This window comes from Ochotona princeps, chromosome 2 (genome assembly GCF_030435755.1).
Source record: "Ochotona princeps isolate mOchPri1 chromosome 2, mOchPri1.hap1, whole genome shotgun sequence".
In the NCBI taxonomy this organism is placed as follows: Eukaryota; Metazoa; Chordata; class Mammalia; order Lagomorpha; family Ochotonidae; genus Ochotona; species Ochotona princeps.
Window position 1 is genome coordinate 84,686,328 of NC_080833.1, and position 72,089 is coordinate 84,758,416.

At 37.3% G+C, this 72,089-nt stretch overlaps 1 protein-coding gene across 1 annotated transcript; it reads left to right on the forward strand.

Moving 5' to 3' along the window:
• Nucleotides 1-5,761: 5,761 nt before the first annotated feature.
• Nucleotides 5,762-42,822, forward strand: PLPPR4 (phospholipid phosphatase related 4). Its single transcript, XM_004582017.2, has 7 exons — nt 5,762-6,055; nt 24,113-24,298; nt 31,506-31,635; nt 33,821-34,016; nt 36,320-36,377; nt 37,126-37,299; nt 39,170-42,822. The coding sequence occupies exons 1-7, from the start codon at nt 5,834-5,836 to the stop codon at nt 40,490-40,492; spliced, it is 2,289 nt and encodes a 762-aa protein (XP_004582074.1). The 5' UTR covers nt 5,762-5,833; the 3' UTR covers nt 40,493-42,822.
• The last annotated feature ends 29,267 nt before the right edge of the window (nt 42,823-72,089 follow it).

The window sequence follows — 72,089 nt, forward strand, 5'->3', positions numbered from 1 at the left end:
GATCACAAAAAATAGATTCTGGCTAAGTAAATGCAATGCAGAGGATAAAAAGAAAAGGAAGGAACACAATTTATTTGAAAAATATGTGAGAATGAACAAAGAAATGAGAAAAAGAGGAAGAGAAACATCTGGAAGAAAAAGTAATGAGAGCTGTCACATCAGCCAACAGATTGGTGATGATCACCGTTCTCTGTGCTGCTGTCATGAAGCAACACCGATAGTGGTCTTTCTTTGCACTTTTTCTGTTCAGGATTCCAATGGCTGGGGAACAGCGTTACTTTGTTTTCACATACAAAACCCAGTTCCACTGTGAGAGAACAGTTCATCCCCAAAATTCAAGAAGCTGTCATATAAAGGAGGAAAGACAGTCTTGGACAAATGTAAACAACAGATGTGCGTCTCACAGACTTGATTCCCTCAATTTTAGTTCAGCAAGCAGAGTCCTAAGTTAAAATGTTCTTGCCCACTGGCACCTCATCAATGAAAAAGCCAGATATATAACAATACTATCCATCTGCCATTACCCTTTCATTTCAATAGTTTTCCTTCTTCACACATCTGCTTATTCACTTCATTTAAGTCTCTCCCTTTCAGACAATGCAATAAAATCTTACATTGTCTCCTTAAAATGCCATAGTGTAGGCTGCTGCCTGGGAAATGCGTTGCTAAATTAAGTACACTTTCTTTTATGACCTTAAAGGTAAATGTCACACAAACTCCTCTAGGGTGCCTAGTTGGTAAGAAGCTGGAAAGTAGTTTGTGGTTGACTTTTCTTATCTGAGAATTTTGAGTTTTAATAATGATGTCAAATGCATTTTTAGGCATTTTTTCCATGCTGTTTCTGCTGTGAAGTTTTCTGCCTTGTGAAATGTCAGAGTGCTACTTTTCAGAAGGTGGTATGTTTCATTTAAATGCACTGGAACAGAATTTCCACTGAATATGTTCAAGTGGCAAAGTACATTGCATTATTTTTAATATCATGATCATTATAAGGACTTACAACTAACATTCAACATCAAAGTCCTGCCTTTGGTCAAAATGTGCACTTATACAGTTAAGATGGTCCAGAGTGTAGTCTGAGTTCAGAAGTGTCTTCTGGTAGTCTCAATGTTACAAATGGCATGAAGGTCAACTCATCCCAAAGCCATTCTTAACTGCTCTAAAAGTCACTTTTTATTACCATGGTGAAATGAATTATAATACTACTTATGAAGGAAACAGATGCTTATTTAGCTCACAATTTTAGAGCTTGAGGTTCAAGATTCAGAGCTTCCATTTGTCTAGTGCAGTAAAACAGGGTAAAGATCAAACATATCATTGGCAGGACCCAACACTGGCTTTTATAATAACCCTTCTGAATTTGGTGTTGTGGCATGCAAATAAAACCACCATCTGCAATACATGCATCTCATGTGGGCACCAGTTTTAGTTCTCACTGTTCCTCTTCTGATCCATCCCTCCAAAAATGGCCTGGGAGGCCCGGCAGCCATGGCCTAGCGGCTAAAGTCCTCGCCTGGAAAGCCCCGGGATCCCATATGGGCACCGGTTCTAATCCCGGCAACTCCACTTCCCATCCAGCTCCCTGCTTGTGGCCTGGGAAAGCAGTTGAGGATGGCCCAAAGCTTTGGGACCCTGCACCCGTGTGGGAGACCCGGAAGAGGTTCCTGGTTCCCAGCATCGGATCGGCGCGCACCAGCCCATTGTGGCTCACTTGGGGAGTGAAACAACGGATGGAAGATCTTCCTCTCTGTCTCTCCTCCTCTCTGTATATCCGGCTTTCCAATAACAATAAATCTTTAAAAAAAATGGCCTGGGAAAAGTGTTAAGATGACACAAGTATTTGAGACATTTTCACCCATGTGGGAGATCAAGATGAAGCTCCCAGGTCTTGGCTTCAGCCTGGCCTAGCCTAACACCAATAGTTAGAGATATCTGGGGAGTGAAGCAGTGGATAAATCAATCGATTTCTCTCTCTCTCTCTCTCCCCTGACTTTCAAATAAACACATAATCGTTATATGAAGATAATCATGTCATGAGAAGTGCCTTCCTAAGGCATTGTCCCCAGTTATCTCAAAACTTTCTACTACACACTACTAACATTTCCATCTCCTACATTCCATCACATACATCCCCTCTGGGGATGAAAGTTTCATTCAACACATGAGCATCTGAGTGACAGTCAGTATTAAATCTAATACACAAATCACAGTAACCACCAGACTGAAGACTTTTCTCATAATTACAAATGCAACAGAATTCTTTCTTAAGTAGCATATAACTATATATATATTTTAGAGAGGCTATTTGTGTAGCTCTTAAGGCCTGGCCTTGTGAGCACTTAAGAAGTGAATAGGCGGGCCCGGCAGCGTGGCCTAGTGGCTAAAGTCCTCACCTTGAACTTCCGGGATCCCATATGGCACCGGTTCTAATCCCGGCCACTCCACTTCCCATCCAGCTCCCTGCTTGTGGCCTGGGAAAGCAGTCAAGGACGGCCCAAAGCCTTGGGACCCTGCACCCGCGTGGGAAACCTGGAGGAAGTTCCTGGCTCCTGGCTCCGGATCGGCACAGCACCGGCCGTTGCACTCACTTGGGGAGTGAATCATCGGATGGAAGATCTTCCTCTCTGTCTCTCCTCCTCTCTGTATATCTGGCTTTGTAATAAAAATAAATAAATCTTAAAAAAAAGAAAAAAAAGAAGTGAATAGGCAGGTAGGTCTCTTTCTCTCGTGTGTTTGTATGTGTGTGTCTATGTGTGTAGTCTGCCTTTAAAATAAATCACTTCATCTTAAAAGTTTCTCAGTCCCATTAATCACATATTTGTTTTTCTTGGCATACAATAAGAGTTTACCTGGATGTGAAGTTTTTTTAAGATTATAAAATAGCCTAGTGATGATCTAGGCATCACAAGAATCTTGTGAGAATTAAGTGCAGAAAGCATTTATTTTCATTCTATTGGAAATGCAGACACACACATGCACAGGTCTTTAACCTACTCGTTGAATCTCCAAACGTCCACAAAAGCCAGGGTTGGGCCACGCCAGAACCAGGCATCCAAAGGATCCAAGCACTTGGGCCCCTGCCAGCCACGTGGATCCCTCAGGTGGATAACAGGGATCCAGGTACTTGAGTCATCACCTGCTGCCCCCAAATACATACACTGTTAGATAGATGGGATTAGAGCAGAGCCACCACTAAAGTCTAGGCACTGCAACATGGGAAATGGGTGTCCTAAGAGACCTTCTAGCTATTGTGCCCAAATCCACCCCAAACCATTTTCTAACTGTGCTTTATATCTAAGACTACTTTATGGCCTCTACTTATTCTTTTCACCTTCATCCGCCTATGGTTTCTGTGAGATCAGGAACTGTATGTGTATGTATTCTTTTCTCCAGTGGATGTCAAGTGAAAAAAAAAAGTTTATTTCACCATGTAAGGGATAGATATATATATACAAATTGAATGAATAGATAGATGAATGCATGGATAAATTTTAAGAGTCACTAAGTGTTTCCACATATAGAGTCATAACTGAACTGTGGAACATTGCTGCCAGATGGTTCTGATACTTTTCTTATTGTAAATATTAGAAAAATTAAGCTTGGAACTATGAAGAGATTTGCTCAGGAGAAGGGTAACCAGAGCCAATCCTGGGATTGTATTCAATCCTCTGACTCTAAACAAGTTCTGCTTCTCTTTTCTTTGTTTTCTTCCATTTGTGAGTTATTTTCTTGCCAAGATTTTTGTTAATGTATGAAACAAAAAGGCAAACAGGGACTTTTGCAGTGGTGTACCAGGCTAATCTTCCATCTTCAACACTGGCATTCAATTTGAGTGCCAGTTTGTGTCACAGGCTGCTCCACTTCCAATTTAACTCCCATTTTATGGCATGGGAACACATCAGATGATGGTCCAATGCTTGGGCACCTACACCCACATGGGAGACCTGGAAGAAGCTCCTAGCTACTGGCTTGAAATTGGCACAGCCCCAGTCATTGCGGTCATTAGGGGAGGGAACCAACAGATACAAGGTCTGTGTGTGTGTGTGTGTGTGTGTGTGTGTGTGTGTCTCCTTCTCTCTATAAATATGCTTTTTAACTAAGAAAATCAAGTAAACCTTTTTTTAAAAATAAATAAATCATGCTGTTGGCTTCCATGGAGTATTTTCAACATCAAAGAGAATTCATCTGTTGGTTCACTCCCCAAGTGGCATAGCAGCCAGGCACTTGGACCATCTCCCACTGTTTTCCAAGCACATTAATAGGGAATTGGATCATTCCAATACGGAATATCATTGTTGCAGCTGGCAGCTTAATACTGACCTTCATCACTGAGGGCTTCAAGACACAGATCAGAATTTAAGTTCTCCGTTGAATGGCAGGGAAGTCTCACAAGGTTTAGCTAAATAAATTACATAATTGGACTTATATATCAAAAGATAAGTCTGGCTGCTGTGTGCAGAATATCTTTTTAGGTGGCGGAACAGTCAGAAGGCTATTGTGCCGCTTTGAGCAAGACATAGTGGTAGCTGTGGTATATGGGACAAGTCATCAATTCCAGAAGATGGCAAAGTTCTCTTCTAGTTCCTTTTGCTTTCTTGGAAAAGCTTGAAATCATCAGCTGAAAATTGAGAAATGAAAAGATATGGCTGAAAGAGTGGCCAGACTAAGGAAAAACACTTGTATGATGGGATGATGGTACCTGGTTAAAATTTGAGCTCCTAAGATCAACACTGTGTGGTTGTCCATTTTTCTTCAGTCACTTTGTAATCTAATTAGGATACAGTATGGTAAGCTGGGGTTCAAAAGAGGAGTTGGTCTGCTAATATTTGCAATGCAAATTTAGTAGAGAAAAATGAGGACATGAGGTGAAAATGTGTGTAGTTCCTGCAATTGATAGTCCCCATGATGTCTGATATCTACTGGAGCAGCAAAAAATACAGCCAGCTGGAAGAGGCTTGGGCACCCTGGACGTGACACAAAAGAATGGAAGAGGCATGGGTGTGAGAGCGCAGAAGGGGGTTATCTCTATGAATCTAATACAATTTTGGTGTTGGCTGGGTGTTTCTTTAATCCACAACCCTTGAGATCTCTGAGCTGCCAACAATCATCACAAAATTGAGACCTGCATCAAAGGCAAGTGACTCTATTGAGGATTTAATGTCTGAAGACATGCTTCTTTCTGTAGTTATGACTGTAAGAGTCACGCTTTTCTGGGGAGGTGACAGTGAAGTTAGATTACCAGCCTTTGGGCTCAGTGAGGATGCTCGCCCCCTGCAGGTTCCCACAGCTGCCTTTCTTTCTGCAGGGAACCCTGTCTATTCCCAGGCAGCTGCTGGCACTGATCATAAGCGGTCAGGGAGTCCCCCTAGGCAGAGATCCTCCGGAGCAGGTTATTTCTGGGTGGCTGCCAGGTCTTATGATTTCGCACCACGTCCTACTTTTCAGCATGGCATTCCCATTTTAATTTCTCCGTGGGGCAGCTCACTGGAGCCAATTCCTGCATTTGGCTCTAGAAGTGACCCGGAGGCTTCCCAGGAAATAAATAGGTGCCTAGGTTCCCAGGCCCTGCTACTGCAGAAACCAAAGATGCGCCCCCCTTTCCGATTCTTGACGTAAGCTCCGAAAGCCGAGGAGACTCGCCAGGACGGTGGAGAGCAGAGGGAGATTGACAGGGAGCTGGAGCCATTGCAGCAACAGCTTGGAGGAGGGAGCTGGACGTTTCTCGTCAGAAAAACAAGGGGTGAGAGCAGGGTTAAGGGAAGACCCCCGACTTGCCTGAACCGGAGCCGCTTGGTAGCTGCAAAGCGGGGCGAGGAGAAGGCGGGGGCGCTGCATGCAGCGCGCTGGCTCCAGCGGCGCCCGCAGGGAATGTGACATCAGCGGCGCCCAGCGCTTGCGGCTGGAGGAGGCAGCTTGCCTGGGCTGCGCTGTGCACACCTCACCCGGGGGAGGACGCGGACCCGGGCAGGCGGCCGGGATGTCGGCGAAGGAGAGGCCAAAGGGTAAAGTGATCAAGGACAGCGTCACCCTTCTGCCCTGCTTTTATTTTGTGGAGGTAAGTTGGCCTAGAGCTTTGGCATAATGCAGATCTTCCGGGCAGCTTCCGTGCGAATTCAGGTCCCCCGGAGAGCATGGAAAGCGCAGAGACAAACCAGGGTGTGCGCCGCTGTCCCCAAATGCCCGACCCTGCCCTCACCCCCAGGTGTCTCCGGAGCGCCTCTGAGTGTGCTTGTAAACACTTGCCAGCCAGGGATGACTGCCAGGAGAGGCGTCTCCTGGGTGGCCTGCAGGGAAGGGATACCTGTGTGAGTGAGTGCGGGTCTATTTGCCTGGCCCTCGAGGTATGCATGTATACACAGCGTCCATCAGTGCCCCCAAAGGAGCCATGATGCCCACATTTCAGGATTTGTGTTTCCAACCAGCCCACCTGATATCTAGAACTCTGACCCACTGGTAAGATTTCAAGTGCACACAGCAACTCGCACAGTGTGTGAGGATCAGAGGTGTTTACAGAGTCTTAGGGTTGTTGGTTGCGTTTATCAGCCTGCTACCCACCCCCTTGTCTTATAATTACTGTGGTGCTCACATTGGCTTCTAAAATTGGCTCTGCATCTTGAGGCATCAGTCATTAACCTACTGGCCTTCTTCCATTATTTTATATATATGTATATGTGTATAACATGCACATGTTGCACATATGTACAGTATATAGATTCAGTATGCATACTTATGTATATTTTAAATACATGACATCATCCTATCTTGCATGATTTGCCTGTACATTTCTTCTGTGCTTCCTAGCATTACAGATAAGCAATTAACATTCATATGCATCATCATATATTAACCTACTGTCTACAGTATTTCAGGGAGCACTAATCTACGGGAGGGATATAAAGACCGACTACTACAGTGATTCCATGCACTGTAATCCATTGCATTAGGAAGACATTTTAAAGCCAGAGCTTTATTAAATTCTTGGTAGAAAAGAGCTGCATTGCACAGGTGTAAGAGAATCATACAGCATTAGATGTAAAACTATATTCTTTGTAATGAGAGTTCTGGTTGCGTGATAATTATGAGGCTGTTGCTGAAATGTGAATCTCCTTCTTCAACTGACTTTTCAGCCAAATATGGAGGTTTAGCAATTCCCAGTACAGTTAGTAGATTCAGTATGTGGTGACTGCAATGCTTATTTGGGTTGAGCCGTAGTCATTGCCTTGAAATTTGGAGGGAGGGGCATTGTCAGACTGTTATACGTAACATTATACTTAAAAATTTCGTTTCAGTGTCACAAATTTTGAAAATCATTTCATCCTTAAGAAAGATGTATGTGACTGGCATATATCTTAGAGAAAACATAGATGATCACTTCATGATGTCCCATCCTTATTTAAAATAATTTCTTTATTGATTTATTATAATTTTTAAGCTCAAAGAGATTTTGTGGCCCTGATGTAAGTAATATTTGTTGAAATGTAATGGAGAGCTTTCTCAAGAAAAACATGGGCAGGATATTCCATGATGAAAGGAATGACAGAATAAAAAGGTGGGATGCCTGCCTTCAAGTTCAAGCAACCAAGCCACTTGTTGCATTGCTAATCAACTGTGGTTTTCAACTAAACTGCTTCTATTCATATCTGAATCTTTCAATTTTTAAAAGAAATCAGTGAATTGTTGGGTTTGACCTGTAGGAAGGCACACACTTAAGTTCAGCCAGAGGCTGAACGTATATGGACTGTAGCTGAATGGCTTCAAGAGTAATATTTTCATGAAAGAGGACAAAAACCAAAACATAAAAGGTGTGCCTTTAAAGAATTCATGTGTGCATTTTTTGCTGTAACTTTAAAAGGTATACAGGTTCTGTAACCTAGGATTTTAAAAGTAAAGCACTTCATAATGTATTTGAATTGTGTGTTTAAGAATAAACACATCTCAAATGATAGTTATTTTCTGTAAGTGAAAATAGCTCAAATGCATTGCTTTCTCTTTGACCAATCAGATTATGTCTATGAATTATTTAGAAGGGTAAACTATAGAACAGTTACAGGAAGACAATTCACAGAATTTAAACAGACATTTAAGATATTGATCACTGGAATAAGAGACTTCAAAGGGAGAACTAAAAAATTGGATTCCTAACGATCCGTCTAAAATTAAATATGTAATAAACCACTAATAAGCTTCTAGAAAAATGGGAGAACGCATTAGTACACCAATTGTTGAAGAGGCTGACAGGAGGTACTACTGAGCTCCATGGAAATGACTCATTTTTTCCTGCATTTATTTTTACTGTTTATGATAGAGTTCCATAAGCTCAGGGATTTTGTCTCCCACCCGCCACTGATTTCTTGTATTTTAATACAATAGCATGGTCCTTCAACAATCATCTCAAGTCCATCACTCTGATATTTAAGTATGTCCTGACATTTTTAAGCTAGTGAGAATTAGCTCTACATTTCCTTTGGAGGATGAATAAGCACAGCTTGAAAGAACATGCCAGTAAGATGCTCTACAAGTAAGGACACTTCCCTTTACAACAGTTTCCCAGACCTCAGTAATTAGGAGGAGAGAGTGAAACATGAGTGAATCTCTTTCCATCACATATTGACCCAAATAATATATTTCAGGTTGTTTGTGTAACAACAGATAGCAATTTATGCAGAAAAAAGAAACTAAACAAATCAGATCTTCACGAGGAAAAGGCAATGGTTCTCTAATGACACCACTGACAACTTTAACTTTCTTCCTTCAAGGCAGCCAAGCAGTTTTAGACTATTATTCGTAGTAGGTACGGGAAATGAAGAGATTTTAGTTGGGAAACTGAGGAAGGGGAAATTTTCACTTCAAGCCAAAGGGGACTGAAATCAAATTGGACTGAAATGTGGCAGGAGAATCATGGCATGATCTGGGAGAAAAAGCTGGACCTTGCGACACACTGACCTGGTTTAGATGTCACCCAACCCACATGTATAATTCTAGCCATGGCAGTTTTCTCAACTTCTACATATGTTAATCATCTAAGCTAAATATAAATGCACATGCTAATAAATAATAATCAGCACTCTGCATGTCACTGAAGATATAAAATATCATGCTAAAACACCATACCTGAGAAAACAAAGGACTAAGAATGGTTTATTATGTTGCATGCAGTTCATCTTTTAGATCTTGACCGGGGCTAGCTGAGAGCTCCAACCATCCAGAAGATGTCTTCTTCCCAATTTCCAGAATGCTTGTATTCCAGAACCTTCCTGAAATGGACCTATAGTTGTCAACATGAATAGGGAAGATCAGCATGCAATTTAATTTCTATCAGAATAATGGCAGTCATTTTTGAAGTGCTCATATATACATATATATATATATATAGAGAGAGAGAGAGAGAGAGAGAGAGAGAGTAAAATTAAAAGCTTTTCATGAATCACCTTGCTCACTTTTCAAACCTTCTTTGTAAAAGTCCATATTGTGCAAAGGAAATGGGAAGTCAATTCCACCAATCAAAGTGGAAGACAGACCTAGGCACTAACTCAGAACCCTAGCTCCCAAGGCATTTATTCTCTCCCTCTCAACACAGTGATATGGGATATATGGTTTTCTATGGCTTCTCACAGATGAGAACAGGAATATGTGATAAAGTAGGACATACTGACAAAGGTGATACAATGTTTCCTGGCAAGAAAACAGCTTCCAAGCCCTGTTCCTGAAATCATTTAAGAACAAGAACATTGGTAATTCTACACGTAGAATTGTGCATTAGTAGCTAGATTCCCTCAGCATGTGCCCATGGCTAGCAAAGTGTGGGCATGTAAGCAGTCTAGCTGCAATGTCAGATATCTTTGACAGTATCCCTGCAAGCGCGAAGCTGTTCAGACACCAACATCAAGTAATCTTGCCCTGGTTCACCAACACATTTGATGTTATAGTTGGCAGTAATGCTATGTGGTAATTTAAATAAAATATCTTATTTCCAATATAATACTTCAGCTTATGAATAAGTTAGATAATTCAGTTCTATACTGTTCTGTCCCAGATGAGAAAAGTCACTTTGCGAATGGAACACTTCAGCAGGCATTCTAGCCAAGATCTGATCACATTGAAGAAAAACAAACAAAAAACACTTTAAATGAATTGTTACACCGAGCAAAAAGTTTTCTCTTGTTTTTGAAGTTACAAAGCATTTTCCAAGTCATTGCTGTGTCACCTTACATGTGTTTTGCCACCAGCAAATTACCTAGAATTAGTAAAAAGTCTTTTATGTTTAATAGCCCAATTTAATAAAGTGATAAGGAGGATATTGTGGTGCCTAAATTATGTATCACATATGCCTAATGTATGTACAATGCAAAGCATTGTAATGACCCCACCATTGCTTAGACTCATGATTTCATTCTTACTCATTATTCTGTTCAAGTCCAATTTACTACACAATGTAAACAAATTATAAATTATGATTTATGATTCTTATTATAAAACAGGTCTTTATGAGCAGATAGGCAGTTGAAATTTCATGTTTTTCATGCAAGAGAACAAACACACAGCAGGCATATACACTCATAAAAAATAATTAAGAATAACAAATTTGCCTCTAATTAGCATAAGCTAGCAGCCTGAAATATTAAAAATGGAGAATATTTATAATTCAAGAGAATTAAGTGTATACAATGTATTTTCTTTCTTTTATTCTCCACTGATCATAGCCATGTTGTAGGATTATGTTAATTCCGTCTAATTATTGTGAAGTCAGTAATCAGATTAGATATAGAAGTATAAATCATTGATATTCATCTTTTCTGAAAAAGTTCAAAAGTGTTTGAACATTCTGGTTAGTGCATTTGAACACCATGACATGAAATAGTGATGTCTTCACAAATCCTTAAGACACTACCTTTCTTCCCATTGGAAAGTGTCCACAGATTTTTAATTGCAGTAATGTCATTTCACAAGGTTTTTATTCTATCTGTGTTCCATATGAAAATTATACAATACATCATGTTGCAAAATACAGTTAATTTATTTCCTTCTACATAAACATTAGCATCAATAGAAAAATACAAAATCACTTTTATGCATTGCTTGTACCAAAATAATAGCTGTACTTTTCCTCTTTCCTAAATTGTACAGAAATACAATTTGCTCAAAAAATACTCAAAGCCTGTCAAATGCGATGGACTGGCAAATCTTTCCTCCTCTTTTAAAGTCATAATGCACAAAGTCTAATACAAAAGAAAAAGTAAATATAGTAGATTATAGGGTCCCACGTTTTGAGGATTGAATTCAATGAGGCCATTTCTACCAAAAAAAAAAAAAAAAAAAAAGCATTGAACACAGACCTTGCTACGAGGGAACTCATTCTGTTTTGGTAACCGCCACTATCTCACTGTGTCTTCATTACTCAGTCACTCAAAATGTCCTTTGTATTACTTTTTTTTTTTACTAGTGCAACAAAATATCATTTACTTTTGCCTCATAAGAATTTTAACAATAACAGTGATTATTATTATTTTTGTTATACTAACAATAATCAAATAATTAATTTCCAGAGTCATTTAGATGATACATCTAGCAGGTACATTAATTCTGGAAACTACCTTACCAAAAGATGTTGTTCCTTTTTTCCACTAAAATCAGCAAATTATAGCTCGGAGACTGAAGTATCTTTACCAGGGACATGTAGAAATTCAGTCAGCGACCCAGGATTTAAGTACTCATCCATTCTGGTCTTGCATAGTAATTACACTCTGCCTCCTGCTCTTCATGAAGAAACCTAGTTAGTGAGGAGTGGAATGGAGAGACATGCCCCCACCATGACATGGTCAGGCCCACGATGCCAAGAAATAAGTACCTGGAAGAAGTTGGGTTCTGATTAAGAAAGAGTTTTTCTCTACAGTTTCTTAATTTGGCTTCATGAGTGTTGTTTCCTACTTTAAAGTAACTGAATTAATTCTGACATGAATATTTTAAATACTGTGAGTATCCACTTATAAAGAGATTTTCCTGGGGTAAGCAAAAATGCCATCTGAATTCCTTGTGCAGAGTTAGCCAGGAGCTGTGGGTGGGCTGAAAGGGAAAACTTGAGACTGAAATGAAGTTTAGTAAGTCGATTCCATAGGGATATGAGAACTATGAGACATAGAGGAGATGATCTCAACAAGATAATAGAAACAGAGAGACCAGGCCAAACAAGACTGGGAGGAAAGACATGAGAAAATTGGAAGTAGGAGTAAATACAATGGTCCCAATCTGTGGGTGACACATAAAGATCACTTTAAGAACTTGGGTTGTCTATGATGGCTTGTTAAACAAGAACTATTTGAGGCCTAATTATTACAGTGTGTGTTGGTATGTATCATGGATTTACACCAGACTTTTGTTCAACATAGGCTATTTCTTAAATAATATCTTTTCCAAAAAAAGGAAGAGAACTACATCTTATTACATAAATAAGTATAATGAAAGTATATAATCCAAGTGTATCTAATTGATGCTTTTCCCTACTGCATGATAGAACATTATGACTTGTGGAAGTATCTAGGTTATCAAAAGACATGCCATTGTTAATATGATATCAAGAATAGAACCGAAATCTCCTGACTCCTGTTCTAGTGTTCTTTCTTAATTATTACTATTTCTAGAATTCCTCATACTAGTTTCCCTCTGGATTGTAACTGTTAAAATGCAGGTCATTCTAATGCTACATGTGAAGAAACTGTACTAGGTGTTCTGTGTTAGCTTAGAAACACATTTTGTGACTTCACATTGTTTTAAACATGTTAAACAATTATGAGTGGAAGTACTTTTCCAAGTTGTTAGACTCTTGAAGATAGCTAAACATCAGAATACTGGAAATCATATTTTTCTTCTTTGGGCATGATTACTCACCTGTAATTCCGCAATTACTTCTTTGAACATGATGTCCCTGGTATGCAGGAGACAGGAAATAGTGGAATGGTTTATAATTTGCTTTAAATAATTAGTTACAAGATGGCTTTGAAACGAAAGTAGATTTTTACAGGTGTTGTTTCATTTAATAGTTTAAAATGCGTCTGAAAAGTAGTTATTAACTCTTTTTAAAGTAGAACATGTGGGACTCTGCAAAGTTCAACCACTTGCCTTAAGTCCAAGCAGAGTTATCTCCATCTTCAGTATAAGAACCTGAAATAGACTTCTGCATCATGGACATCTCATCTTCTTATGATTTCTTCTAAAATGATTTAGCTGAGAAACATGCATGACAAAATGACTCATCTTCATAGCTAAGTCAATTTTAGAATGTGGGTATCAAGTAAAGAAATGTCAATTTTGACTTAAATCATGGCGAGCTATTTCTCCTGTGACTAATTAGATTCTTAATGAAATGATGTCTGATTATTTTTAAATCAGAAAATGTCAGTCAATATAGAGGATAATAATTATTTTAACGTTGTAACACATGACTTCTGTAAATTCCAAAGTTTATGCTAGACCCATTACACATAAAGAGAGGTGGAGACAGTATTAAATATTTGCATTTGTGGGATGGGATTGAGTACATTCATAAGAATATTGTTTGGGAATGGTTGGTAATGGAAGCAGAGGGGTGCAAAAAGGAATTGCATGAGTATGATCTGTTTTGTACTTTCCTAGCTATTTATTCATTGAGCAAATACTCATGGATTGCTTATTATGTGTTTGGGGGTTGAACTGATGGGAATAATATGGACACATTACTTACTTTGTAGTAGAATTTCAATAAATTTTACTGAATGGTTGGAATAAAGCAGGACTAGTAATATGAACATTAATTCTCCTTTGGCTGTCTTTTTGCAATGAGTAGAGACACATTTATTTTAAAGTAATTGATGTTGAATGCTCCATCACAGAGATTGTTGAACCTGATGGATTAGCAATTGAAGATTTAATCAATCTCTAAGGTCTATGTATACATTTATTTTATGATCAAGGGAATGCTTATACATTGTTTAAGATTTGAAACTTTAGATAAAGACATCATTGATGCAAAGAACTTGTAGTTTTAATTTTCATAATAAAATTATAATTACATAAACCACATATGCTACCAGACATTTTTTGTGCATGTGGCAGAAGATTTAATAAATTATTTTTTTCATAAAATCATATTAAAAAATCTTAGTCCACTTATTACCCTTAGTTCTTGGACATATAACTTCCTTCAAGCCTCAGTTTCCTCATTTGGAAATAGTTATAATTGTTATGGCCCTTTGGTTATACACAAGGTACATAAGATAACACTATTATTCAGACTCTCAGCAGCAAAGGAAAATGATTTGTGAAACAAGGTTAATAATGAACATCTAAATATCTAGACAACAAACTTGGATAGGAAGAGAGATGCTCATGATACATGGTTAGTTTTCCACTTCTAAAAATGGATTGGAAATCCCTTCTCTGGATAATTAATAGGTCAAACAAAATCTATCAAGAACAAAGCAGACATTAAACAGAGAATTGTTGAATAGAGTAATAACTATAATAGAATTTTCATACTGCTAAAGTAAATGACAGTGAATATATTTGGCTTTAGTTAAGAGCATAAAATAATTGCATAGTACTGATAATCATTAATTCAAACATTCTAACGTATGTAAAAATGTAAGAATTCATGGCAGGTTAGATATCAAAGTCAGAAATTTCTCATATGCTTCACTTTCAAAAATGCCAAATTTTCTTTACTTCTCATTCACTTGATATTACTGCAACTCTATTTTTCCTTTACTTCTATTTTAGTTTATAGTAAAAATTATGTTGGACCCAAGAGTACTGTGTCTCTCCCTCAATAGGTGAGCTTTCTGTATGTTGAAATAACCAACTACTAGTTAAAATGCTGTTTAGATTTTTTTACATCTTTTATTCTTACATTTTCAGAACATAGAAAAATGCATGCAGTGGGCCAGGCGACGTGGCCTAGCGGCTGATGTCCTTGCCTTGAAAGTGCCAGGATCCCATATGGGCGCCGGTTCTAATCCTGGCAACTCCACTTCCCAGCCAGTTCCCTGCATGTGGCCTGGGAAAGCAGTCGAGGACAGCCCAAAGCCTTGGGACCCTGCACCCGTGTGGGAGACTTGGAAGAAGCCCCCTGGCTCCTGGCTTCAGATTGGCACAGCTCTGGCCATAGTGGTCACTGAGGAATGAATCATTGGACAGATTTTTCTCTCTGTCTCTTCTCTTCTCTGTATATCTGACTTTACTCAAGATTATAAATCTTTAATAAAAAATGCATGCAGTGCTTATTAAACAGAATGTACAAGATGACATTCGTAATGAGTCTTGAAAAATCATGAAAAATACATACTGTAATAAATTAATGAAAAGATTTCAAAAAATGTTCCCTAAAATATGTTTAATTTTAAATCACATTTTCATTAATTTTTGAAGTGCCATTTTATAAAAAATAATTTCCTTATTTTTTCCTTATTTCCGGGTTTTTTTTTGTTTGTTTGTTTGTTTTTTTGTAATTTCATCCTGGCATTGAGATGACAAAGGTCATTGGGAAAAATTTCTAGAAAGAGGCAGCATGCAAAATGATTGCAAACATGAACTCAGGAGCCATGTTTCTTTAATTATGTAAGAGGAACTAATCTTCAATACCTGAGCTTAATACTAATGATTACAAAGCCTATACTCTGAGCTTAATGCCAGATCAATAAATCACGTAATTAAGCAGATACTTATCATTACTTAGACTTTCATATCAGATTGTTGAATTAATGTAATCGGGCTTTTTAGAGCTGTGTATATTTTTAAGCATAAAGACACAGAAGAATAGGTTTTTCCCCAGAAGATCTATCATATATTTTGTTATGGAAGCTATTGTCTATCAATTACTAGTGCCATTTTGAGGACTCTGTTTAAGGTTTTTTTTTATTTTTATGTTTTTATGGTCAATAGAATTCTAGAAATTCAACGTAGGAATAAATATATATGTTTTAACTGCTGGGGTTCTTTTTAAAATACACCAAATGACTTTCAACTGAGAATATTTTCCTTATGCTATAAGAATGCTCTAAAATATTACATCTCTATGCAGATCATCAATATGTATTCACTTTTTCCTACATGGAAGGTATCCAGTATTTCAGGACAGAAGAGGTCAAGAGGGCAACTCTCTGTTCTTAAGGATCTTGTTGAATAGGGGAGAATAAAAAAGGTTAACTGGCATCCCCTATGCCAGTGTCTGTGATGCAGGTATCCATGGGAATATCACTTTGTAGTGAGCAAAAAAGACCTGAGGAAGTACTAAAGGCAGGAAAACACTGGATCCTTAAGTGTGCTCAATGTATCGTATTTTACATTAAAAACTATCTACCAGGGTAGACAAAAGTGAAGAGAAAAAGAGACTGTGTCCACAATATAATTAAATATTTTTAATATATTACTAAAAATAGGCTAAAGATTAAAATTACTTGGAAACAGTGGGGCTTAACTTAGTGGATAAGATGGCCACGTCCCGAAGCAGATTCAGTTCTTGGCTCTGGTTCCTGACTCTAGCTCCCCACTCTCCGCAATGCGGAAGTTGGGAGATAAGACTCAAGCAGCTGGGTTTCCATCTGGGACTCTTGAAATGATTTCCCAGAGGAGTCAACCACTGCTAGGCACCACTCACTTTCACTATCTTTGTGTCTCAAATAAAATGGCTGAATTTTGGAGAAACTAGCTGGGAAATGACGTATAGCGCCTTGGAATACCATGCCAATCGGAGTGTAATACGTTAAGTGCCTGCTGTCTCTTGCTTCTTACTACCAATTCAACCCATTGTACACACAGTAGTCTCTGGTTTTCCATCTTTTAAGCTGACTTTCTCAGGGAAACCTGGGGCTGTTTTTTCCTGGAAAGAAATAGACTAGTGACAGATGGTGGCACGTGGCAGAAAAGCAGCAGGAAGCATGCTTCCAGGAATTAACAGACCAGGTTTCAATTACTCCCCTTCTCAGGAGTCAAACGTCCCACTTAACCACTCTGGGGCAGGGTCTTTTATTAAAATTCCCTTAAAGGTGGTGGAAACTATAATGGATGCTTGAAAATGTCTAAATAGAAACTTAATAAATGCTTTTTTCAAACACAGTTTTTCAACAAATTCTACTTGTGTTACCTGAAAAAAAAAATGTATTCTAGAAGACTCAACTTAGATTTGAACAAAGGAAGTAGTTTTCATGTTGTGTTTTTAAATCAAATAAAGCTGGCCTAAATCAGCCCCTTTCTTTTTTTTAAGATTTATTTATTTTATTGGAAAGGCAGATGTACAGAGAGGAAGAGAGACAGAGAGGAAGATCTTCCGTCCGATGGTTCACTTCCCAAGTGACCGCAACAGCTGGTGCTGCGCCGATCCGAAGCCAGGAGCCAGGAGCTCTTCCAAGTCTCCCATGCGGGTGCACGGTCCAAGGTTTTGGGCCATCCTCAACTGCTTTCCCAGGCCACAAGCAGAGAGCTGGATGGGAAGTGGAGCTGCCGGGATTAGAACTGGTACCCATATGGGAATACCAGCATGTTCAAGGCGAGAACCTTAACCATTACATTATCGTGCCGGGCCCAACCCCTTTCTTAAATAATAAACTTGACCAAAAGTGACCCCTGGATGTGGGGAACTGAACTCTACCTTGAAGTGTAAATGATTTGTAATATACCCTAGGTTGTCAAGCAGTGAACAGTGCTGCTGTAAAACTATGGTTCAGGTAGTTATTAGACATGGTAAGTTAATATATTTGTTATATACCTAGTAATGGGATTGCTGATCATATGGTAAATTTAATTTTAGCTTTTCAAGAAATCTCCATCAGTTTCCCAGGGGCTGTGCTAATTTGTATTCCCACAAGTAGTTCCCTTTTCTCCACACTCTCACCGTCTGTTATTACTCTATGTCTTGGGATTTTAGCCCTTTTGACATGTATGAGAGGAAATCCCACTGTGGTTTTTAATTGCATTTCCCTGATACCTAGTGATGTTCAGCATTTTTCGTATATTTGTTGCCCATTGTATTCCTTCTTTCGAAAATTGTAAAGCTTTTTGGATATTTCTTATTCCTTGTTATTGAGTTTTTAAAAGTTGCTAAAGTATTCTAGATATCATCATTTGTCAGATAGGTATCCTGCAACTATTTTGTTTCCATTCTATTGGATGTTTCTCACAGTTATGCAGAAGCTTCTGAGTTTGATGTGATCCCATGTGTTTAGTTTTGGCTTTTGTTGTCTAGCTTTGGGAGTTGTACCTAAGAAGTAGTCCAATTACCAATGTCTTAGAGTATTTCCCCTACATTGTCTTCATAGTTTCAGATCTTACATTTAGGTCTTTGATTCATTTGGGTTTTATTTTGATATATGGTGAGAGGTATGGATCGAATTTCATTCTTCTACACATATACAAACAGTTTTGCCAGCATCATTTGTTGAGGAGAATAATTTTTAATGTATGGTCTGAGAACTTTTTTCAAAAATCAGTTGGTTAAATGTATATGGATTAATTTATAGGCACTCTGTTCTGTTCCATTGATTTGTACGTTAGATTTTGTACTAGAAGCATACTGTTTTAATCACACAGACTTATAGTTGGCTTTAAGTCAGACATTATGATTTTTCATTATACTTAGGATTGCCTTGTTTATTTTGGATCCTTTATGATTCCATTTGAGTTTTAGGATGGTTTTTTCTAGTAATGTAAAGAATGTCATTGACATTTTGATAGGGATTATACTGAATCTGTAGATTGCTTTAATTAGTACAAACATTTTAGTGATATTGGTTCTTCCTCCTTTAAGGGGAATGAATATCTTATCAATTTTTGTGTCCTTGCTTATTTCTTTAATTAATGTATAATAATTTTCATTGTAAAGATCTTTCACTTCTTTGATTAACTTTATTTCTAAATGCTTGATATTGTTGTTGCTATTTTAAAAGGGATTTTAAATTTCTCTTTCACTGAGAATAAATGTAGCTTTACTTACTATAAAGTAAATATCAGGCATATAAAGGTTGACCCTACCTAATTGCTTTGTGGCTGCTGTACAAGTTGTGTAACTTTTCACTGCATCAGTGTAACAGGTTGGGGTACTTACAGTTCCTATAATTTACAAATGCAGAGTAACAACAACTTTTTACATTAAGCATAATAATCTAAGTCTTCAAGGCAAACTGTGTACATTGTCCAGTGTTCTAGTTCATGGAATAGTAGTTTTCTGATAGCTTTTGATCAAATTCAGTGAATATTTAGGGAAATTTAAAGCATATAATGTTTCATTTTTAAAAGATAAAAAATATTCACAGATGGTATTATGCAAGTAACTTCCCACCAGAAACAAGCTAGTAGATGCTTCCATAAAGTAAATGTCATGTATTTGAGGGAGGGTCGTCAGTTTTTAATGGAGCACATTGAGAATGGTTCAGTGACAAAAATCTATGTGATCTTAATCTGAAAGGGTAAGGACAATTGTTATGAACAAGAAGTGTGAAAATATAACTAATGTAAAGTGAAGACAAGAACCTCTTTGGAGATATATGTAAAAAGGACATGGACTGAATTTATGGATTGGGAGTGTCAATTTAGATCTATAGTAAACAAGAAAGAAAGACTAAATCCATATTATGAGAAACCACTGATGTCATTATGAAATCTTTGTACTTCACTTCATTATTAGCTTGTCACCATTAAATACAGGATCAGATATGAATTCTAGGAAAATAAGCCTGGAAGCATTGCAGAGGATGGAGTCAATTGTGAATATAACAGAAAATGAAAAACCTCACCTTAGAGAGGATAGTAGTATGAAATACAAGAGGACTGCTTCTTGAGTCACAGTAGTGTAAGTAGAACTTCAGAATTAGATCACATTATCCCTCATTCCACTAACAACAAATATGGCTAGAGACATTAGTGATTTGGGTTTTCTTGGTTTTGAACTCAAATTGCTTTCTCTAAATTATGCTGTCTTGCTTTAATTTGTGTCCCTAAGTGTCATATAGATTGCATCCTTATTAAGCATGAAAGCTAACTAGAAAGCTAGCATAGATGTTTAGACTTTGAATAGCATTACAAAAATTCTAATTTTTCCATAAAGGACACTCCTAAATATTATATTTTATTATAGTTTTAAGGTAAACCATAGCTAATCTGAATGTCAAAAATATGATAACGACAATATTCTAAATCAAAATGTTTGTTATTATTCCCAATTTTTGAAGGAGTTATCTATCTTAGGTATAATGCAAAAAATATTACAGGGTTTTATATAATGTTTGTAGGAAGTAGACTATTCCCTTACCTTCTGAACTTAATTGTGAAAATCTACTTACTGTGAAAGATCTACAAGCTTTGCACCAAATTTTTAGATAAAATTGCTTTGATTTATTGATAGTGTATCAGCTTCAATTTAATTTGAATATGTGAAATAACTTGGAAATCCATATTATGAAAAAATTAAAGAATTTCAAAATTTTTCTAGCTTCAAAATAAGCTCTTTAAACCCCATTTTCCACAAAGTTTCTGCAGTACCCTTGCTTTGTAGTATTATTTTTCATTTTGAGATGGTGATGGGGATTGGTTTCAGGTATACTAATTTTAAATTTCTAATTAATATAAAGTATTCAGAATCATTGAACAGTTACATTCCTTGTCTTATTATGACATCATTCTCACTAAAACTAAGATATTTTAACTTTTAAATATCTTACGCAGTTGTTACTTTTCAAAAGTGAAATGGGTGTGTTTAAATTATCCTGCACTTATAGTTTTACAGCTCCAACCCTGGACTCTCTTTTCAACTTCAGATTGACATATCAGTCCTTTCATGAAAGTTACACATTAATAATTATGAGACAGCTTGACTTTAATACTTCCAAAATAAAACATGGCATTCTTTCTACCCAGGCTTTTCCCAGCTTTTGCTCCACTGTTTTAGCTTTTTCAACGATCAGTCAGAGATAAGAGTCTTACCATCTTTTCTCCAAAACTGTAACCAGAATCTCTCCATTTCTCTTTATCTCTGTTCCCTGGAAAAAGTAATTTCATCTCTTGTCTGATTTTCTACAATCGTCATGCATCTCACTAGAGTGCAAACCCTGAGAGTAGAAGAGGTTTCCTGTGTTTGATGTAGTGCTAAATTACTAGCACTTGTAAAAGTTTTCAAGCGCTCTTATATCTTCAGCAGAAGTTTGTTGAGTTCTGTGGCATCTTCCAAGCTTTCACCCTGCTTCTACTCACAATCCATAGTAATCCAAACCGCTGTAATTGCTCCAATAACCAAGCTTTCTAATATATATCTCAAATCATATTGCACCTCTTCTTAAACCCTAAAAAGCTTTCCAGTTATAACTCCTACCAAGGAGTTAATTCTGTGCAATGTTTTGACCTACAAGCTAGTTCTCCCATTACTTCGTGATTTTCACCCAGTCTCCACAAGACTAGTTCTTTCTGCCCATTAGAATTCCACAGGACAATAGGATGTCTACATTATACAAAGAACTAAAAGAGGCCATGGCAGGCTCCACACATGAAGAAAGGAATGCAGCTTTCCTAATTCCATCAGTTTGCAATGTATATATCTGTTGAAATATTGCACTGTGCTTCATAAAGGTGTATAGGGATTACAAGTTGATATAATATTTAAAAACCGTGCTTTCATTTCAGTTCAGAAAAGTTGTTAACCCATGCATAATTCTTCCACAACACACACTTCCATGAACTTTTTGAAGACCCCTCATTTGCATGAATTTCAAACATTTTTCAAAGCTTTTTTTAAAATCAAAATAAATTTAATTCAGTTTTTCTACAAACTCTTTAATATGTTCTCTAGATGATCATTGTTGGATGAAAAATAATTTTTAAAAAGGAGGAAGGAAGTCATCATAGAGCTGGTGGGAGTGAAATAACCAAAGACAGGAACAACGAGACCATTTTTGAGATAAATTCCGAAAGTAAACATGCTGAGAGTAAAGGAGGAATAGATTGTTCCTGTCCCCCAACCAGAACAACAACAAAAAATCGTAATCAAAGAAAGAAATAGAGCTTTGTCTTATTATAGCCATGCTAAAATTGACATGTACCAGAGATTTTTGTTTTAAAAACTGGCATCAGAAAACCAATACTATCGAGCAGATGTGATCTTGTGATACATTTCATCTCCTGTGCTCTAAAACAGTCACATTTTTGTTTTCTTTTACATTGACTTATAATTTTCCAATATATCCTTGGTAGATAGTAATAATAAGTTTAATCTTTATTTTTGAAAATCATTTTCCTAATCTTCAAGTAATTTTCTCCTGCAATACTACATTTAAAAAATAGCTTCATTCATACTTTTATTTCTTGTTCACATAACAAGAGAATAAAATGTCTAATGCCTATTTATGTAGACTTTGAAATCTCATTTTCAAAATCATATTTTAATTCAATCCAAACGAGTCTCAGAGAATTATATCATGTACATTTCATTTACATATGTGTTCCAAATTTCTCATACTCAAAAGGAATTCTGTTATTAAGTAATTAAAAAGATGAAAGACATCTTTGAAAACAAGAATGTTAAAACTGAAGATTCAAATAATTCCTTTTAAAAATAAAAACTCATACAGAAGACAAAACATCTTTAAAAGAAAGAAATTTTCTTTTTCCATTTTGAAAATAACTGAAGACTTTAAAGCACACTTCTCTAGAAATACAAAGATATTAATTATGGTTAAAAGTGATGTGTCTGAAAAAATAGTTGTTTCTATAAGGATGTGTAAAAGGACTAAAACATGCAATGTTAATTACATGAATTATTTTCATTCAGATACTGTTACACAAACACACCAGAAGTTATTCTCAAAATGTATATTTGGGATCCGGTCCAATAGCCTAGTGGCTAATCCTCACTTTGGATGTCCCAGAATCCCATATGAGCAACAGTTTGTATCCTGGCTGTTCCACTTCCCATCCAACTCCTTGCTCGTGGCCTGGGAAAGCAGTGAAAGATGGCTCAAAACCTTGGGACCCTACACCCATGTGGGAGACCCAGAAGAAGCTCTTGGATCCTGGTTCAGATCAGCTTAGCTCTGGCTGAGGCCGCCACTCGGGGAGACTTGGGGAGTAAATCAGCAGATAAAAGATCTTTCTCCCTGCATCTGCTTCTCTCCGTAAACTCTTCCTGTCCAAAAATAAATAAATAAATCTTTAAAAATTTATATTTGGCAATGCATATTATGAAACATGTACGGATTTTAAAGTTATTCAGCATGTAGATATATATTTTAATTACATTTTTGATGGATACTTGTATACAACATGAATATATATTTGTTAGACACTATGTTATTAATAAATTTAATTATTCTAAATATTCCTGTATTTTTATCTACTTGGAAGTCAGAGACACAGATACAGACAGAGAGAGAAAGGGAAAGAAGAAGACTCAAACGTTGAAGCTGGGAACCAGGAATTCCAATGAGGCCTTTCTTTTCTGTAGCTGGCACCAAAGTACCCATAGATGGTATTTGGTACATCACACTGCATCTCCCAGGTACACTGACAAGAAGCTGAGCAGGAAGAGCAAGAACTACAACTCAAACCAGGCACTCTGAGAGAGAATGATGTCCCAGTTACTTAACTAGTTGTACCACATTGCCTGCCCTTATGATGTTTGTTACCAATGACAAAGTGGAAATAAGATTTTAGTCTAGGAAACAAAGAAACTCATAAATGACTACTATAGTAAATAATTACAATGAATAGCAATGAGCAAAAATGTCCTGAATTAAATGCCAGGGAATTAAGAGTGAGGGGATAATCCTTACAAGAGATTATCATTGAAAGAATAACAATAAAACATAAAGTTCTCTTCATGCTAGATGTTCTAGTTCTTGCAATAGTCTTGTTTCATCCTTTAAATTGTACTGTGATGATGGTACCATCTATATATTTATTTAACACACAGGAAAACTGAGATTTAAGAAAAACATTTCTAACATCACATCAGCAGTGGTAGTAACAAGTGAAAGAGCTTATAGTAGAATCTTCTAGGTGTCGGGAAAGATATACGACTCCACCAGTTGTATAGATTACAAACTATTGATTATTTAGATGGCCTGTGCATAAGCAAGAATTAACCTTCCATGTTCTTCCTTCTCAGTTACCTATATTGGCATCATCAGTGGTTAGCCTCTACTTCCTCGAGCTCACCGATGTCTTCAAGCCTGTGCACTCTGGATTTAGCTGCTATGATCGGAGTCTTAGCATGCCATACATTGAACCAACCCAGGAGGCAATTCCATTCCTCATGCTGCTTAGCTTGGCTTTTGCTGCACCTGCAATCACGGTAAGAATGGACTTTCAATTCGTACTTTTCAACCCACCCTCTCAAAAAAAATGTAAAACATGGGTTAAAAATGAACCAAAGGGGCCCTGCGTGGTGGCCTAGCGGCTAAAGTCCTCGCCTTGAACGCGCCAGGACTCCATATGGACACCCGTTCTAATCCCTGATGCCTGGTTCCCATCCAGCTCTCTGTTTGTGGCATGGGAAAACAGTCGAGGATGGCCCAAAGCCTTGGGTTCCTGCACCCATGTGGGAGACCTAGAGGAAGTTCCAGGCTCCTGGCTTCAGATCAGTGCAGATCGGCTTCAGATCGGTGACCACTGCGGTCACTTGGGGAATGAATCATTGAATAGATTTTCTTCTCTGTCTCTCCTCCTATCTGTATATCTGACTTTGCAATAAAAATAAATAAATCTTTAAAAAAAATAAACCAAAGATCAATTTCAAATGTTAGATCAGGAAGAGAATGTCTTAAAGATATTTTGGAAGCATCATTTGGAAACATTTAAAAGAAAAATTATTGCTAATGAAAATTAAAGATTACATGAATTTTAAAATGATGGTTTTCACAAATCACTACGTAAAATGCTTTATCTGCATAATTCTTCCTGAGTATTTAATATGTCATTTCGGATAGACTTCCTCTTTAGCATATTTTTCTTGTTCTCATTTCTTTCTTTCAATATATATTTACTTACTTTTATTGGAAAGGCAGATATACAGAGATAAGGAGATACAGAGAGAAAGAGCTTCTGTCTGCAGGGAGCAGCCGGGATTAGAACCGGCACCCGCGCACCCATATAGAATCCTGGCATGTGCAAGGCAAGGACTAGCCACTAGGTGCTTATTGTCAAAACTTCATTTAAAAGAAATTTTTACAAGACATTTTAAGAAATTGGGCAATCCAGATTTAATACAACAGCAGCTTTACCATTTTTAAACTTCAAAATTTATTTCACACAAACAGAGTACTCTTATCATTTCATTCAGGGACAAATGCCTGCATGCAAGCACTGTGCCTAAGCCAGCATCAAAGTCAAATTTTCTAAACCTCACATATTTATGTTACTATGAATATTATTTATTTAAAAAGATTACTATATGAAGCTTCAGAATGCTGTTTATAGCATGAATGATTTACATTAAATAGCCTTAGAAAATAAGGTTGGAACTTAAACTTCCATAAACTTTATCATATTTAAAAGATGTCAAATGGCTATAGAATTTGTGATTTAGGACTATATGAGTCAAAATTGATTTGAAAAAGTAATGATATATTCAGAAATAGTTGAGACTCAGAGTCTAATAAGACAGTTCAAAGGTGTGAATAACAGCATCTTTCTGTCATTTTCCAAAGACAATAACAATATATTAGCACTTCATTTAACGAGTAGAAAGAATATAAAAGATCTACAATGAGTTCATGGGAAATGCATATTGTGAAATATAATTTAAATTTTAAAAGATTTTGCTGTAAAGATAACTTTGTGTCTAGTTCTGTTTCCATGAACATTTCAAGATACTCTCATATATGCTCTGTCATAACAGAGGCCAGTGTTGTGGCATAAAGCATAAACCCAGAGCCCGAAATACCAGCATCCCATAGGGGAGGTGCTTCATGTCACAGCTACTCCACTTCTGATCCAGCTCCCAACTAATGGTCTTGTAAGAGCAGCAAAGGTTGTCCAAGCTTTTGGATCCCTACCACCCACATGGAAGACCAGAAGTTCCCCACTCCTGATTTTAGCCATAACAACCATCTGGAGAGTGAACCAGCAAAAGATATTCTCTATCTTTCTTTCTCTTTCTCTCCCCTTAATTCTGACCTTTTAAATAAGCAATTTTTACAAGATTTATTTATTTTTATTGGGAAGGTAGATTTAGAGAGAGAAGAAATGATAGAAAGATCTTCCACCTGCTACTTCATTCCCCACCCCTCAGCCAGAGCTGAGCAGATCTGAGGCTAGGAGCCAGGATATTCTTCTAAGTCTCCCAGGTGGGTTCAGGGTCCCAACACTTTGTGCAATTCTTCAACTGCTTTCCCAAAGCCATAAGCAGGAAGCTGGATCAGGAGTAGAACAGCCAGGACATGAATTGGGGCCTTTATGTGATCCTGGCACTTGCAAGGTGAGGATTAGCTAATTGAGCCATTGCACTGGGCCCATACACAAACATTTTTTTAAATAAATTTATCGCACCAGAAAGCATTTTTCCTAATTGGGATAAATTGCCAATGTTATTATATAATGCACTTGTTCTGCAAATATTTTATAAATATGAATAAATATTCACAACTGTTCTGAAAAGATTGATTTGATATATAATCACTTAAATAATTTGTTTTTGTTTATCTTGAAGTCTTTCTTCACTGCAGTCTCTTACCAAACTGTTAGTAAAGCAAATTTAAGTGAGGCACTCCCTGCTAGCGCCAATTATCTCCTGATGTCTCTTTGCTGACACTGTTGCAAGCACTAGGGATTATGATCTTAGCTCCGTCCCTGAACTTCTTCTGTTGACTCCCTCGCTTCCCATGATAAGTTCTAATATGAAGGTGAGTGATGCTTTCTTGGACCTTTGCTTCAGCCCTAAGAAATGAAAGGTGGAAATCCAACATTCCTTACTACCAAAACATGCCTGGGAAGTTCATTCCAACTCCTTCCACGAGGGTCCCACTCCATTTCTCATTATTTGCAGGGTCTCTATGTCTTTTAAATGAGTTTTAATGGGAACAGAAGTAAATTAAGGAAGTATATGCACTCTAGACCCCCTGGCTTCCCCCATTTCTACTAACAGCTACAGGATACTTCAATATTAGAGATTCCTTCCTGCCATGTTACCTTCATGGATTTTGGACAAATGCCTTGGTCAAGTCATGATGTTTCTGATATCCAGTGCTGCTTTTCCCATCTTATTCTCCAAATATACACTATTTCTCTAAATTTCATTCTAATATCAGTTTTTCTTTTTGATTTTAAGACAATCTCCCAAAACATGTCTTTCTCAACATTAATTGTGCAGTGTCTATGGTCATCCTATTCAGGGACCACAATTCTGTCTCTAATGTTATAACATATGTTACTGCTTTCCTACTTTGCAAACATGAAAATACCAGGTTCAAATCCCTGACTCTCATGGGTGACATTTTGTTGTTGTTTTCCTGGTGGCATAAACCTGCTCCCAAAGTGTGGTGCTGATGATGGTAGAGACATGAGAGTCATTTGCCTGAAATGGCTTTGAGAGCAAACTTGCATGAGGAGAGGGATTTTCACCTGTTTTTTCTGGAGGGAAGGCAACATCAGTCTGTAGAGAGACATTCACATGGACAAAAGGAAGATTAGCCAATTCTCAGATACATAAATGCAAAGCATGCCAGCTTACTTGGATTATTTTTAAGCTTTGAGAGGTCTTCTTAAAATAATTTGTCTTCAAGATATTTTATGTGAAATCATAAAAATGGATTTAGTATCCATGAAATGCATCTTTTTATTTCTCTAAAATTGTCCTTACATTGAAAATTGCTTCTGTAATATCCAATTTGCATTTTCAAATGAAAATAAACAGAAGCACTTAGTTTAGGTCTTTGAAATTATTCCTTAGAGAAAACAGTGCAGAATATTTAGGTTTACCATAAAATTTCAAGAAGGCTATATGAATAGAAATAAAACCACTTTTTCTTCCCTAGAAATAACAACATGTTTTTATAGAATATTAAAATATTAACGCATATAATTTTATGGAAGAGTTCTATTGGAGTTTCATTATAGCTTCCAGAGATTCATCTTACCACTAGGAGGAGCCTATACAATCGATATGTAGAATATTCAACCTGTTGGGATTTCTGAGAGACATTCATTGGGCATTTGAATGTTGAAAACACTATGATGAATGTTATCATGATTCTGCTGTTTCCTGTTGCATTTACTGGAGGCATTTTGGTTTCTGAGTTTTCCATTTTGTGATTATTGCAAGGACAATGGCCTGTAAGAATAAGCAATATGTATCTACTTGACTTATTCCCAGAGACTGGGTCACTAAGGAAAGTGTTCCCCAAATATGCCCACAACATTTGGCACAGCAATTTTTTTTGTTTTGTTTTTCTCAGGCTTGAGGATAGCACAGAAAAAGTCTTATAAAAAGACACTTGTCCTAAACTACTTCTTGTTTTACAAATGATAGAAGCAACAAAAGTTTTATTGTCAAAACCTGCAACCTGAATCTTTAGTGTGTATGCTGTTCTGAAGGCAGAGAATATTAAAGCACTGGAAACATTTCAGCAGGCATCTCCCTATAGCCTGATCATTTCATTTTTAAAAACAATTGAATTACTTTCTAAATTCATGCAATGACATACAAATACAAAAGGTAAAATTCATCCAAATTCCATCACAAAGAGATTGTTAGAAGAGTGTGTAATTACATATTAATATCTTTTTAAATAAATACGTCCTATACAACAAAACAGAATCACACTTAGTATGACTTTTACCCTTGCTTTTTAATCATATGCATAACATATGGGAGCATTCCTGTATTATTAAGCATTTTGCCACAAAAAATGTTAAATGAATGGAATTATGAGGAGAAAATTAACACAGATCTTAGTGAGAGGGATGAATTTGATAATGTCAAAATACTGACAAGAATCCTGAATCTGCATTATGTAATCAAACCAAATACTGCTGACATTCTTTTGACGCAGGAGTTTTGAGCACTTAAACAACTCGCATAAAACTCCTGAAATCTGAAAGCCTTTGAAATTGATGGCTATTACATTGTATGAAAAGATACACTTCTCTAATGGCATCATAAAAATAAGTTTTTATATTATTTAGTATTTGTGGGCAAAATGTGAATTATTTTTTAAGTAATGAAAAAGGATTGTGATTGAAGAAACAAAGATGAAACTCATCTATTTTTGTACAATAAAGTACTTCAAAGTAAGTAGTTACTTTTCTTGAAATTACACTTTTGAGATTGGTATTATACTGTATGGTGTGAGTGGCATGTTGTGTCACATTTAGTTATGCAAAATATACAGCCTATTGCAGGTCTATGTCTACTTGAAGTTCTAATGTGATGTATGTTTTAAGAAGTGTAAGTGTTGGGCCTGGCGCCGTGGCCTAGTGGCTAAAGTCCTCACCTTAAACGCGCCAGGATCCTATAGGGGCGCCGGTTCTAATTTCGGCTGCTCCACTTCCCATCCAGCTCCCTGCTTGTGGCCTGGGAAAGCAGTCGAGGATGGCCCAAGGCTTTGGGACCCTGCACCTGTGTGGGAGACCTGGAAGAGGTTCCAGGTTCCCAGCTTCGGATCGGCACAGCACCGGCTGTTGCGGCTCACTTGGGGTGTGAACCATCGGACGGAAGATCTTCCTCTTTGTATATCTGATTTTTAATAAAAATAAATAATTCTTTTTTAAAAAAAGAAGTATAAGTGTTTAACTCAATTGTTCATTCCTGCTATTTCTATACTGATGGATTTTAAGAGTTCATCATGCACATGCTTTCTACATCTATGGAATTTTTTTCAGTTTCATTAAGATAATTGCTTAATTTTTGTAGAAATGAGGATTCTCTATTATTGTGCTTAACATCATATTCCAAAGAACTGATTAACAATTTGGATGTACTAAGCAGTATACTCATGGCTTAATCTAAAAATCAGAATAACTTCAAACATTTCGCAAAATGAATGTTACATTAGTAGTGACAACTAGCAGGCTTCTTCTGTGTAATCTGTTTCAGCTCCTACCATGCTTATAACTTTATAGTGACATGGTCATTGGTGTGGAGCTGTTAGGATCTCATGCAACTCTACATTGCTCAGCTGTGCATGGTCTAATTTCACAAGTCATTTAGGTTCAAAAATCTAAAATATTTGAAAAACTTTTAAAAGTTTTTTTTAATAAGTTATAAATTCAAATCTTGCTTTTGTTTGAAGAAGACTTGACAGGGTACAAGTGATAACTCCAATACTCAGGGTATTTAGGAAGCACAAATTCCATAATGGAGATCACAGTCATTATGCTAGACAGGGAGTGTACGAAGAGTATGTTCTCATATGAAAGATAGATTGATGTCACTATTGTAGAATGATAAAGGGTAAATAAGAAATACTACTTCCTTCGAGAGAGTCCTTGCCTAGTGATAGACAATCTACTGAACAATGAAATTTTATTAAATTCTTGAATAAAGCCATGATAGAGGAGGTACAGGAAGTTTTTAAGGAAGCCCCAAAGAAGAGGACACAATTCAATTTAGGGTAAAGTAAAAGAGTTCAAGGAAAAACTGCTGAAGGAAAGGATGTATGAACAATGTTAACTTCTTTCACTTATCCTATCTGTCCAAAATTCCCACACCAAAGGGCACTGTTACAAACTTGCAACAGTCATTCTGACATCCACAATGGGTTTCTGTCCATGGCAAATACACTGTCTCAGTACGGTATCTCAAACCAATGTACTGTTCTGCTGACTGAATTCTCTTGTAATTTATATTCATCAAAAAGACACCTACTAGACAGGTATGGCTATTTTCTTTTAAATGTGAATTTATCTAATTTAAAATTTAACATAATGCAATGAAATAAACCATAAAATCCATCTTCTCTTCTGCAGTAGCTGTATTTCAGGCAGGCAGTTTGTAGACAGTGGCAACCCTGCCAGTATAAAACATAGTTCCATCATGGTGGAGATTTCACTCCAACACCTATGTTGCAGACAGAAGATTTATACCTCCACTCATGATTTCCATGGACAAATTCTTCTGCTCAATCCCAAAACTGTTTTATTGGCTCAATATTATAGGCATTCTTCCTGGTACTAACTTTGGACTTATTTTGTTATCCTCTTCCAGTCATCCTGGTTTCATGGTTTTAGAAATGAAATGCCAACAGTGTAAGTGTTAGGGCAGAATCAGTCACCATGTGACTAGCCAATTAGGTTTCACTGAGTATTGCTGGGCAAAGTCATACGGAAATGCAAAAATGCTCTCATGCCCTGACCAGTAGTTACAGAAACTCAGTGACATCTCTTGACAGTGTCCCAGCTGCTTACTTCTCACAGCATGCTCAAATACTCAAAAGAAATTACCTGTTTCTCTGAAGCTTTTTAGAAAGACATGTCTTTAGTTTGTTGAGTTGGTGATGAGTTGACATGATGGGTAACTCACTTTCACTCTTTGATATAACAGATACAAAACTTTCTCTTTGCAGATCATGGTAGGGGAAGGAATTCTCTACTGTTGCCTGTCCAAAAGAAGAAATGGGGTTGGACTGGAGCCTAATATTAATGCTGGAGGCTGCAATTTCAACTCTTTCCTTCGAAGAGCCGTCAGATTTGTTGGTGGGTATGGGAAATCACAAAGAAAGCAATTGTCTTTTTAAAATAGAAATGTTTTATTTAATTATAGATATTAAGTGTTTGAAGCTATAATTTAGAAGTACAATTTTGGTACATGGTAAGTTTTATGCAACACAAGAAACAGTTAAGATACCAAAATCAGGGCTTTGTATCTGAAATGTATTATTTAGTTATTTTTTCCCTTTTTGTCTTAGCTTTGGTTGAAGCATAACTTTAAATGATTTCATCAGATTTGTGTCCAGCTTTTTAAAATTGAAAATCAAGGTCATTAGATCAATATGAATGGACCCTGCTTTAGAAATTACTTTATCAATGATTTCAATTTAATTATCCTGGAGTGCTCTTATACGAAAGTTACTGCACATGCAAATGTACTGTGTGGTAGCTATCTTTCCATTATTCTGCCCTCACATTATCTTCAAAGTTCGTGAGTTACACAGAAAATACATAAAACTGTTTAAGCAGCATCTGAAGCAAGCTAGTTCTAAGCCTTCTCTTCCTGTTAGCATAGGACCATCTTAATATTGTTTGAGTCACAAGTTGTTTCATTTATTTACTTGATTTGAGTAGTCCCCCACAATACAGTACAGCTTTCTGAATGTACTATATCCACTTCAAAAAGTCATAATAATTTTTAAAACTCATAACCTGTCATCTCAAAGGAATAGGTAGCTTCATTTAACACCTATTAAACAATTAAATTCAAAATTTGCATAAGATGAAAAATCTGCTCTAAATCATGCCCCTAAATCTGCATTAGTAACTATTCTCAGTGTTAAGCAAGTAAGAAGATAAGTCTCTTTAGTGCAATCATAAACTGAGTCAAAAAAAATAAAACTATGAATCATGTAGCTGTTCTCAAAGAAAAAATGTCCTAATACAACACGATGTGGCTGGAGGAGCCAGATACTCCCTGTAAGATGTCACCTGTTAAACTGGTCTGAGGCAGCCTAGAGAACAATGCTCCAGTCAACTGCCAATAATCTCCACCCTCTGTAGTCCTTGAAATTCTTATTTTCCAAAATGACAACTATGTTGCTTCCTCTCATTTGAAATCTTTTCCAGGGCCACGCATGCTCTAGGAATTAGACTGCAGAAATAAAGGTTTTGGGTCCTGAATCCAAGGTGTGTGGGTGGAGAAGGAATTGAGGAATGACAGCTGGCAAAAAGCCGAGGAGAATGCAAAAATAGGATAATGTACAAGCCCACATTCATGGTCTGAAAGAATCTACTGAAAAGTTATTCAGCTGCCTCTCACAATGATGTCTTGAGTCAGATTCTAGTCATCAAATGAGAATGAATTCAGGGTGTCAAAATGATTTGGAAAGTGTGGATTAGTACCAGATCAAATGCGTGTGAACAAAGAGTTAGACTTCCAAGACTAGACAAAACAAGCAACTGCAAGAAAGCATGATGCTTGTGTGAATGAGTGTGCATCAATCTGTGATTTTGTGTTGTAAGACTGATTACAAGAAACAATGTATAACAGAATCTGGACTAGAATAAAAGTTGGTTCTTCAAAATTTCATGGAAAAAATAATTTCTAAAATTTAGTCTCATATTTTTCATGAACTTTCTGAAGTTCCCTTGTATAATAAGGTCATCTCCTAGTTGCAAATGTTCAGACAGGATTTCACAGACTTATAATCAGAATATAATACTTTCAATGAATGGGCCAGGTCACCCTCATCTTTCCTTTGATTAGCACCCACAGATTGTAGAGAATCAGAGCCGAGTCTGTGAGGTTTGAAATTGTGGTTAGAGTTAGACATTTGGCCCAAGAAAAGAGTCCTGATAGTTCAAGTGTGTTAAGCAATTTAAAATTATTTGAAATTTTGCTCCATTCCTCACACCAATGTCTCAAATCACACAACTGTGTAGCTTGATATGTGCAAAGTGACCTATGGTGAATAATATTAGGCATTGGCCTTCTTTAACCAAACTTACAAAAAAAAAATGCTTCAAATTTCCATTTTAGAGACATTGCCGTTATTTTAGCTTCAAGTATGTTCAGAAATTTAGAGATTTATTATATTGTCATCTTGAAATTAACTCATGGTTCATAGCAAATCTTAAGATTATTTTGTTAATGTGATAATCATTACTGAGGCTGACATACCAGCTCTAGCCACCCAGTTGGTAATGGTTTCTTTTATTTTGCTTGTAGGTGTTCATGTATTTGGACTGTGTTCTACAGCTCTCATTACAGATATCATACAACTATCCACAGGATATCAGGCACCATATTTTCTGACTGTTTGCAAACCCAACTACACCTCTCTTAATGTGTCCTGCAAAGAGAATTCCTACGTTGTGGAAGATATTTGCTCTGGATCTGACCTTACAGTGATCAACAGTGGCAGGTTATAAACTGAGATCTAGAAACCTAACAATGTTTTTGCTATGCAGTAATGGTTTGCTGTATCATGCATGTTGTTTTCAATCACAATGGCCTAAGTTTTATTTCTTTTTTTTTAACTCATGATTTCTTAAGTGATTACATCATAAAAATGATTGAATACCCATTCCAAATCCTGTCTGCAAATTTGACTTTCTAATCTTGCTACTCGTCTTCACATCACCAAACCCCACTCACGTTTGTTTGTTTGTTTGCGCTTCAGTGTTATTTATTTGAAATGCAGGAGACTAAGAGAGAGGATGACAGAGAGAAAGAGATAGAGAAAGAGAGAGAAGGAGAGAGAATCTTGCATTCAATGGTTCACTCTTCAAATGCCTAAAATATCTGGGGCTGTGTCATGCTGAAGCCAGGCACTCCGTTCAGGTCTCCTCGCTTGGGTGGGAGAAATCCAGGACATAAATTAACTTCTGCTACTTCCTCTGTGCCTTCAGGAAGCCACGTCAAAGGTAAAGGCAGGATTAGATAAACCCAGGCACCCCGTTATGGGATGCAGGTATCCCAAGCAGTGTCTTAATCCCCTATACCTCAACACCTCTTTCCACACATATTTTGTGCCCTATCCTATCCTGCATTCATCAAGGTTAGAGGTTGCTACTGTTGATTTACTTTGGAATACATAAAGCCTGTCAGGATTACAATCATTATGTGTTTTGGGCAGGCTTAAGTGGAACACTAAATTCCTGTGACATATATATGCCTATACTATAATTTGGCATAACTTCAATAAGGGTAATATTTGGGTTGATATTATTAGTTTATGTTGATTACTTGATAGCTTTTGTCATATATATCACAAAGTAAGGGATAAGAAAGTGGCCATTGAATTTAAGTTTTTAATTAATACAGTGAAAATAAACTTGCATAGCAAAAATAACACCTGAGAAGCTCAAAAGGAACATCACAGAAAGATGAACATATAAAAAAATGATACTTTTAAGATTTGGATTTGTCATTCACTGAGTTTACAAAGATTGCTTGAAGAGTGAAAAATAAGTTACTATGTTCACTTGAGGAATCTATCTGACATTATGCAATTACATAGGCCTAATTTCCCAAGAATCATTGCATCATTCAAATTTTTTGACAAAATTCAAGACTCATGAGCGCTATTCTTTCTAACTTTTCTTTCTTATTCCTGTTGGCTTGCCTCCATTGGAAGGTATGATGCCAAGAAGTTAGAAGGAAACTAATGTGAATGAATTTCTATGTTTTCCAGATTTATTTGTTTGTTTGTTTGTTTATTTATTTATTTATTTATTTATTGCCAGCAGAAAGAGTATCATTTTTATCCAGTCTTTTCCCTTAGACTACATTTAAGCTCTGTGAATGAACTGTTTAAATTGTCTAACTAAATACCATGTTCTGTGACTCTCAACCTAATGATTAATTTAATGTGGAATATGCAGAAAAATCATTTTTGGAGAAAAATGAAAGCTCCTTGTGCTTTCTAGAGCATATCAAAAACACTTTTAGATCCATTATTGTGGGAAATACTTTGCCTTCAACTTTTTATGTAACTGAAACCATATCTTAGGATTAAAGGGAAGGTTTAAGCTTAACTACCTTGTGTTTTAAAGATTTATTTTACTTACTTGACAATGTGGAGGAAAATGCTGGGTGTTTTGAGGGGTGGGAGTATGGAAAGAGAAGGATCTTCTAACTGTTGGTTCACATCCCAATTAGCTACAACAGCTAGGGCTGGGGAAAGCTGACACCAAGAGCCTTAAACCTCTTCCAAGTCTTCCATATAGGTAGCAATGCATGGACATATTCCACTGCCCTACCAGATGTATCCATAGGGAACTGGATTGGAGTACAGCAGTCAGGACTCCAACTTGTATTCTAGTATGGGTGGTTGGCATCAGAAACAGAGGTTAACGAGCTATGCTACAACACCATCCCCAAACCTCCCTAATTAGCTTTCACTTGAAATTGATGTAATGCTAGTAACATTTCCAATCAGTTTTTCCTTCAGTCATCATTCCAATGGTGAAATCAAGTGATCACCTGCCAAGTTAGCACATATTAATATAGGAAAATTCACCAATACCACTATTCAACAGTACACATAATTAACAACGTTTATTTTATCACACAAATGATTTCCCAACAGGTTAAACAGAGATCAAAGTTATTGCTTCTTCTCTTGCGGCCTTCAAGCTAAAAATTTAAACACCCAGTATTCTTGAAAATATTGCTAATGGTATATAGGAACTAAAAGGCCTAATTTGGCTTTTTCCTTTGCAGGAAATCATTCCCTTCTCAACATGCAACCCTCGCTGCCTTTGCAGCTGTCTATGTTTCGGTAAGTAACTGGTTCATTTCCATGAAGTTGCGGCCAATAGAAAATTAGAAGAAAATGTGTTGTCTCCAGGTGACTAATTAGACTACTCACTGTTTAATAGTAGAGCAGCAAATTTCAGCTTTGTAGTCCATCAATATAATTCCATTAAAATCAGAAATCAGATACTTTCATAAAAATAACATATAGTGTTATATTTTACTTACAACTTGTGATACTTTTATTTAGCCTGGTATCTTTTGAATGTAATATTATACTTCTGGGAAGGCATTGTGAAATACATGAATGTTACAGATATTTAAAACAAAGTAATTCTTCAAAGTATACCTAGAAACACACAAAGTATACGTAGAAACACACACACACACACACACACAGAGACACACATTTCAGTAGTTGTGCAATAATAGTGAGTACTTGGCCCTATAAATTTAATAAATGTTTTGCAAGGAATAATCATTGTATCCGGTTAAATCAACAGTCCATGAAATCTTTCTGTGAGAAAAATTTACTGAAATTAAGGTTCGGGTAACATGGTATTTAAACAGTTATCAGTCTATTTTGCTAAAATATGTTTTAAGTAATTAAACCAGAGACCTTTGTTGTTAGCTACAGAGATATAGCACAGGACATAGAAAACAGTAAAATCTATGTCAGCCATATCAGGATTTGAGTTTAGCTTTTCATTTATGTACGTTACTAATAAAATAGCAATCTAACTTACTAAAGCTACTTCTTTCATTTTTTTAAGATGTACTTCAATTCCACATTAACGGATTCCTCTAAGCTTCTGAAACCTCTCTTGGTCTTCACATTTATCATCTGCGGAATCATCTGCGGGCTAACACGGATAACTCAGTATAAGAACCATCCAGTGGATGTCTATTGTGGCTTTTTAATAGGAGGAGGAATAGCACTGTACCTGGTAAATAGTTCATTATTGTCATTTGATCAATCACAATTTGAAAATAGAAAGCATTCATAGATTATTTTGTACTGTGGTAATTTACCTGAGATGTTTTAAATTCATGAGAAAATTCAAGAGAATCTCCATTTTAAGCCAAATTCCTTACACGGCTCTCAGTAAAATAATTTATTGAACTTCTACTATGTCCTGGAAGTATGACTTGGGAAACATAATTGCTTTTATTCTTTATAATTCATGACGACTGGAGAAGGGAGAAGATGTAGGGAGGAAAAAGAGGAAGGAAAAATATAGTTTATTTATAATGTTATAGCTGAGAAAAGTGAATCAGTGAAGGTAAGGTTAGTGAAAGTGAACGTTTTGCAAAAGATTTTCTAACTGTCCCAATAGCACAAATGTAATGATACACATATTTAATATAATCCAATTACTGTTTAGTTCATCAGCAGCGCTCTTTTAAACACCGATTCGCTTCATGAGGATAACACACTATGCGCGAAGAAACTGAAGATGCGTATTTCCTTCTGTGAAGTATGCATTTATTTATCTATTGTAGATTTGTTAAATACTACTCTGTACCAAGTACTATAATAAATGCTACAACAGTGAGCAAAAGATGCATCTCCTGAAGCTCACAATATAAGGACCAAAGAAACAGTTCCAATATGTTAAATGATTTACTAAGATTTGAGCAGACTTCCAGTGATGGCAACCTGCACAAAGGGGTTGGAGGAGACTTGGTTGTAGTGTCTTTTTTTTTTTTTTCTGAAACCTAAAAGCTTCTTAAGGTAAGGAAGGGAGGAAGATAGTCATGTGCAAAGATGTGAAAGAGCAAGTGGAAGTGGAAGATGAGGGGACAGGAGGCATGAAAGATAACATCCACATTTCTACCTTGGAAAACCAGAAACACATTGACTTTAGTAACCCAACAGTTAAGTGAGAGAGGAAGCATGTTAGCAAGGAAAGTTGGCATAAATCAATAGGCAGTTGAGCACGTGTGTCTGGAGCTCAAATGAGCAATCAGTCCCAGAGAGCTAGTTCTCCAAACCATGGATATTCCTAGTGGAAGCACAAATGTTGTTGCTAGGGCTAATTAAAACTATAAGGTCATAAAAATGAAGAGAAACTAAGGAACAGCCATGTGTATATGCCATACAGAGAAAAAACAATTATAATGGAAATTGAGAGAAACTGACAGAAATAAAAACTGGGTAGAGTAGCAAATCTAAACCATTTGGATTTGGTGCAATTCAAAAACGTATGTCTTGGTGCAGTACAAGGAAGTGACTACAAAAGATTGCTGAAATATTGAACGAAGTGTGGAGCAATTTATTGTTCCTTTGCATAAATCAGCATGTCTGAAATGCCATTTAAATCTTATTCTCACATGTTCTCTTCAATGAAGGAGAAATATATCACAGTTTGGGGCACTGAATATTAAATAATATAGTCAGAGCTTACAATGTTGCGGAAACATTTTCCAAATTTATAAATTTAAGTGTAATTTTTAGCAAATACAACATGGAATCTGCTCCATCTGGCAAATTTTTATTTCTACCTTGGTCTACCTTTTCTTCTGAAAGTAGATTGAGGGTAAGACTGACCAAACTTAGGACAGAATGAAGAAAGAACTGGTTTCTGTGGTTCTGGACCATTGGTTCAGTAAGTTATGAATCAAGTTGGTATTTTCCCCAGTAATTTGTACTTCAGACTTTTGTAATTTGTGTTAGTGCATGGTGTAGAGGGAGCACAAGCCTTCCATATGGGTACCAATGGATACCAATGGATGGGTGCCAATGGATACTCAAAGGGGACCTCAAGAACTCGGCCTGTTAGGGTATGATGTTTATCCTTCTCTTTTGAACACTAGGGCCTGTATGCTGTGGGTAACTTCCTGCCTAGTGAAGACAGTATGTTTCAGCACAGAGAAGCCCTCAGGTCTCTGACAGATCTCAATCAAGACCCCAGTCGAGTGTTAGCAGCTAAAAATGGTAGCAGCAGTGATGGGATTGCTCACACAGAGGGTATTCTCAACCGAAACCACCGAGATGCTAGCTCCTTGACAAACCTTAAAAGAGCCAATGCTGACGTGGAAATCATCACTCCACGGAGCCCCATGGGGAAGGAGAACATGGTCACCTTCAGCAACACTCTGCCGAGAGCCAGCACTCCATCGGTGGAAGACCCTGTCAGGAGAAATGCCTCCATTCACGCATCCATGGATTCCGCTCGCTCAAAGCAACTCCTCACCCAATGGAAAAACAAAAATGAAAGCCGGAAGATGTCCCTACAAGTTATGGAGAGTGAGCCTGGACAGTCCCCTCCCCGATCCATTGAAATGAGGTCAAACTCGGAGCCAAGGGTGGGGGTCAACGGAGACCATCACGGTCCTGGCAATCAATATCTCAAGATCCAGTCTGGCACGGTGCCCAGCTGCAACAACAGCATGCCTGGAGGGCCCAGAGTGTCCATTCAGTCCCGCCCTGGATCCTCTCAGTTGGTGCACATCCCTGAAGAGACACACGAAAATATAAGCACTTCCCCCAAGAGCAGTTCTGCCAGGGCCAAGTGGTTGAAAGCTGCTGAAAAGACCGTGGCCTGCAACAGAAGCAACAGCCAGCCCCGCATCATGCAAGTCATAGCCATGTCCAAGCAACAGGGCGTCCTCCAGAGCAGTCCAAAGAACACCGACGGCAGTACTGTCTCCTGCACTGGCTCCATCCGCTACAAAACTTTGACAGATCACGAACCCAGCGGGATCGTGAGGGTTGAGGCTCACCCAGAGAACAATAGGCCCATCATCCAGATTCCGTCCACTGAAGGGGAAGGCAGTGGCTCCTGGAAATGGAAGGCCCCAGAGAAGGGCAGCCTTCGCCAAACATATGAGCTCAACGATCTCAACAGAGACTCAGAAAGCTGTGAATCCCTGAAAGATAGTTTCGGTTCTGGAGATCGCAAGAGAAGCAACATTGACACCAACGAGCATCACCACCATGGCATCACCACCATTCGTGTCACTCCGGTGGAGGGCAGTGAAATTGGCTCAGAGACACTGTCCGTTTCTTCTTCACGTGATTCCACCCTTCGGAGAAAGGGCAACATCATCTTAATCCCCGAGAGAAGCAATAGCCCTGAAAACACTAGGAATATCTTCTACAAAGGAACCTCCCCAACACGGGCCTATAAGGATTGAGTGATGGTGACTGTTCAATCCTTGGGGTCATCCCCAAAGACCATGTGTGAATCCTACCTGAGCTTTATTTCAGAGGAGTGGGAAGCCTTGTCACCAAACCCGATCGTGCACCATCAGCCCGGAACTCTGTAACTCTTTTGAGGTCTGCTACACTGACCTTGTAGATTTTACATTAAGGGGAGGGAAAAGCACAATGCAAGAACCTAACCAATGTGATCATCTGAAGAGTGGTTTTATGACCTGTCATCAAACGCAAAAGATTTTGCAGAGGACAGTATCAAAAGAAAACGGTTTCCTTCAATGTATACTATTTTACTTCCTGATTGTGCCAACTTTGGGGATTTTTCTTGATTATTAGCTGTGGGAATCCAGAACACACAGGTTTCCCCTGCAGCAGAGGCCATGCAGTATTATATATTCATTTTTTGCAGAATCTGCACCAAAAGCTCAGTATGCGAGGTGCTGATGACTATAGTACATATATCATGTAAACTCTCGAACTCTATTTAACTGTGAAGTAGTGGTGTGCAATTCCTTGTCAAAGAAATACTACTTTATTAAGAAGATACTGGCTACTTTGTGTTAGAATAGGACACCCTGCAGCCTCCTTGTAGTGTGGCTCTGTCACAGTCAAAAGATGAAAGGGTTCTTGTGCATTTCTTCAAAATTATGCTTTTTTCAGCATCAAAAATCATGAAGGATATTTTCAGTGAAAGGGAATAACTAGTACTTTCCTGCATAGTTTTTCTGCTGCTGTTTATTTCAACATAGGCACTGCAAATAAGGAGTCAGTTTTAGTGAGTACATTTGCATAATTTAAATATTATTTTAGAGACTCTTGAGATTATTCTGATCACATTTGCATTTTGTAGCTTCTCCTTTGTTTACTGATTTAAAATTGTTTTGATGTTTTATATACACATATTCTCCTATTTCTAAAGCAAAAACTAAAATTGACATTTCTTGAATGAAATATATTGCTGTGAATTTATAAATGGAAAATCTGAGCCAAATTTGGCATTGTGGATTACATTGCCGGAAATATCGGTCAAGTATACCTTTAGATGTGTCTAAAACGTGGACTTAGGTTTTCATTACAGACAGTAATCCAAAAATTTCATTTGGTTCCAGATTATTAAGTGCAATACAGTGAGTTAAATTTCTAGCGAGTCTTAACCTTTTGGCTGAAGTATTTTTGATAATTGGACATAAAAAAGGAAGATCAGAAAAATTAAAATTGGTAACTAAAATATATTATAGTATAACAAAAGAATGCATTTCTTCAAAATATATGAATAGGCACAGTTTTAGCGCCTAACTTGCAAACAATAGTTTTTGCTTTTTATCTTGAATTAAACTTTGAGCCTAAATCAAAGGAAACCAATACTGTCAATTACAAAGACACAGAAATAAAACATTTCGAAGTGCTTTCCAGTTTCAGTGTTTAAAGTATGATACTTGGTTCTTGGCATTTGGTATTAAACCTTTTCTACTCCATTTCTTAAGAATTCTAAAATACACTTGTTCATTGCCAAGCTGGTAACACTAGGAAATAGTAGAGCTGGTTGATCTGAGTTCCAATTTTCAAAGAAAACAGATGGAGTTGTTTGGAGATGAATCACATCATTATCAGTTTCTACATGAAAAGGGCAGAGCTTTTTAAGAGCAATCAATCTCCTAAGGCATTCAGAATTCAGCTGAAACCAGCAGAATTGTAAACTCTGGCAATAAAACACAGACTCAACTGATATCCCTTCTGGCAATTTCCTTCTCAGAGAGGCAAGTGGGAGTAAAACGTTGCCTTCCCCACTTCTAACCACCACCACCACCACATCGTGACACTCCTACTGACTGGTTACTGCCAGTTTATAGAGGGAAGGTGGACTGGTTTTAGCACTCTGAAGAAAAAATTAAAAAGCTGCAACATTTCAGGTGCAGAATGACATTTACTAGTCTTTCCTATTTCTTAATAAAAGATTTTAAAGTATTCTCTGGTCATTAAAGTTTTTTTCTTTACATAAATATTGATATATTCTTTTTCTACTCAAAGTGCCAAAGGCTACAGTTTTTAAATACTTAAATTGTACCACATTGTTAAGGAAATATCATGATAGACACTAGAATTCAGAACTCTGCATGTATATTTGATAACACATCTTTTGTATAAAAAAGTTACAAAAATTGTTTACATTCCACTGGTACCTTAATTTAAAATAAATCAGACTAACAAGTGGTATCTCTTCTTAGTGTTCTATTTATCTTATTTGCTAATGGGAGCACTTTTTCCTTTGTTAGGCTGTGCTTTATGGATAAAACCAAGTATTGAATAAACAGAGTTAATTATCTTTTTAAAGTAAATAAATTATGAAATATATATGATATATATAATATTGTGTTTAATAAAATGTTATGCAATGTTTTCCAAACTGATAAAGTTTGTAGAGTGCTATAAATGTATTTTGTTAAGTACAGATTAAAGCTATTGTGTGAGTATATTGTGTTAACATCATAGAAATAAAGATTAGATTTCATCAAATCAGTGTTTGGATTTTGATTTCTATGTATGGGTGGAAAACAGTGATAGGGAAAGAGTTGACAGAGTAAATATTCATCACGATTGATTAAATTCATACTTTTTTTCAAAGTAGCATTGCAATAAAGAAGCTTGAAGTATGACATATTTTTATTATTTGGAATTCTTATTTATGTTTTTAAAAGATTTGTTTTACACTTATTTACATATCATTTTGTCACACATCAAGGCTATAAGATATGAAAGAGAAAATATGAAAGAATGAGAATCAATTTTTTGCAATCATTTATTGACTGAAAGTATTTGATATCTATAATTCCCCCGACATTATTACCTCATTTACCATCATGGCCACAGGTGTTGCAAATTTCTTTCGAAGAATTCTTTACTATTAATTCCAGAATTTTCTTTGAAGCCACTAACCCCATTATATGAGTTGTGCTGCTAATATTTTATTTTGTCAGAATGTATTAACAAGGTTCTTTTAACTTCAATATCGGAGAGGGAGTAAGGACAGAAGCCTCCCCATTCTGGTCCCAGGATTTTAACCTCCAGTTAACAGTCTCCTCAGGGACTCCTGCCTTGTATTTCTGAAGACCTGCCCAGCCAGTGATGACTGTTCCACAACCCACCTCTACATTTCCTTCCAACTGCCAGGGGAGCAAGACCAACAAGATTGAAATGCCCTGGAAAACAAGACCTAGTCTTTACCGACTTCCTCTTTTCTCTGAACATTCCAATAACCCTTCAGCAATAAAAAACACAAAGTGCTGAAAGACTAGGTCTACCCCACATATTCATTCATCCTAGCTATATACCCACGGCCAGCCACCCTCTGTGGATTTTTTTTTCTCAAATAATAAATCCAGTTGCACTGTGCATTCCTACTCTGTGTTTCTCCGTTTTAATCTTTGTTCTAATAATTAGTTCATTCATGATGAGGGCAAAGCTATTTGTAAGCATGAACAAGGGCTTACGCTTTGTTCTTTGGTTTGTTGAATGAAATTTGAAGCTAAATTTCTTGGTAAAAACACAAAATTTACGCATACCTGGCAACTATAGAACGTCATTGTCTAGACAAAAGCCACGGTAAGATGCCATTAACTGTAGGTAACATTCTGACTTTAAAGAAACTATGTGGGGCTCGGCAGCGTGGCCTAGTGGCTAACGTCCTCACCTTGATCCCATATGGCCGCTGGTTCTAATCCCGGCAGCTCCACTTCCTCTCTATCTCTCCTCCTCTCAGTATACCTGACTTTGTAATAAAAATAAAATAAATCTTAAAAAGAAAAAAAGAAACTATGTGAAAAATTTAAATATAACCACTATGCAATATTAGCCTCTTTGTGTCCTCGATTGTGAGCATTCAGCTATGTGATCCTTTCTACAGAATATCTAAGGTCTGTTCTAAACTAGCATTATGCATTTTATCCAGTGAGCAAAAAAGAAAATTACAGTTGAGAAAGTAATAGTTTACTGTCTAAAATGAGTTATCAGTAGAGTAATCTTTGATATTAAATATAATAAAAACAAGCTTGCTGTGGTTATTAAGGTTTATGTGGATAAACCATTTTAACAATAATGAAATCAGCACAAGTAATCTATATACATGTACATCTAATTTTAATACTTTTCCCATGAGGCATCCAAGGAGCAGATTCTGGGTCATAGCAAAAAGCTGCCAGTAGTCCTATAATTTCTTTCTTTCAAATTTCAAGTCTTTATTTGATATCTATGGGTCATTTCAAATTACAATTCAAACTGAAGATAGAGTTGTGCATGACTCAGAGATTTGTAATTTAATTAAAATAATATAATTAAAAGAAAACCAAAAGGATTCATGACTTTGTTCTAAAAAGCAAAATATTTGCCTGCAATTTACAATCCACCATAAACTATTACTGTATGCTTGTCAGGATGCCTAAATTTAAAACAGTGATAAGATTAAATGCTAGCGATAACATGGGGAAAGCCGATCATTCACATAATACTTTGAGGAATAGAAAGTGTTACAACTATCCCAGATACCAGTTTCAAAAGTTCTTTAAAAACATTGAGTACATATTTACCACACAACCCAGTAATTGCACTCATCATCCATCTAACACACATGAAGTCATATGTTCAAACCAAAACTGGCATATATACCCATAATTACTGAATGGGTCCTACCTAAACCTGGGAACAAGCCAGATGTACTTTCAGTAAGTTAATGATTAGGCAACCATCTAAAGAAATGATATATCAAATGAAGCACTGATTCACACAACATCTTAAATAAAGTCCAGGAGTTAAGTTAGATGAAAAAGCCAACAGCAAATTTGATACACTGCACAATTCAAATCTAGCAATAAATAATACAGATAAGAAAAGCCATACTTGGAAAGTCACATAATGGAAAGTCACAGTGACTTTCGGCTTGTTATAACTGTCACAAACTCCCAACAGAGGTAAGGTTGGAGTGGGCATGTAGCATATGAAACACTACATTTCTAAGACAATGATATGGCATAGAGGTGGGTCATCCACTGTTTACAACACACACCCAGTTGTTCAAAACTAGATCATCTACCTGATTATCAGAGAGGCTGAGGAACAGAGTTTTTGGGAGGTCCTAAGTATTGGTCAGTTTCTTCCTTTTTATTTCCTAACTAGATGGAACAAAATGAGAACATATTCTGTGAGCTAATAATCAGTCTCCGTCATTCAAGATTCAGCAGAACTCTTTCCAACATATTTAAAGTCTCTTAGATCATACACTTGTCTAGTAAAAATCTATTGGTGCTGCAGATTGCTCACACACACACATATACACACATGTATGTGCACATGCCCATGGCCCATGAAATTAAAAGATAACTTTGTTTTGGTGCAACAAATTGAAATTCATTTATTGCCCTTTTTTCTTTTAAAATTTTTTGTATTGATATGTTTAATAAATTAAAGAAAATGGATTTCTTGTAATTAATAAATAACAAACTACTTTCCTTCATCTCTCCTACTTCCTTCCTTTCACTCTTAGTTTTCTAGTAACATATTTCTAATTTACTTTTTATACTATGTATTCATTTAATTTTTTGTTTTCTACAATAAATTTTTGTAGAAATATGAATCTATCCCTCTCTTCCCATTCCTCCTTCTCATTTTCCCTTAGTGCATTGAAATTTTAATTTTCTGACATTTAAATGCATCGCGGCATGAAAATATAGGCAAAGTTAGAAAATCTAGTATTTTAGGAGTATATTTAAAAGTTTCATTGGAATCATATTTTTACTCAGAATTACAGACACATATTGCATAGTACCCTTATTTTCCAATTTGCTAGTCTACCTTGTTCATGTATGTTAATACATGTTAATATATATATTTATGTATGTGTGTGATATACTTTGCATATCAGTTGTCTAATTTACTTTTTAATCAAAATTTTAATGCTCCACTAAATTAAGAGCTCAACAAGTATCAAGAAGAAAGATAACTACTTTGCAAAATATAGACAAGGACTATCAACACTATTCAGATCCCAGTATTTCATTTTCTTATTAGCTTTTGAAGGAACCTCCACATCTGGAGTTCAAAGTTTTGGAGCAGACAGGCACTTGAAAAAGCACTTCTCCTATGAGATGTAATCATTCTATCATCTGTTTCATACATGAGAAAAGTAAAGCAGAGTTTCACTCATTGCTATAACTGGTGGGCTGAAGGATGGCGCTGGGGGCAGGAAACATCTATCTCACTTTCTGTTTAATAACACATGGATGTCAGATTACCTCCCACAGAGGTAGGAACCTCAAGAAACAATTTTAACTAAATGGTGAAAAAGTGACTGCTTGAATGGCACTGCTAACCTCCTAAGTTTGTACATTTTCCAAAAGGGGTAATCTTATCTCTGCTTTTTAAGAGTATTTACAGACTTTTGTTTTGTACAGCCAGGAAATCAGACGTTGTGTATAAGGTTACTTCAAAATTTGCAAAATGAAATTAAATGATAAGCTTATTAGGGGCGAAATAGCCATGAAATCCACACTTGGAAAAGTGGTAAAAAATGTGTAAAATGAATATGAAAATGACATATGGCTTTAAAATTATTGCACCAAAACAAACTTGCCTTGAATTTCAGGAATTTTGGGGGTACCATTTACTATTAATCACTGGTAAGTAAGGCATCGAAAACTTTACCATATTTCAATTATAGTCTCTTTATGATCAGGGCCTCCTAGGAAAATAAACATCCAATAAAAATCCATAGTAATTGAATTATCATAATATGAACCCTTCTTGTGAGTATGAGCAATCTTAAAAACAAATGGTAGAATTTATTACATAAATGAAGTATGAGGGAATCTGAAAGACAAAGAAATTTGTATACTGATGTTTCAGTTTTAGAAAATCCAATCCGACACTAAAGCCAAATTTGTACTACTTGTATTTTTATTTCTATTCTTACTTGAAGCATCTTCTAAAACTGTTGCCATGGGTGACACCAGATTTGCTGGAACAAGCTGTCTTCTCACAATACATGTGATTTAGTGCCAGTTCAAACGTTCTCACCTCCACAGTAATCTCTGTAGAGGAAAATGTCAATAATGGGTATATTCCAGCTCTTTCATTTAGAGAAATAACAAAATACTAGCACAGCCCTCTTCATTGTTAGTCATTCTGGATTCTGAATGATATTAATAGAATCTAAGTTATAGTGATTTCTTTAAAATATTGCATCTTCTGTTTTGTTCCCACCCAAAGTCTGATAAAGATATTACAATATTTATTAAAATTATAAAGTATTACAAGAGGATGGTACCCTATTTCCCTGATTGTACAATAGGAATAATAATTTAGCTATTGGTGATGAATGCACAGGTAAGGCAGTTAAAATGCTGTGTGGCTTTAACAAAAAGAACGTCATATTTGTTGTATTTGTTGGGCAGTATTATGTGGCTTTTTCAACACTAGACCTCATCTTGTCCTTGAACTCTAGACTCAAATAGGCAAGTGTTTTCTTGATTGATAGTTCTATTTAACATCTGTAGTTAACTCATATTTAATGTCTGGAAATACATTTTCTGACCTCTATTCCTGCTTTTCTCTCTTGTCTGTCCTTCCCTCAAAATTGTTAAGAAAAATAGAGAACTATAACCTCAACCTATTCCTTATCTTCTCTGACTCTAAAACCATGACCTATCAACGTTTCTGTCAAAATATGTGCCAACTTTGATTATTTCACTAACACAACGTTCCTTACCTTTAACTAGCCCACCATCAACTCTTTAGGTACTTATCCAGGCCCAAAACTTTCATGTTTTTGCTATGGAATGAACTACTTAAAAATACAAATTCATCTGGATGCCAACTAAATGCTTCAGCTGGCATAGGGAAATTCAAGTTCTAAAAACACTAAAACTTCAGCATGGGTGTACAGTTCTTTCCATTGGTAGATACAGCTATCCTGATGAGGCAATTTCAATATTCAGTGGTACTGTCTTTAAGATAGAATGTACATAAATGCATTCATTTAAGTCTCCTTGAAAACATCACTCAAATTTTACTTTTGTTTTTCTTTACAAGTTACATATATATATGTGTGTGTGTGTGTGTATATATATATATATGAGACAATGATAGTTTTGCTGATCTCCTTTAATGTACAAAGCCTTGTATATTTCAGGGTTTAAAATTAAATTACAAGTATTTTTCTTTCAGTATAATTCCTTTACTGATAGAATATCTTGTGTTTTACTCAAGAAGTACTTCCTGGGAGTTTCTAAGGAGTAAGTGATGTTTATTAGGTTTGGTGATAAAAAATTCAATCACAACATGGTAGTAAAATAGCCAATCGATCTGGGTATTCATATAAATACATGGCACTACAAAAATTATTTTTTCACTAAGCTTTGTATAATTTAATAAATGCTTCACCCAATAAGATAAGAACATTATAAAAAAAAGATAGAATGTACAGAGAATTTAATTTGAGCCAATGATCCACTGAGAAAAAAATCATAGATGACATGTTACTCTATTTCTTTACCAATGAATTCAAAAAAAGGCAAGTGAATAGAAAACTGTATTAATACTAAGACACCAAAACAATAATTTTAGTTATGTAATCAATAATTAACATTCATATCCAAAATGTCTTTGCTCTAAACTTGTTAGATTTAAATCTTCCAATTGCATTGATGAGAAATGGGTCTTCAAAGATCCCCAAAGTAATTAGATCATTTTTGTATAGAAGATAAGAGGTTATGCATGTTCTAAAACCATAATATTCTAGGACCAGGCACGACAGAATAGTGGTTATAGTCCTCGCCTTGCACGCACCGGGAACCCATATGATCTCTAGTTCTAATCCCAGCGGTCCTGCTTCCCATCCAGTTCCCTGCTTTTGGCCTGAGAAAGCAGTTGAGTATGGCCCAAAGCCTTGGGACCCTGCACCCACGTAGGAGACCTGGAAGAGGCTCCTAGCTCCTGGCTCCTGACTCCTGGCTCCTGGCGTTGGATTGGCTCAGCTCCAGCTGTTGTGGCTGCTTGGGGAGTGAATCACTGAATGGAAGATCTTCCTCTCTGTATATCTGACTTTCCAATAAAAATAAACATATCTTCAAAAAACTCATAATATTCTAGAGCACAATTCTTTCAAATTCCCATCAACTTTTAAAAAAACTAAATATCTTTAAACATATGCCCAAATGATAAAAATATTAAGAATATTAAATTCTGCAAGATTTATGAAACAAGGTCAAAATTTCAACCCTCATGTTATAAATCATTACAGAGAGTTTTCCTCTTTATTGATCTCAGCCTCCTCTGAAGCACCCAGCATTCGAGAAACGAGAGATGGCAGGGTTCGCAACAGGTGACGGGCTGTGCCAAGCTGAGTCAGGGCAACCACTGGCATGCTGAACACTGGCTGGGAACAGGCCCGGTTAGGAGCTAAGGGGATACTCTAGCTGGGATGAGGTTCCCACCAAGGGGTGCACAAGCTGGAATGGGGCTGTGTTCTGGTCAGGATACAGTTGTAGTCTTCCTTAGCACAAGTGTGGACTGGGACAAGACGCACCAGGCCGGGCCAGACTGCAACACCTCCTGGAATTCTAGAGGAGTAGGGTAGATGTGGGACAGACTAGGCTAGGTCAACCCCTACTGAGCCATATATGAGCTATGTGTGGGTATGGATGGGCGATGGCTGGGCTGAAACATCCAACAATAAGAACCAGATTGGGTTGAAGGCCAGTCAGGAAAAGCCACTGTTCCTGCTAGGACAGGAGGTGAACTGAGTACGGCTGGCTGGTATGCGCGAAATCTGGCACTGGGAGAGGTTCTGATGGAGGAGCCTGGGCAACTCCTCTGGCAGGACACAGTCCCTGCAGGTAAGCACAAGAAGCATGATAGGAAACAGCCCAGAACAGGCCATGGAAAGTTTCCCACTGGCATATATTTGGCATGGGTTGGGGGCAGACCAGGATGAATCAGTTCACATCATACACTGGCAAATCCGAACGCTGGAACAGAGTGTGGGTCAAGCCAGGCTCAGTCGCGACAAAAGCAGTGCACAACATGGAATGCCAAGGTGATGGTGCCTGTACCAGATGTGACCGCAGCACCCAACCAGCATTTGTGAGAACCAGGAAGGGAGGGGGCAGAACCGGCAGGGGAATAAAGGCGTGGTTCCCTTGCTAGGCAGCTACTCCCACTGGAGTGTGTGAGCTGGGATGGGAACAGACCAGACTTGGCAGGGCTACAACACCTGTGTGCCTCACGTGGACTAGATCAGGGAAAAGCCAGGCTGGGCTGATTGATCCTACTGGTACAATCTACAATTAGAGTGGGTGAGGGTTGTTGGGGCTTAGCCACAGCATCAGCTTGCAGAAGCTGGCACTAGGGGCTGATTTTGTCAAGTCTAACCACAGAACTACCTGGAGAGTGCATAATCTGGGAGTGGGAGTGGCCTGGGAGGGAAATAGGTTACCACCTCCCACTAGAGGGCATGAAAACCGGAGCAGGGGCTGGGGTGAGTAGACAGAGAGACACCTAACAACATCTGTGTGGGCTGTATAGTGGAGCTGGTTAGATGGAACAAGGTTTTAATACCCATTGGCATGTATGAGAGTAGAAGGGGATGTGGGACAGACTGGACTAATCTGCCACACATACTGGCAAACCAGGGTATGGGGCAGGCCTGGTGGGGGTTATTGTGGGTCGCTCCAACTAGGCTGCAGCCCACACTGGTTTATGCAAGGGCCGAGTATCTGCTGGGCAGAACCATGCTGGACTGCAACACCCATTGGTTCCAGTGAAAGACAGAGCTGGAAACAGAACCAACCCAGTGATTGCAACCACTAGTTGATCAGGGTGATGGAGTGTGCCAGGCCTGGAACTTGCTAGCACAAGAATCTGGTTTGGGAACACCTCAGACACAGTTTCTTTGGGGATTCCCCCCAATCGAGCTTCCAGACTCAGAACCCTAACCATGAAAAGACAGAGGACAGGACAGGTCAATCAACCACCTCAGCTATATGTTGGCAGCAAAAATACTAGGCAAACGGAGACTCTATGATGGACTATGTCAATCAGTGGATTCTCCAACAACCTCATCGTGCTTGGAGTGGTGAGAGTGGCAGCGATTCAGAACTGTGAACTATCAAAACCACTTGAGCAAGACCCTCAGAGCATGCCCCACATCTGGGACTTGGGGTGGGTGGGAGATTGGGTGGGGCTTCTCCCTTAAAATCCCTCTTACATCAGATATATTAAAGAAACAATATTAAACTAATTGTCTTGCCCATCTTCCTGTAGTGCTTGAACCTTTTTACCCTAATTATGTCAAGATTGTCAAATAAATAAATATTAAAAAAATAAACAAAAAAAGGTACATCAGCCGCTTTTTCAACAAGGCAGTCTAGAGTAAAGGCTTCTGGGAACAGAACAAAACAATTGTGTCCAGATGACATTGATGTGAGTGATAACTATTTCTTCTACTAAGTCATTAATTTGTTTGGAGCACTAATTTGTTTCCGGGCAGTGCGGTGTGTGTTGCTGAATCTGCTGCAGTGGGCAGCCGGGAAAAATATACCTATGATATGTTGGACCCTGTTGTTATACCTCACCAACGTGGGTCTAATTTCTGTGGTTATTGGGATTACCATTTGTTTCACTCTTCTCATCTTGCATTTAGGCCAGCTGAGGTTCTGCTGCTGCGATGGCTTCACAACTCTGCAGATGCCTTGTGACAGACTCCCCAGAGCTCAGCTTGCCTCTCCACTCTTCTGTAAGGCATAGCTGGAACTTGTTACCCACACACCACAATGGAGCCCAAACTTGTGAGGCATCTTTTATGGATTTCTTTAGTTTTACTTTTCCATCATTAGTTTCCAAAAGAGGATTGCACCTCAAGTTTATAAATATGAATATGACAACATTTCTCCATTAGAAGTTCACAGACTGATAAGGAAGAAAAAGAAAAACATGAAACCTTACTTAATGTGCTAAGTCTCAAACCACAATTGGGTCACAAATACTGAAACTGTTGTCCTCATTTTTAGGCTATAGAAATCAGAAGATAGAGATTTCAGCCAGAAAGGAGGCCATTCTTCAAAAAATTGAGAGTGAAAGTGGTGCCATAGTTGTTGAAAAATGATCATGTCTTAAAATGATCGTAGTTGTTGAAAAATGATAATCTCTTCATTTTCTTATCTTAGAAAATGAATACATCATAAACTACCCCCTCATTGTAATTACCACAGTCAATTAATCGGAGCAGGCCTTTTGTTGTTGAAAATAGAAAGAATTATAGTTGGCACTTAAAAAATGATTTCTAGTTAGAAAACTGGTCATTTCATTGCAAACCAAGTTAGTACAAAATGAGGAAGCTTCAAAAAGTGCATAGAAAATGGGCATCACTTTTTATTTCATTTTCCCCAAGATTGCTTTTGCACTGCCTCAAATGTCTTAGACTTCACAAACTATTGATCTTCAAAGGTGAATTCCTGAATTTATATAGACTCCAACACAACTCACACTAGTGAATGGTAAGTGGGGTGAACCCTAGTCCAACAACTGGTATGCTTACATTTATGAAAAAGAAGGACATAAATTCGAGGATAGCTAGGGTTTATAGTTACAGTTAACTGTAATAGATTATGGGAGCCACAACAAGACTGTGGGTTATTCCAACAGTAAGTTTAATAAGCCTAGTTGCTGTTATTTTAAGGAGCACTCTGTCACATTCATAATACTTTCACTGCACCCAGGAAATAGATGGGAGAAACAAGAATGTAATCATTCAAAAAATCAATTTATTTAATTGTTAAACTTTGGTATCTTTGTCAAATCCATTATTTGCAATTTTGAAAACTGCTGTAATATATTTGAAGCTACATTTTAAAATCGGTGCACAATTCTGACTGAAAGGCTAATTTTTAGACTGAATAAAGGCTTAGAATTCACTCAGTATACTGGGAATTAAGTTCTAGAACTGCCACTTAACTGCAGTGTAATATTGAGAGTTAAATATTTCATAGGGGTCTTACTTCCTATTTCTACATGTGGAGATACTATTTGCCCAAAACTATATCTTAGAGACAGTGTCCTTTCTCAAGGGAGTGATTTTAGCTTATTTGTTGTAGATTTGTGGATTAATGTATTCCACTAGTCTGCATGTCTATTTTAGTACCATTACTAAGCTGTTTTGAGTATAATTAACCTGTAATATGTCTTGAAATCCGACATAGTGATGCCTAGAACTGTTGTTATTGTTTAAGATCACTTTAGCTATTCGATGTCTCTTGTGTTTCTACGTGAATTTTAAGGTCATATTATTTTAGATCAAGAAGAATGCCCTTTTTAAATTAGGGTTGCATTGAATCTATAAATTTCTTTGGTTAGTATATATATTTTGATGATATTAATTCCTCCTATCCATAATCACAGAAGTATTTTCTATTTTTGTGTTTTATTGTATCTCACTCCTTAATGTCTTATAATTTTTATTGTTAAGATCTTTCATATCTTTGGTTAAATTTACCTCAAGTTATTTTTTTGTGTGTGGCTATGGTGCATGAGAAATGATCTGACAACTTCTTTCTCAGCCATGGTGTTGTTTGTGTATACAAATGCCATTAATTTGTTGCCTCTCATTTATATAATTTACTTATATAGTTGTGTGTTAATTTTATGACCTGCCACTTTTCCAAACTGTCTTATAAATTCTGGCAGTCTGTTAGTGGAGGCTTCTCAATTCCTAGTAATAGGATCATGTAGAGATAATTTTACTTCCTCCCTTCAATTTATATCCCTTTGATTACTTTTTCTTACCTTATGGCTTGGCAAATACTTCCAGAACTAAATTGAATGGTATTTGTGAGGGCATGCATTCTTGTCTTGTGTGGCTCTTAGGGGAAATCAAAGCTCAATATTTCTTTCTTTAATTCAACTGGCTGCCACCAGAAGATGACTGTGGTATGCAGTTTTAAAAGGTAAGATTTGTTTCTCCTAAGTAGAGTGGTTTAAATTATAACACGTAAGTATTTGATATTTTCACAGTAATAAATCTACTGCACAACTATTAAATGATCATTAATATAATAAAATAAACAACATTCATACCAGGATTTTAAGAAATATGACAGAGCCAGGAAGTATTTCCTATTATTTAAACTCAGTGAAGTCACTACTTGATTTAGCACATGGAGGAGCACCTGGTATAGACTCCATTCTATACACAGGTGAAGTTGCTGATCCAGTCATCTGCTGCTATCTCAATGTGTAACTCCCTTGACTCCCTGCACCCTCTTCCTTAAAAACAGTGGAGTGTACAGTGGGTTCCAACACACTGATTAAGAACACCAAAGTCTCATGCTGTCACTTGCAAACTGTGCTGGGTGCTGTGACAAAGCACGAAAATGGCACTGCATTCTTTGTGCTTGTGCAAAATTTCAGTACCAGCTCAATAATGACCTGTCAAATGTCGTTGCAGTGAACTTGAGCTCTAAGAATAATCTTACAAAGTAGAAGTTATTATTAGTCTGACATTTACATAAAGAGAATGTGTCCACCGCCAAATCAGAATGCAATTCTAGTTTCTTTAGCACCAGAGCCACACCTGACAACCTGAACATAATAAGTCTATCATTGGTTTTGTTATTACTGGTTTATTATTAATTTTGTACAATAAAGAACTTCAGCATCTGATTCAAGTTCTAAAAACTATACCACACACAACTTACTCAGAACCCTGAAAATATGAAGCTTTAGTTATTCATATGCCTTTTGCCACTTTGTTTCAAAGATTTAAAATGCATATATTCAGAATGTACTGTAAATTAGGTTCTTCAGGAAAAATGCATATATGAATAAGACATGACTCTGGCCTCAAGGAATGTCTTGTGTTTCTATCATTTATGAAAGGATCTTGTTAAGTAGCATCATTGGCCAATTTTAAATTATTAATTTGGCACATATGGTAAGAATGAGAGAGATTTTTACTTCGTGACTACATTTCGCATTTCACATGTCAATCATTCTTCTAAGGCAAGGCAGAAAAACACTGAGAAAAAAAAAACAAATTTCACTTCTCTCTGCTTAAGAGCTTAAAGTGGGTTGTCCAACTCCTTTCTACGTCAAATGTTGCTACTGGAGAAAAATGTTTTTTGAGAGTACTCTTGCATATTTAATTAATCCTCCTCTTCCCAGGACTTTTTCTCTTTGTTGCTAATAGTTCAGATTAAATCAAACAAATGTCTGCAGTAGATCTAAAACATAACATTGCTAATGAAATTTTAATAGAAGCTGAACTACTTTTTCTTTAAATCTTTTAAACTATGTGCATTTGAGTGCAGATGCTATCAATAATTTCATTCAAATCAGTGAATTTAATGCTGCTTATTTATTAAATGTGATTATTCCAACTGACAGGAAACGATTGCACTATGCTATAGTAACCACAATGAATGAATCTACGCTTTTCTAATGCCTAAGCTAAAGCCTTGATATTGAAAAAATAAAAATCATCTAAATGGCTTTGCTAAATTTCCTAACAAATTAATGCTTTTCAAAATTTCAGCTTGAAAAAAGAAAGACAAGCACTCCTAGATGTGAAAGGACCCACTCAAGCTAACTAGTTACCTATAGAGAAGGTTTTAAAATCCAGAGTTCTGGGATCACAGTTGGATCTGTGGTGGTGTTTTCAAAGCATAGCTCAAATGAATATATTTGTCCTGTCCTACTATTGCAATGTTCTTTTTTTTTTAAGATTTATTATTATTGGAAAGCCAGATATACAGAGAGGAGGAGAGACAGAGAGGAAGATCTTCCATCCATGTTTCACTCCCCAAGCAGCCACAACGGGCCGGTGCGCCGATCCGAAGCCAGGAACCAGGAACCTCTTCCGGGTCTCCCACGCGGGTGCAGGGTCCCAAAGCTTTGGGCCATCCTCAACTGCTTTCCCAGGCCACAAGCAGGGAGCTGGATGGGAAGTGGAGCTGCTGGGATTAGAACCGGCGCCCATATGGGATCCCGGGGCTTTCAAGGCGAGGACTTTAGGCGCTAGGCCACGGTGCCGGGCCCAATTGCAATGTTCTTAATAAACAAATATTTCTTTTCAGTTCTATTTCCCACTTTGCATTACCTGCAAGGCCTTGCAGCAGCACCAATGAACTGCTTGCTTACCTAGCTGGAGCAAATGCTTTGAATTCTTATGGTCTACACTGTTAGAAATACATGCCATTAGTTGTCCTTGTGTGTGCTTAACCTTTAAAGGAAAACATACATCTGTAATCATGTTAGTTGAATCTGCCAAGCTGTGACTGCATGAATGGTTCATGTTTCCTCTTGGCCATGCCTTCTGTAACCTGTTTCTAAAGTGATGGAGAGAGAATGCAAGAACAGTTTCCATAGGAACAAGCATTTACATAGAAAAATAAGCCTGTTAGGCTAGAATGTTGCCTTTAGGTAAGCTGAACTGACAACAACAGTATTAAGAGCAAAACAATTGCCTAATTTCACGGCATTTTCTTTTTTTTTTTTCTTTTTTTTTTTTTTTTAGTTTTAAAGCAAGATTTAAGGGTATTTCTAAAAAAACTTTTCTGTAGACAGCATTTAAAAATTTTTATTTGAACTATGTGACCTATGAAAATTAAAGAGTTTAAACCAAAAACTTATAATATTGATTGTGATTGGTGCAATTTGAGTATCAGAAACAATGATCAGCATAAACCATAAATACTCTAGGGAAGAATTAAGACAATACAATACAGCTGCTTTTAGTTAATTTTTGACTGTAGTACATTCATAATGAAATACACTAGCTTATTAACAGCCTGGATTTTCAAAAATAATGCTGAATTAATAATGAGTAACACAAAACCTATCTAAATTTTCACAGCAAATTTCTATGAAGTAATTCACTTTAGGAAAAAAAAAGCTAATAATATACAACCTTTCATGAAAAATGTAAGAAGTTCAAGTTCTGGTTTTGCTCCTAAGTTCAAACTTCTTGTTGCTGTGTACCTCGAGAGGCATCAGATAATGCGTCAAGTACCTGAATTCCTATCACCATGTGGAAGACTTGACTTGAGTTCCAGGTTTCTGGCTTCCACCTGTCCCAGCCCTAGCTGCTGTGGGCATTTGGGAAGTGAAGCACTGGGTAGGTGACCTAGGACTTTGTTCTCTTGTGCTCTCTGCCTCTCTCTCTGTCTCTTCTCTCTCTGTAAAATCTACCTTTTAAAAGCTTTATATTTTAGTTTCCAAAGAGAAATATTCAGTACATTAACATTATCTTCACTGTACTATGAAATAGTCCCAAATAGATTACTGCTATAACCTATAGCCCACAAAGAACTATTCCAATTCTTTGCTCTACACTTTTTTCTTGGGTCTGGTAACCACCAATATATTTTTAACTTTTACAAAATGACTGATTTTTAGATTCCTCAAATGAATGATATCACGAGATATTTTCCTATCTAGGTTTAGCTTATTATACTTAACATAGTAACCTCCAGTTCTATCCATATATAAATAACAAGGTTCTGGCTGCCGTGTGTCTGAGGAACGTTCCATGGTGTACTTGTACCATGTTTTCTTTATCTGTGCATCAGTTGATGGACACCTGCATTGCTTTTTCCTGAGTAGTGTTGCAATAAACATAGGAGTACAATTGTCACTTTAATAACTTTTATTTCCTTCAGATATATGGCTGGCAGAGGGTTGTTGCATCATGTGAAAGTTCTATTTCCAGTCCTTTGGGTAAGTACCATAATGTTTTCCACAATCGCAGCACTAATTTATATTCCCACTTGAAATGTGAAAGGGTTCCCTTTGCTCCACATTTTTGACAATAGTTGTTATCGTGTTTTTTTTTAAACAGTCAATCTAACTGGAATGAAGTGATATCATGGTTTTTTGTTAATTTTTATTTTGTTTGCATTTGCCTGGATTATTATTGATGTTGAATATGTTTCATATATATATGAACCATTTGTATGTCTTTAAAAAGTTATGTGGATCTGTTGCTTGCTTTAATTTTTACTTTTTTCTCCTTTATTTAATGTTTAACAGATTCACTATATTTTGTTGATATAATTTTAAGAATACGGTATTCTATTTTCCCATTCCCAACTCACATCATTTTATTTTTCCTACCTACCTTCCTTGCTTTTTTCTTTCTTTGTTTCTTTTTTCCTTTCTCTCTCTTTTTCCCATATTTAATATTTTTATTATTTAGTTGTTTGAGTTCATTCTACATTCTGAATGCTAGCCATTGTCAGATGCATAGCTTTAAAATAAATATTTTCTCTCAGTTTGTAAATTGTGTTTCTTTGCCTTATCAATTATTTCCTTTGCTATGTAAAAGCTCTTTATTTTGATTTAATCAATTGTGTATTGTTGCTGTTCTTTCCTGTGCTCTGATTCAGCAACTAATTGTCCATTCTAATATCCTGTAGTATTTTACCTACTACATCCTCTGTAGAGCTCACTTTCAAATCTCACTGCTAGGTTTTTAAACCAGTTTGAGATGTTTGTAAATGACACTGTAAATGTTTGTATGCTCTAGTTTCATCCTTCTGTAGGTATATAGCCATTTCCCAGAACAATGTATTTGAAAGACTGCACCTTTTCCAAAGCATTTTCTTAGTGCTTTGTCAAAGATCGGTCTGTTGTAGACATATGGATTTGCCTTTTAGGATCTCTATTATGTTCAGTTTGTCTGTTATCCATTATTTTTAAAGTTTATCTAAAAGGTGTGGGGCTTCTTCTTTTATCTCCCCATTTACCCCAGATACAGAAAAAACATGTGGAAATAATAGTCTTACCCACTTTCCTGTAGCCCTTGAATTTTTGTGCCCTAAAGATTGTCAAAAATAAAGAAAAAAAAAAGGCTTATTTAAATGATGAGCATATCACAGGTTGGAAGAATGCTGGAAGGAAAATGGTGGGGAAGAAGGGAATGTTTCTGCCTTCCACTCTGTATTCTAAGGAAGACAGAGGTCACCCCTCCACATTGTCAGTCTTCACATGGTTGTGGGAAGAAGAGTGTTTACATGATACTACTCCAGGTCCCGGGGGTTGAGTGAAAAGAACACCTTCAGCAAGCTACCTATCTGTCCTGTTTCATTCCCTACTCAGGGATTTCTGACTCTTAGATTAAGGATTGCTGAAAGATGCAGACACATCACATATTCTATAGTTATATTCTGCTGTTTAGGGGGCTAAGCCTTGTGTATTCTGGGTTTGAAACACTCCATCTCAACTAATAAATCCTTTCACAGGCTAGAGTACTCCCATTCAATGTCAATGGCTGTATTTCCCACATCTTCACCATTACTCTCTGATGTTGTTGGCTTCGTTGTACAGGAATCAGCAACACAAGGAGTTTAATCATTCAACGTGTGCACCAAGGCCAAACTACACAACCACAGAATCCGGTCCTTGACATGGGAAGTCTTAACAATTCTAAGGTCAACACAAGATGAAAGGGTGGACTGCCTTCCAATACTGAAAGCCACTGGTGAGCTTCCTCAACAACAGACACTGTGTCCTGGCCCAAAGAGACCAACAGTACTGACTCTCCAGGACCCCTACCAGTCCTGTCTCCAACCATGATTATTGAGTGCAATATAAGGTGCATCAGACCAACCTGTGGAGACCCATGGCCACAGTTCCGCCCACTTTGAAAGCCCTCAGTGATCCCCAGCTCAGACCAAGAATCAGAGTAACAAGGTGGCTGCTGTCTATTCATATCCTTCCCTTCTTTCAGAATTAACATTGAGAAACAGACTAGGCACCTATGCCAGCACACCAGTATAGTTAGCATACTGTTAGCATGAACAAGCCAGAATGCCAGTTGGCTCTTGTCTGCTTTTCTCTTAGCAGCAATAGTTACCTACAGTTGGGATATTGATTTATTGTTAATGCTAATACCATGCTTTTTAACTATTGTATCTTTCTCATATATCATCAGGAAGAGTAATGCCTCCACTTTGTCCTTTTCACTCAAGTTCTGTTGATGTGTGATAAATTTACACTTGATCTAGTGTAGATTTAGCACTTCTGTTTCTTCATTGATTTTCTATCTATGTGACCTATCCATTTCTAGAAGTGGGACAATACTGTCCCCTTCTGTTAATTAATTGGTATCTAGCTCTCTTTAGGTCTATTAGTATTTGCATTACATATTTGGGTGCTCCATATATTTGGTGCCTAACTATATATTTCCACAAGTATTGTTTCATCCTGTATTGAGTAATTTATCATTATATAATGATCTTTTTGTCTATTTGTTGTTTTTGTTTAAAATTTATTGTATTTGATGAAACTACAAATATATTTGCTTCTTAGGATTCCATTTGCAGAGGCTATGTTACACTGTCTCTTCACTTTTAGTTCATGTGTATCATTAGAAGTGAAATGAGTTTCTCATAAATTGCATATAGATGGGTCCTATTTCAAAAAAATCTTAATTTAAAAAAAATATAAATATAATGAATGTTGTGGTTTTCACAGGTGCAATTTAAAGAAGAAAATAATACTCTCCTCTATCCCTATTGCCTTCCGTAAATTCACTCCACCTTTTCTTTCTTTCCCTAAATCTTTGAAAAAAAAAAACCTCAAGTTTCTCCTTTAATTGGAGAATTCTAATTATTGCTATTTAAAATAATTATTGACATGTAAGGTCTTACTACTGACAATCTTAATAATAGTTTTGTGTTTTAGTGTCATTCACTTTTTCCTTTGTCCCTAAATTATGATCTTAATTTGTGTTTAAATGGTTTTTCTAGCATTATAGTTTGATACATGCTATTATTTTGTATAAGTTTTTGCAGAAGCTTTACTTTGTGGCTACCTTGAGGCTTATAAATAACCTATTCAGGTGATAACAGCTATCTTGAGATATGAAATTAACATTGTTTATAACAACAAGTTCTCTCATCTGATATTTTACTTTTATTTCTTAGCATCTTTCTTTCACTGTGAAGAACTCCCTTTAATATTTCCTGCTAGGACAGATTAGATGATTTTTAGATTATCTCAGCCTTGTTTGTTTGGAAAAGTGTTTGTCTTCCCCTATTATCTGAAGGGTAGCTTTGCTAAAGATGGTGTTATTGGTTGGCAAGTTTTTTTTTCTTCAATACTGTACAAGTCTCACCACTCTGCCCTTGTCTTTAAGGATTCTGTCCAGAAGTCTGCACTCAGGAGAACTGAGACATTTTGGCTTGCTGTTTTTTTCTTTTTCTATTGAAAGTTTGAGAATTTTATCTTTTTTTGTTAGCTGGAGACCTAAACTGTGGTATGTATTGAGTAGACTTCACTGAGTAAGTGACTTTTGACATTCCTGGACCTGGATAGTGGCACTTTTCTGTAGGTTTGACACATTTTCTGTCATTATCTCATTTTTTATAGTTGTCCTAGAACTGGAATTAAGTTTCCTTTCTAACTCCCTAGTGCAGATTTCTCTCCACACTGTGCAACATGGAACTGGAGGAGAGATAAAAGAGATAAGTCTTTCCTTCTTGGTTCCCTCAGTGATACTTAGAACAAAATGTGAGGTTGTGTTCGCTCACATAACTTCCAGCTCTTGTTTAAGTGACATGCAACATGTACAGCTGTTCATATTTTTGTTTCTACTGGGAGATGGCATTTGAAGAATCTTACTCAGCTGCCATACCAGCTTTGCTCATCCGTCAGAAGCATATTTTTAAAGAAGAAATCATATTTCATTCCCACTGAAAGGTTCTATAATTCTTATAGAAATTTTAGTACTGAGTCACAATCAGGAGTTCAGGAATGATTATGCTATTACACAAAATATGACAGCTGTAAATACCTATACAACTAATCATCAGACTTTTTTTTTTAGGGTGAGTGCTATTGCATAGTGCTAACACTGCCATTGCAGCACCAGCATCCCGTATAGGCACCAGTTCAAATCTCAAGTATTCATTTCATTGCCAATCCAATCCTATATTTGATGTCATAGCTAAGTAATTCCTATTCTCCCTGAGGAAGCAGTGGAGAATGTGTATAAGCACTTGGCCCCAGCACCCCTTTGGGAGGTCCAGAAGAAGCTCCTCTCTCCAGGTTTCAGAATAACTCAGATGTAGCTGTTGTGGTCATTTGAGGAATGAGCTAGCAGATGGGAGGTCTCTCTAAATAACTTTTCTTTTGAAATAAATAAATATTTAAAAAAAAATTTCTCTTTGATCATCTGTCATGATTCCTAGCCTCTTGCTCAAAGTTCCCAGTAGATTCAAGACCATGTTTTTCTCATGTTACTTTTAGAAGGTGTAGATTTGAGTTTGGATACATGCTTCTGACAAATGAAAATGATCTGTGTCTCGCTTTTGAGGTAATTTTGTACTGGCAATTTAGAGAGAGGAAAAAATAGTTATTTGCTTTAATGGATAGGCCTTTTAAATACAACTGAATTTTATAGTCACCCACTTTTTGTAAAACAATTGATTGTATGTCAGCATTATAAAATAAGAGCATGCCTAACTTCATTAGAGTTGCACGAATATACACTGTTGGCTAAAAGATAATTGTAAACTGGTTTTCCTGCTCTTATCATCTTCGGAAAAATAATATTTCACATTTTTGTAACAATTTTCAAAACTTTTGTGTTTTACTGCTTTTTATTCATAAAATATCATTACTTAAACTTTCATGGTTTCTGAATTGATTGCTGTTTTAGTTTCTATGGTAACTCTGCCAGTTGCCTACTTATAAATAGATATTTTATAATAGCAGGCTTACGAGAATTCAATTTTAAGCAACCTTCTGCAATAAGAAGGAGAATTGCTAGAAAAATAACATACGAGTTGAGTATGAGAAACAGATATCTTGTACCTGTCAGGGTGTAAAAATAGAAGAGTTAAACTGAAAATGCATGTAGATACATGCTGTAAGCATATGTCATAATGAAGGATATATTCAGGCACTTAAAATGAAAAAAATATATAGAATTAGAATAAACTTTTACATCTGTCTTCATTGAAAATTCACAAAGTCTTTGAAAACAATGTTTATCAAACCGCAAAATCTACAGACTATTTTCTTTCATCAGCATCTTCCACTATTCCTTGAAAAATTATTTTGTGTGTATATTGTCCTTTTGTTGCATAAGGGATATATATTTTCTCCTAATGTATTGCTTTTAGAGGATTTTCTATGATTTGCAATTATTTGCGAGACAGAGAGACAGAAACAGACAGATATACAAAGATTTCCAATGTGCTACTTACTACCCAGAAACCACTAGCATCTGGTGCGGTGCCGGTATAACAGCTGATCAAACAAACAGGAAACCGATCCAGGTTCCCTATTTGAGTGGTGGGGACACAGTTTGTGGACCATCTCTTAATGTCTACCAGATAGAGTATCAGCAAGAAGACAGAAGCAGAGCTGGTTCCTGTATACTGAACTTTCCAGTCTTTCCTACCACAGTTCATAAAGACATGGCCATTGCATCTCTTTTTCATTCATACACATTGATAAAGCTTTATCTATCTATCAATCTATCTATTCATTCATTTATTCATTCATTCATTCTGAAAGACAGATTTTTTTAAAAAAAACAGAGAGAGAGAGAGAGAGAGAGAGAGAGAGAGAGGTGTCTTCTAGCAAGTTAACTCTGTAAATGGCCACAACTGGAAAGAGCTGAGTCAATTGCAGGCTAGAAGGGAAGAGCCAGGAGCTTTTTCTGGATCTCTCACATGAGTGCAGGGGCCCAAGATTTTGGACCACCCTCAGCTGCTTTCCCAGGCCATAAGCAGCAAGCCAGATCAGAAGTGGAACAGCTCGAACGCTAACTGACTGCCATGTGACTGCCTCAGACACTGAATTTGACTACTATGCCTCCATGCTACTTCTTCATCCTCTCATAAATACTTCAAAATATATTTCAAACTACTTAAAAATTTTTAAACTTTTTTTTAGCACATGAGAGGATTTATTTTAAGGAAGTAATTTTTTTCTTTTCAATTCTTTTAATACTCTTTCCATAGTTGAATAGGGCACAAAGTGTCAAAGGCTACAGGAAAGTGGGTAAGACCATGGTTTCCTTATTATTTTATTATTATTATTATTATTATTATTATTATTATTATTATTATTATTACTCTGTATCTGAGGCAAGGGGAGAGATAAGGGGAAAAGCCAAACCCAGCCTCCCACCCATCCCAGGTCCCCAATGTGAGGCAGGCTCTGAGGGTCCTGCTCAAGCAGTTTTCCATTCCCCACACGATGAACTTTCTTCTGAATCCACAGGTTGACATAGTCTCTTCATGGCTGGGATTATGAGATCAGCAGTTCAGTTGGAGGGATCCCAAAAGAAACTTCACCTGGGGTGATCCCCAGATCTAAATCTTGTATGTGTTTGCCAGTATAGGGTCCATCACACTGTGTCACCCCAATCAGCTTATGCATATACTGGTGGTTGCAATTGCTGGGTCAGTTCTTTCCAGGCCTGTCTTCCACATGAACCAATGGGTGTTGCAGTCAAGCCTGATTCTGTCCACTTCACACTCAACCTTCATGCAAATCAGTGGCAGCTACAGCCTAGTCGGGGCAGCTCCCAATAACCCCACCTGGCCTACCCCACCCTGGTTCCCATGCTTACCAGTATGTACTGCAGACTTATTCAGTCTGTCCCACATCCCATTCAACTCTTATACATGCCACTGGGCATCAACACCTGGTTCAACTTAACCAGCCCTACATTTCCAGCCCACACACATGCTGGCGGGTACCGTTCTGTCTAGCTATGCCTGCTCCAGTCCTGGTTTTCATGCTCTGCAGTGGGAGTGGCAACCCAAGAGGGAGGTGCCCACTATTTCCCTACTGGTACACTCCCACACCCTGATCATGCACTCTCCAGGTGGTTCTGCAGTGTAACTTGAGAGAATTAGCCCTCAGTGCCAGCATCTACCAACTGATGCTGTGGCAAAGCCCACCCAATCCTAGTCCTCTCTGATTTATGCATGCACCAGTAGGAACAATCAGCCCAGCCTGGCTTTTCCCTGATCTAGCTCACATGAGGCCCACAGCTGTTGTAGCCCTGTCTGGTCTGGTCTGCTCCCATCTCAATTCATGCTCTCCAGTGGGAGTGACGGTCCAACAGGGGAGTTTTACACATTCCCCCTATCAGCTTTGCCCCCTCCTCCCCTGGTTCTCATGTGTGCTGGTTCATTGCTGAGGCCCAGTGTGGCATGGTCTGCCTCATCACAGCTTTTGCCAGTGGGTGCATAGCCTGATCCAGCCTGGCTCACCCCCAATTCCAGCTGACACTGGTGAGGGTTACAGCCTAGCCCAGACCAGCAGGCACCCAATCCCAGCTGTAACGTGTACTAGTATGTGTTGCCACCGAACCTGACCCAACCCACACTGTTCTAGTGCTTGGATTCGCAGCGGGTGATGTGAACTGGTTCAGCCTGGTCTAACTCAACCTGTACCAAATGTATGACACTGGGTACCTTTCCCTGGTCTGGTCTGGGCTGCTCTCAATTGTGGCTCTTGTGTTCATCTGTAGGGACTATGTCCCCAGAGAGGAGTTTCCCAAGCTCTTCCATCATAACCTCTGCCGTTGCTAGATCTTTCGCATACTGGTGGGTGCATGGGCCAGTCCTACTTAGTCCACCTCCTGTCCTGGCAAGAACAATGACCTTTCCCGAGTGGCCTTCAACCCATTCCGGTTCTTTCTATTGGATGTTTCAGCCCAGCCAAGGCTCGTCCATACCCAGACACAGCTCACACATAGCTCAGTAACAGCAGAGACCTAGCCTAATCCATCCTACATCTACCCTAGTTCTCACAAGCACCAGATGGTGCTGGAGTCTAGCTCAGATCAGTGTGCCCAGCCCCAGTTCACACTGTGCCAAGGGAGACTGCAGACATATTCAGACCAGAACACAGCCCCCACTCTGGCCCCCTCACTCAGCAGTGGGAACCCCAACCCAGCAAGGTTGTACTCTCATAGCTCCCCAACTGGGCCTGGTCCCAGCCATAGACTATGCGTGTGCCAGTGGTTGCTCTGATCCAGTTGGTATAGTCTCTCACCTGATTTAACCTTTGCCTTTGATGCTGTGGCCTAGCATTCCTGGCTCATGCAGACCAGTCAGTGTAAGAGCCTAGCTCGCAGAAAGTACATGATGGGATCATCAGTACTTATCCTTTCTTCCCCAAGTTTAAGGTTTTATTTATCATATTTTAAATTCCAGATGTACTTCACCTAATGAAACTATTATGTTTGGTGAAATAAGTCAGTCTGCAAAAGTTAAATATCAATGCTTTTTCTGGTATGTGATAGCTTATTTAAAAAGCAAAAAAAAATGTATAAGAACATTTATCACTTTGGAATATGACTGTCATTTTTAGCACATGTTGATACTTCTGTGGAAATGTGGCATTCCCACTTCTACTTGTTTAATGCTGTGATTAGAGGCAAATTAAGCTTCTGAGTACAGAGTCGATTAAAATGATATCTCGTCAAACCTGGTGAGAGATGGAGGGGAGAGTTTTGGAGGGAAGTGCCAAAGTGTGATTTTCTTCTTGGAACAGTACTTACAGAATGCATAAAATCTGTGATGTTTATACAGATTTAAAGAAGAAAAAAATTCAAAATTCATTCTTAAAAAAGCTATGACTCTACCTTAATCATCTTTGGGAGCAGGCTCATAAAATTATTTTATTTATTATTGTTGGATAGCTCAATCAATTGCTTCCTCCTTTTAGAATGATACTGTTTGTCAACAACAACAACAAAAAAGCCATTGTTTAATTAGAAGCCATGAAGTTAACACTGAGCTTTGGAATGGTTCTATTTAGAAATTGCAATTTTATTTTTAACAACACATTCGACCTTATTCTTAAAGGCTTTTTAATAGCAGATGATTGTACATTTGACTCAGAAAGTGATGTTATTTTAATTAGCATCAGCAGGCTAGTTGAGGACGTCTCACAAATAAGAGAACAGAAGATGTTAATGAGGCTTTGCTATTCTAATTATTTTTAGAAAAAGAATTTTAAATAAAATAGTAATATCATATTATCTGAATACTTACTATATTTTCCTTTTCTGATGAACAATAATTCTGATTATGTCTGACATACATTTCATTACACAATCTCCTCTGGAAAAAAAAATGTATCAGTGATGTTTTCCATTTTTTTACCTAATTATTATTTTTTAAAGATTTATTTATTTCATTTTATTGGGAAGTCAGATATATAGAGAGGAAGAGAGGCAGAGAGAAAGATCTTCCTTCCGCTGATTCATTCCCCAAGTGGCCACAACGGCCAGATCTGAGCCTATTCGAAGTCAGGAATCAGAGGCCTCCTGTGGGTCTCCCCCACGGGTGCATTGTCCCAAGGCTTTGGGCTGTCCTTGACTGCCCTCCCAGACCACAAGCAGGGAGCTGGATATGAAGCAGGTCTGCCGGGTTTGGAGCCGACACCCACATAGGATCCTAGTGCCTGCAAGGCGAGGACTTCAGCCACCAGGCTACTATGCTGGGCCATTTTTTAAAAAAGATTTATTTATTTATTTGGAAAGTCAGATATACAGAGAAGGGGAGAGAGGAAGGTCTTTATCTATTTAGACAGTGGTATAACCCTAAAAGTGACATTGTTTCACCTATATCCTACATGTGGCATTTTGTTTGAATAAGTTATCAGAACAATAATGACTAAAAGAATTGGCTGTGGTCCTGGAAAAGGATTCTTTGTGTCTGTAGGAATTGATAGCTTTAGGGATAACAATTCATGAAATCTGTCACTCCCATAGATTATCTCACTCATGCCCTAGTTACATAAATGTTGACTCAGTTGCTATATTGTCAATACACTGAAGCTCTAGAATAAAGCCATGTACTGTTCATTGCATGCAAGAACACCCTTTCCATAAAGTAAGTTGTTTCATCTTTTTTTTTTTTTTTTTTTTAAGATTTTATTGTTATTGGAAAGCCGGATATACAGAGAGGAGGAGAGACAGAGAGGAAGATCTTCCATCCGTTGTTTCACTCCCCAAGTGAGCCGCAACAGCCGGTGCGCGCTGATCCAAAGCCGGGAACCAGGAACCTCTTCCGGGTCTCCCATGCGGGTGCAGGGTCCCAAAGCCTTGGGCCGTCCTCAACTGCTTTCCCAGGCCACAAGCAGGGAGCTGGATGGGAAGTGGAGCTGCTGGGATTAGAACCGGCGCCCATATGGGATCCTGGGGCTTTCAAGGCGAGGACTTTAGGCGCTAGGCCACGGTGCCGGGCCCTGTTTCATCTTCTTTTAAAGGGAGAAATATTCTTCATGTACAATTCAGTTCTTTGTGAATTTTATAATGTGTAACTATAAAACCCTCATAAGAACAAAAAATATCCTTTCTGCATGAAAGTTTACTACGTATTAAGGAGACTTTTTTTGTAGTTGTGGCCGTTTTATTTTATTTATCTATTTTTTTGAAATTTTTTTTTATTGATTACATTGCATTATGTGATGCAGTTTTATAGGACTGGAATTCCCCCCACCCCTCCCCAAATGCCCCCCCATGGTGAATTCCTCCATGTTATTGCATTATCACAGTTCAAATTCAGTTGAGATTCTTTCATTGCAAGCATCTACCAAGCATACCTGTCTTGTGCGAAGTCATGTCTAATGATAAATCTATTTGCCTCTGATAAGACTGAAATGTTGTAAAGTTTAAAACATATTTCTTAAATAGGTTTCTTTGTCTTAGCCTATTTGTATTTCTCCTTCAGTTTCAATACCTGTATTACCATCCTACTCTCAGGTTTCTGGATTCTGTCCCTGTGTTACAACCCAATGGGATGAATTTCCCCATTTGGACCAACAAACTCCATCTTACAAGGTAAATATCTCTGACTTTATAGAAGGCTAAGTAGAAAGCACAGAAGAGAAGCCACAATGCCAGCTCCTCCCCTCCATCCTGGCATACATTGTGTCATCATGCATCTTTCTGTTGTATGTTGTTTTGTCCCGTGACAGTACATGGACTGCTTTCTTACTCAATCATTGTTCTTGTTGTTAAGCCAGTTAGGGCATATCCTTCTCCTATGACATCCAAAGCATTTTGTAAAGGAGAACGCTTCTAATTTGAATGGAAAAGTCTAGATAATGCTCATATTGATATTGGGACTGAACTAGCTTTGCAAGCAAATCTCTCTGTTCTCCTCAGACCAGGGATACAACGTTGGTTAAGTGATTTCCTTTGAGACATTCAGAGTTTTATTTTGAGACCTCTTCCCATTGTTCAGGTCTATCTGATTTTTAAGATCTACTTTTAGACCTATGTAAGACTTTTACTCTGGTTATACGCTTTCACCTCTACTAAAAAACCTTCTGCACTACTCATAATATGCAAAAATTCAGAGTGACTACTATCAGTTTGGGATGCTTCATGTAAGCAAGCACAAGGCATATTTTCCATCCTAGAAAGCAAAGTTTTCAAACATGTTTTCTTTGTTTTGATGTCTATTTTGTGTGTGTGTGTGACCTAACCATATCTTTAAAAAAGCAAACAACCTTTATTTCCTTTATTTAAAAAGATTTATTGCGGACTTTATTGAAGATATTCAAAGAGGCTTTCACCTATGCAAATAAAGGCACTAACATAAAGAATATTAATAACTCCTTGCATTTCTGTTCACTTTCTTGAAAGAATATTAGGAAGTGCTATCTTAGTATTTATTTTGTAAATTCTGAAAAAGGAAGAATGACTGGAAAATAGTTTGAGGAAAATGGAAACAAATTGCCATGACCTCACATTTTTAGTCAAAAGTTGCCTAATCCTACTATGATCTTAAGCAACTACTTGTTAAATGTAGAATCCTGAGTTTAAAGACAATTGTTTAAAATCCAGAATTTCATGATTATGATTAATATATATATTTACAAAATTTTGTTATGATTAATAAGTCATTAGAGCCAAAGAGAAAGTAGTAAAAACACAAGTTTTCAGAAATGAAGAAATAACATTCAATTCAGAGCAGTTATTTCTCACAGAGATATAGAGTCACAGTCATTTGCATCAGAATTTTATTGCAATAGCAATATATCAAATGGATTGTTTTATTCACTATATTCAGCCATTAAACTAACATAGGATGCAAAATTTGTCTCAGAATAGTAAAGACACTATTTTTTAGGGTTTTCTATACTAAGGGGTTTTCAAAATTATTTCAAAGTGCTATCTTAGACCCTTGGTTACATACGGCAAAAGATCACAGCAGAAGAATAGACTACCAAGAAGGGCAACTGCAAGAGGCAATTATTAATGATGAGCCTAACAGCTGCAATATACACACATTTTTATGTCACTTATCTACCAGTATTCAATTGCCAATGATTTATTTCTTTCATAAAACAATTCAGTGAAGTGTTGCCCTTGTTAGCCCTCTCTCCATCTAACAGAGAGGAAGAAACAGAGATGAAGTAGTTTTCTCAGTTATTCAACTGCTAAGTACTGCTCCCCTGCCTTCTACTACACCAGTTATTAAATAGACACAGTATATACTACAATACAATAGAGGCAGAGGCCTTAGACCATAGATTAAAATCAAACTGTTTTTAACCATGCTATGTTGAAGGGAAATTGTCATTCCTCCTGTTAAGCACTATTCTCATGCCACTATAATGTATAGTTTTTAAACCGTAAGTCAATTGATGCATGGGCTAAGTAGTAAATGACAAACATGTTTCAAATCTAGGGTCTAACCAAGTCCAAGCAGTAATGACAGAAAATATCTTCCTGCATCAAATAAGATCAATTATTCTTCACTGAATCATGTTTCTCTGGTCATGTGACTCCCCTGGTTACAACCTCATGATGGAGCTCACGGTTCACATAAATACAACAGCTGGCAGTCTAACACCATCTGGATCCTATCTTCCTGCTGGTCCATTTCCCATGGAGCTCCCATCATCCTCCACATCACCACACTGATCTTTCCCAAGTGCTTCTATCCCTCGTACGTCTTTCTCCTGCAGGACCTTGGCACAGTTACTCTGTCACGTAGAACCCTCTCTCTGTGCTTCATCATCTTACCATCTTCAGCTCAAACACCATGTCATTATGGAGACTTCACTGACTTCAACATACATCAAATGCCCTCTTCATTCTTTTACAAATGTAGTGGGCCTTCACTGTATTATTCGTCACAACTATGATTTTGCAATTATAATGTAATTGTGTAATTTATGTTCTCCTTCACTGGAATGTAAATAGTAGGTAAAGGCTGTGACTAGTTCTGACATCTGTTTTAAATTGTATTTTTAGAGAAATATTTAGATGCGAGTATCTTATTTAAACATTAATTTCATGTAGCACCTATAAAAATGAGGATATCAGGGCCCATCAAGGTGGCATATCAGGCTAATCCTCTGCTTGTGGCACCAACATTCCATATGGGCAAAGCTTTGTGTCCTGGCTGCTAAACTTCAAATCTGGCTACATGCTTATGGCCTGGAAAAACAGTGGAGGGTGGCCCAAAGCCTTGAGACCCTACACTCACGTTGGAGATCTAGAAGAAGCTCTTGGCTCAGAGCTTTAGATCAACTCAGCCATTG

Bases quoted from the DNA above. Each gene is read 5' to 3' on its own strand.
- PLPPR4 (XM_004582017.2), top strand. From the start codon at position 5,834: ATGCAGCGCGCTGGCTCCAGCGGCGCCCGCAGGGAATGTGACATCAGC. The intron at 24,299-31,505 runs GTAAGAATGGAC...TTCTCTTTGCAG, and splicing joins TTGCTGCACCTGCAATCACG to ATCATGGTAGGGGAAGGAAT. The intron at 34,017-36,319 runs GTTATAAACTGA...TTTCCTTTGCAG, and splicing joins ACAGTGATCAACAGTGGCAG to GAAATCATTCCCTTCTCAAC.